The 72089-nt window shown below is 44.4% G+C and overlaps 1 long non-coding RNA gene across 1 annotated transcript; it reads left to right on the top strand.

Moving 5' to 3' along the window:
* On the top strand, positions 1883-28984 carry LOC110261161. The gene is made up of 5 exons (XR_002344994.1): positions 1883-7686; positions 8304-8403; positions 8944-9175; positions 22559-22698; positions 28254-28984. It is a non-coding gene; the product is annotated as an uncharacterized LOC110261161 (long non-coding RNA).

A 72089-nucleotide genomic window follows, 5' to 3' on the forward strand; every position in this document is an offset into this window, starting at 1 on the left:
TTTTTTTTTTTAGGGCCGCACCCATGGCACATGAAGGTTCCCAGGTTAGGGGTCAATTTGGAACTGTAGCTGCCAGTTTACGCCACAGCAACGCCTGATCTGAGCCGCTTCTGTGACCTACACCACAGCTCACAGCAATGCTGGATCCTTAACCCATGAGCGAGACCAGGGATCGAACCCCCGTTCTCATGGATACTAGTTGGGTTTGCTAACCACTGAGCCTTGGTGGAAACTCCCTGCCAAGCATCTTTAGAAGCAAGTTAAAATCGGATTACCCCCATGACTGAATCAACTAAAAATGGTCAAGCCTCATGAAATCACCGGACTTGTGCATCGCCCTTTGCTTCACATTGTCACCTGGGCCCCAGGGTGCACTTCCAGCTGCACCTGCACCAGGGCGCCATGCCCACTTCCTTCCCTGTTTGGGTCCTTCAGCCTGCTCTCTCCCTCACTGTGGCTGCAGGTCACTGCGCGTGGGTGTCTTTGCTGAGCTGTTCAAGTCCACTGTGCAGAGGGGGGATCAGTGGAGGGCGGTGGGTGACCGTCTGACTCTCTCCTCCCAGAGGGAGCTGCTTCCGGCGCCGTCTCCTCCTGGCCGCCTCCTCACTGCACAAGATGCTCGCCTGCTTCCTTTCCCCTCCAACGTGGTAATGGCACATCGCCCCTCTTCAGAGTCTCTTTGTCTCCCTTTTTCCTGTCCTCACTGTAAGGCAGATTAATCTTCCATGTTGAATGGTCTTTACCAAGCATCTCTTTTGAAGAAGATGGGGGTATCTCTCCTTCTCTTGATTTTTACCAATGTGATCAGATTTATGCGTGTGTGTGTGTGTGTGTGTGTGTGTGTGTGTGTGTGTGAGAGAGAGAGAGAGAGAGAGAGAGAGAGAGAGAGATGGGGCAGGGAGGGGGGAGCTATTTTAAAAGCTATTAAAATTATACAAGTCCCCTGGAAATTTATTGTCATCTGTCTGAATATATGAATCATTTACCATATAAAAACAAGATGATTACCTACCTATGTTTCTATATTTTTCTGTCTTCAGATAACTTTATATTTAAAGATCTTTCCATGTTAGGACATACAGATTAACTTCATTCCTTTCAACCTTTGCATGTAACGCTATGCTATGAATTTATTGCTGTATATAACAGTTTCCCTGCTGATGGAAATGTTGAGGCTGAAGTGTGCATTTCTAGCAGCAATATTTAAAAACACGTTTATATATAGTACTATTGCAAAAGCACTGTCTGTAGAAAATAAACATATTTTTTAAAAGAGTTCTGCCCTTTGAAAGATGTTAGTCCCAGGAAGATATGGAATAGCTTTGTTGTGTAAAATAATCCTGGTGTGTCTGCATTGTTCTGATTGAATGTGAACTGCCCTGTGCTAGGCCCTGGGGGCACAGAGGGGAGTGAGTCCTGGTTCCGAGGGACACTTACACCTGGATCACTGATTAACCCAAGGAAATCGAAACAAGGGCTACCGTTTCTACAAAAGGGACGATTGGCATTGGCTGGGAGACCAGGCACAGAGGCAGGGCTGTGTCTCTCCCTGCCTTTCGGCACATGAGGTGGCAGGTTTGGTGCAATTTTGATGCCACAGTGTGCTTGATCATGTTCTGTTCTCTGAGCAGGACACGAGAACACTTCCAGATATGCTTGCTTTCTTTATCTCTCTCTTTTTTTTTTTTTTTTTTTTCATCTTTTAGGGCCATACCCGAGGCACATGGAGGTTCCCAGGCTAGAGGTCAAATTGGAGCTACAGCTGCCACCTATGCCACAGCCACAGTGACCTCGGAACCGAGCTGTGTCTGCGACCTATACCACAGCTCATGGCAATCAGCTCATGCCATCCTTAACCCACTGAGCGAGGCCCGGGATTGAACCTGCGTCCTCATGGATGCCAGTCAGATTCATTTCCACTGAGCCATGATGGGAACTCCACTTCTGGGTATGTTTTCTTGGTGGAAGAGTGTTAGTCTTGCAATATGTGGACATAGTTACCACGAATGAGGTGGGGGAGGGATGCCCTTTGAGTTTCTAATTCTGTCAGCAGCACAGCACAGACCTTTCCTATTCTGACACCTTTCTGGTGTTTCTCTCTTTCCAAATGTGAGCCACTGAAGGCTTCAAAGAGCCTCCTTCAACATGTATGTCTGATTTACCGTATGAGTAACTCTACTATTTTATTGTCAGAGCCCCTGGCCATTGAAAAAAAAGCTGCATAAAACAAACCCTGGGGGAAAACACGTTTGTTTGACTGGTAGCTTTTGTTTGCATCTCAGAACTTGAGAGGATGCTGTTTATCATTCCTGTGGGCAGCGCCAACCCCATGAGAGTGATTTCACTGTGCAGATGGTAGAGACGTGCTGTATTGGAAGGCCTTTGGTTCCTGAAGCCTGTTCTCCAAACACAGTATGGTGAAAATAAGGTCATACACTCTATTTTTTCCAGAAAGCACTGGATATGTATTATATAAAATATAGTCCTTGGTTTGGGGTCCTCATGTTTCAAGAGGTGGCCCAGTTATCTCCTTGCAATAACATCGGTGGTTTTCACAAACCAGCTGATGGGTGTGTGGGGCTTAAGGTCTTTGGGTTTGGGAGTGGAAACAAGAAAAACAGACTGGGATGGACTGGAAGCATGGCTGCTCCTCGAAACTCTCTGACCCTCTCTCATCTTGTATCTCTGGAACATCAGGGAAAACCAATCAAAAACGGAGGTGCACTGGAGAATCCGCCTCCCAGGGCAGCCACGTGGACTTTGGAATTGGGGGCATCTGGCTGCATCAATGGTGATTCTCCCACTCGCCTGCTGAGCTTGTTAAAAATGCAGATTCCTGGGTTCCCTCCCAGGCCTGGGGAGTCAGGATCCCTGGGTGAGCATCCTGGATAACTTATTTCTCAGCAGGCTGTCCACGTGGCTTGTAAACAGAACCTGCCAGCTCCAGGTCCTGACTGAAGTGCTTCCTTTCAGCTGGGAGGTGATGTGTGACTGTCCCGTCTCATAGCCCAGAAGCCAAGGCTTGGCACCCCTGGACTGGCCCTGGCCGCACAGTGAGGGGTGAGCAGGGGTGCCCCGTGCCCTCTGACTTTAGGTCTGTGCCCCTCGGGACCACTCGGCCCTTTCCGTCCTCTGTGCCTTGAGAACTGCCTAACTTGCTCGTGTGCCAGCTTCCTTGTCTGTGAAAGGAGAATAAACGCCTCTGAAGGGCAAGTTCTGTGCTGGGCAGTCTTGATAGTGAAGCGGAGTTCGGCCGCCCTGCTTCCTAGGTTACGCGGAACATCTGTGTTGCTCGATACTCCAAATGTGTTATTTGCACTTATAGGCAAACATCAAAGACGGCAACGATGGTGATAACGAGGGTAATGGTATTTCATAGATTGGTACAGCACACTTTCTTTTATTCCAGCTTTACTGAGGTAAAATTGAAAAATAAAATTGTGTAAACTCATGTCTGATGTGCTGATTCGATACACATATAGACCTCGGATTGGTTGTCGAGGTTAGTCAGACCCCCGCCACCTCACATAGTTACCATTCTTTTTGTGTGGTGAGAACCCTTACAATCTGCTCTCTAGCAGATTTCAAGAATCCAGCACAGAATTTTTAACTCTAGCCACCATTCGGCATGTTAGAGCCCAGATCTTCTTCCTCCCACATGGAAAGTTCTTACCTTTGACCAGCAGCTCCTTCTCCCCTTACCCCAGCCCAAGGCCACCACTCTTCCATCTCTTGCTATGGATTTGACTTTTGAAGACTTATAGAGTATTTGGTTTTCTCTGTCTGACTTATTTCTGGATGGCAGGCTTTCCAGTTCACTGCAGCACTGTTCACAATAGACAAGGTGTGGAAACAACTTGAGGGTCTGTCGACAGAGGAACGGACAAAGGGAATATTACTCAGCTGTAAAAAGGAGGCAGTGCTGCCATTTGCAATAGCACAGATGAACCTTAAGGGCTGGAAGCCAAGGGCATAAGTCAGGCAGAGAAAGCCAAGTATAGTAGAGCCTGCATTCTGAGGCGGCTCCTGCCCTTCTGAGTGATTTCATTGTGGCTGAAAGATCCGGATCTCTTCCAATTGGAACATTTCTCTTTTCTTAAAATTTTTTTCTTAAAAGTTTTTTCTTAAAAGTTTTTATCCTGATGGAGATGAGCTGTTCTTTTCTTGAGGTCAGGTATTGAAAGGTCATCCCATTGAAACACAAGCACCAGTAGCAAAGAAGCTCTGACTAGTGATCCCCGCCCCCCAGCCAGTATGCGTGTTGCTCACAGGTCTCTCCTTGCTGTCTTGGCAAAGATCACTTGCTAGGAATCTGGTGTTCTGACTTCTCCCCCTTCATAGGATAAAGAGAGTAAAGAAAGTTGTTTGTTTTTAAAATTAAAACAATTTAAGGTGACTAAGTATCCTTTTAAATTTAAGAGGAGGAACTTAATTCAAAAGTACACTTAGAGATTTATAGCCTGTTGCTGAGGCTAAATATGACTATGTGACCTTTTATCATTTTATTAGTTACTTGGCTAAAGGGTTTGAATCCATGTCAAGACTGTTCTTTCCAGCACCACGGGTGACTCATGTGGAGCTCTGGGTAGGACTGCTCCAGGGCACAGCTGTGACCTATATTCCCCATGCGCTGTCTTTGTACTCACTCTCTCTAATCTGTTCTCCTGCAGCGTTAGGGTGACGTGAGCTGATGAAACCCACACGCTGACTGTTGTTAGGGGTTTCAGTAGCTTCCCTAGAAAACTCTTGCTAGCATGACTGTAAGGGGGCAGAATCTGAGGCCCCCCTCCTGTACCTGGAGAACAGGTGGTCTCTGCTGGAGGGGCTGGAAATATTGGGTGACAGTGGTGACGTCAGGTTGCTTGAAGTGGGGAGACTCTGCTGGCCTGAGAACTCAAAGACAAACCCTCCACTCCTGAGTCATGCAGTTCCCATCACAGGAGTCTGCAGGAAAAGGGGGAGAACACCCACCATGTTTATTCAACTGATGTTCATCCCCCACCTGCTATTGCCAGGCCCTGGGCTTGGCCCTGTCCATTCCACACAGGACACAGCATGACCAGATCAGAGTCTGGGGACCTGCAAGCAAATCACCACAGACACAAGTGGGAAAGGGCCGTGGTGACAGGGGCTGCGGGGAGACGGCCCCGTGAGTGGCCCTGACCTGGACATGGGTTCAGAAGGGACTTTCTTGGGAGTCATGACTCGGCTAAGCTCTGAAGAAGTGGGATTTAGCTTGTCAGAGGATGGAGGATGTTTTCCAGGTGGCCGGCAATGACCTGGGGCCCTGTGCTGCTGGTGGGGGTGGGGTGGATGGACAGCTGTGACCCTGAGGTCGCGGTGGTGAGGATGTGGTGGCAGTAGGCGCAGACCTCGGAGAGCCCGGGGGCTTTGGAAGGAGGCTGAGGTCAGCTTGGGTTTTAGGTGGAGGTTGATATGATGAGACCTGCCTTGGTCAAGCGCTTTCTATGGACCACGTGGACAGTGGTTTTCAGGACTCATTTAGCGGCCACTGGAAGACAGAGAGTTTTTTTGGAAATATTATGAATTTAGATGTGTATAATGTTGAATGTGGAGTATATACTTTTTTTAATAAGCTGATTTTTTTTCACTCTTTTTTTTTTTTGGCTACACTCAAGGCATGTGGAAGTTCTTTGGTCAGAGATCGAACCCAAGTCATGGTAGCGACCTAAGCCACAGCAGTGACAATGCCGGGTCCTTAACCCACTGAACCCCAGGAGAACTCCCTGGAGTATCTCTTTCTGAAAACCTCTGGGGGACCCTGAAGGTGACAGGAGAACTCCTTGGAGTATCTCTTTCTGAAAACCTTTGGGAGACCCTGAAGGTGACTGAGTGTCTAGACAGGGATCTCTGAAGGGCAGTGGAGCCTGGATTTAGGCATTCGGGAGTCTGCATGGCCATGGGCACTGGGAGGGTGTGAGGTGAGTGAACTATCTGTGAACTCTGAGCAACTGCAGCTTAATGACTGGCTGGATGAGGACGAGCCAGCAGTGAAGATGGAGAGGAAAATGTAGGAGGGAAACCAGGAGAATCTAGTTTTCCTGGAAACCAACCCAAGGTGTTGTTTCAAGAAGGAGGGGCTAAGACTCAGCGGTGCCAAGTGCTCCAGATGGTCAAGGGGGAGGACGGGTCAGATTCCAGGGGACGCAGCAGCCCGGAGATTCCCAGGAACCGCAGCAGGACAGACGTCAGAAACCGAAGGGAGGTCCAAATGGAGGGAAACTTTTTACCCAACACAAAATCTAACAGTGCATTCAGAGCACCAAGTTCTAAGTGTAGATCACAAAGAAATCCTGAGTCCTGGCCTGGCTGAGTTCACGAAGAGACCTGCCCTGGAGTGTGGTGGGAAGGCCTGTACCTTTCTGGACAAACAGGCTGGAGGAAGGGAGGTGGGCATCCAAGGGCAGAGACCACGTGATGGGAAGGCCAGACCTATAGGTGGTCGGGCCACTCGTCCAGCGGGGTCGCAGCTGTTGTGTATCTGAGGCTGCAAGTGGGGGAGTAGTTCTGGAGCCTCTGAAGTTGGGGGCTGAAGCACAGGAACAAGAGCCCCCTGCTGCCTCCACACCAAGGAGGGGGTCATGAAACTTCTTGGGTTTCAGGTTTTTCCTGGCCACCCGCGAGACACATGGAAGTTCCTGGACTAGGGGTCAAACCTGTGTCACAGCGGTGTCTACGCTGGATCCTTAACCCACTGCACCACCAGGGAACTCCAGGTTCGAGCTTTTTCACTTGAAAATGAGGCTGCTCCAGAGCCCGCTGTAACCGAGCAAGACCCTATGAGGCCTTCCCAGGACAGAACCCCCATGTCCTCCATCTGTTCTATTCTGTAGAAAATGTTAGCTTCCTAGACCTTCCCCAAGTTCCAAAGAATAAACTTAATCAGAGAAGTGAGAAAACACAGAAAGAAGGGGAAAGAGTCAAGCAAGACACAATAACAATACTTTAGCCATTAAACAAGGTCAAGGACATTTAGCTCTTCCTCAAGGGCTGTAGAGAATGTTCTGCTTTGAAGGTAATGAAGACCCACCAGGTGGAAGCCGTTAACTATGAGCGGCCCGTGAACACGTGGACCACAGACCGGTTGGAACCAGAAGGTTGATGACTTGACTCCCAGGGACCTCGCCACCCACCAATCAGAAGAACACCCCCTTGCTGATCACAAACACACTCCCACCCGCTCCCTCACCTTATCTCAAAAAACCTTCCCCTGAAAGCCTCCGGGAAGTTCGGGTCTTTTAAACACTAACCACCTGACTCCCTGCTTAGTGCCTGCAGGAAATGCTGCCCTTTCCTTCCCCGCAGCCCGGGGTCAATAGACTGGCTTCACTGCACCTGGCTGAGCGGACCGGCTTCAGTGCACATTCATCCCAAAGCTATTTGCCATTTTAAAGTTGCACTAATTAGCTTCATCCAGATTAATGATTTTTTCTGTTCCGTTCAGCACATTAGGAAATCTCTGTGATGTCATCCTCCCTGAATGAGCAAATTCTTTGCCCGTTTTTCTAAAATCATATTATTCTGTCTCTGCCTTGCTTTTGATCCCTCTGTATGCAGGGGCGTGGCTGTCCCCAGGCCTCCTCAGTCAGGGATCAAGTGCATTATCTTGGGGTCCTCTCTGTGTCATCATGGTCTCTCTGGAACACCAAGGGCCGCATAAACACGGTAGGAATGGTTGATGGTTCCCTGGTTTCATAAAACCTCTCAGGAACATTAGACTATGTCCGTGAGAGAAGTAAAACCCAATTATCCTCAGTGCCAGTAGTTTTTATGTCTCAGAAGAGATTCTGCTGGAAGGATCACTGGGCATTTCAAGATGTTTGGAAACACTGCACTGATGGAGTTATCCTCAGTGGGGTGTCATTAAATGTTTGTTTACGATTGTTGGTGGGTCTATCAAACCCACTTAGTCCTGCCAGTGTTAGATTTTTGACTCAATTAGGAAAAAAAAAGTATTAGAGGGAACTAACTTTGCAGCAAAGGGCAGATACTCTTAGGTACTGAAAACTTGCTGAATTCTGTAGGAATAGGAACCTTGGGAATTATGCTTCCGTAGGAGAAATAATCAGAAAGGTCATTTTAGTCACTTAGTAGTCTGTGGTGCCACTGGAATAATTAAAAACATGATAATTTAAACTGACTGTAGAGGTAATGGAAGAAACATGAAATTTAGTTAGACTAGGGTAGTTGAGTTTGTTCAAAAATCAAATGGAAATCTTAGGGCACTACGGGAGCAGTTGAGAGTTGATCACAGCTGAGCAAGGCTGGTCTTCTTCCTGCAGGTCCCGGCACCTTTGAGGATCTGACAAAGGCTGGCTGTCTTCTCTCAAGACAAGGGCACGGGACCCCCAGTGCCAGGAGGCCCCCAGAGCTACGGCACAGGTGGGAATGTCACCAGCCACTGAGCGCTTGCGAGTGTTTTACCACCAGGCCCATGACTGATGCTTGGTGTTGGGTGGCTATGAGTTGACACCATCTGGTATCTTTTCAGTGCAAAACAGAGAGACTAGTCAAAACATAAGATGACAAGAGGCAGAAGTGAGAGTCTTGGGAGAAGAGAGGGGAGATGGGATGATGGGGAGAGTGGAGGGCGAGGGTCCACTCTGAGGTCTTCAGGACACCTTCCTACTTCACACGGGAGGGGCAGGGTCCATCTCCCTGGATCCTGGCCAGGTAGCTTCCGGGGTGAGTCCTGAGCCCCCTTCATCCTTACCATAAACGTCTCACCCAGGCGTCTAAGGTAGGCTCCTCAACATATTCAACCAGAGGACTCCCAGGGTCTGAGGGACTGGGAGCCTGGGGTCTGGAGACCTAGGCTGAGCTGCAGGCAGCAGGTGAGGTTCTGCAGGTGCCCTATCAGCTCAAGATGGACTGATGTCACACTTGAATCTGTAACATGTTTGTTTGCATACCGGAGGGCAGTTGTCCAGAAAGCTGACCCAATGAGAAAATGGGCTGCTGTTCGACCACATTTGGAGAATTGATTTCGGCATCCTGGCACATCTCTGCTCTTCACACACTAAATAGCCAGCGAGGAAGATGACCTCACCTTTTCCCGAAAGCGGAGATGGTCAGTAGCTGTCTGTCCCGAGGTTGCCAGGGGGTCTGAACGCCAAGCCACAGCCTCCACCGCTGCCCTGGCCCCAAGCTGCTAGTGAGTATCATCATTTCCCCTCTTGGATTTGCCCCATTAACCAGCACTTCAGCTGGTCTGGGTGACTTGAATGGTGGGTGACGCAGGCCTGTGATCCTGGGGTCTGATCTCCTAGTAGCCTCGCTGTTCCAGGTGTGTGGCTATGGATGGAGCACAGAAGCACTGGAGCGGCCAGTTGGGTGGGTTAGCACAGAAGGCAAAAGTGCAGGTGTGGTGAGATGCATAACTAAACTGAGCCCACGCCCTCCGTGTCCAGTCCTTGATGAGTTGCTTTTTCATGCTGTGTCTCATAAGATGCATTTCCAAGAAGCATAGATCTCGCATTTGAAACCCATCACTTTTGGCTTCTCTACTGCTGTGTCCCTGTCTCTCTAGTCAGTACTCGACCTCACCATATGTGTGTCTCCATAGAATTTTTGGCTCATAGCCTTTGGAATATCCAGCAGACTCGGGTGAAACCTCTGCATGATCTTTCCAGCTGGACACTGGAAAGCGCAGGGGAAAATGATTACATCTTAGACTAAAAAATCTCCTCCATGTTACATCAGCTTGGAAAATGGAATACAGAATTATAAAATTTCAAAACCAGAGATTTCAATCATCCTCTAAACTTAGTTTAGAGATTAAAAAAGAATTCCAAAGATTTGAAATGACCTGCTTTGCCATGATCGTAAAAAGATGTGCTGACGTGTAACTGCTTGATATGTGTGAGGAGCACAGATGCGTGTGACCTCCGCGTTTACTGATGGGAAGCCCCTCTGAGCAGGAGCAGGGCTGGGACTCAAAACCAAGGTTGCGTGACAGCCAAGCCCACGTTGATGATGTTGCATACACCCCGTTTCCAGGGCCATGTCAGTGGGTGACTCTGGAGGTGAAGCCTGGACAGGTGTGCAGCAGCCCCCTTTGGTCTAGGCTTGTCAGAGCCTGATGGGGACCAGAAGACTCAGGTTGCTCGCATCCATATCCCTAACCAGATCTCTTCTCGCTTACTCTATGCCCTGACTCTTTCCTTGTTTGGCGGCTGCAGAAGCCGATACAGAGAGTACAGAGAAAAGTAGGCTAGCTATGGTGTACTTCCAAATCTAACACTCTGGAATTGCAGGATGGCATCTGCAGGCCTTTGATGCAATTGTTTCAAGCTCTCAATCATATTGAAGAATTTTAACAGAGAATGGCAATTTTCTAAAAACACTGCTTCTGCAGAGAAACTGTGGAAATGCTTCCTCAATAACATTTTAAAATAATCTGCAACATCCAGCATCGGAAAATCCTGCTCTGGGCTCTTTGTGTCCACAGCGACAAATAGCAAGTCTAGCACATAGTTGGAGCTCAGTAAATTCTAGGTCAGTGAGTATATGATCATTATGTGAATGAGATGTTTCCATTCCTGGTCATTGTCCCGCAAGAACTCTGCTTATCGAAAGGGAATACAATCACTTCTATCCAATGAACAACACAACCCATGTATCAGATAGTTGACCATGATCTATCTGCCAGGCTACTTTGGGAAATACTTCAATAGAGAAACAAGATCTTAGTACCTGCCTGTGATCTAAATAGTTTAACTAAGCCGACATGCAGTGTAAATCATTGAGTGGCTGGTTCGTTAGTCTACATCTGATGGGTAGGCGAGTGTCCAGGCTTCAAAAGAGCACATGGAAGTTGTGGTTGTTGTTTTGGAGAACCCAGCTGTCAGCCTCAGTGGAACAAAATCAGTACTTGCAAAACCATTAGGTACCTGAGTAGTTTCTTCTTTTCATCCATCTCATCCTTCTCTGGTCTTGCCATCTGACTCTGCTTGTCTGCATGTGGGATGGTCCTTGGTATCATGTCATTAGGAGGGGGACAATAGTCCTTCCTAACTTTATTTTTAGGGCTGCACCTGCGACATTATGGAAGTTCCCTGACTAGGGGTCGAATTGGAGCTGCAGCTGCCGGCCTACACCATAGCAACACTGGATCTGAGCTGCGTCTGAGACCTGAACTGCAGCTTACAGCAACACTGAATCCTTAACCCACTAAGCAAGGCCAGGGATTGAACCTGCCTCCTCACGGAGAATCCTTAACCCACTGAGCCACCAGGGGAACTCCCAAGTTTCGTGATGATTAACAAGATACTTATGTAAAAAGAGACTAGCACAGACTAAACCAGAGTTACATAGCTCCAACAGCAAACTGCCAGGAAGGACAATCTGATTTTCCAAACTTGGATCTGGTTCAGGCATCTGTGGCTGAGGCCAGGGCCATGGGCCTGACCAAGAGCTCAGAGGCTGCCTGGTCAACCTGGCAGACACTCCGAAGGGGCTGCTGCATTTGCTGCTCTGTTTCCCCTCCCCCAACTTATTTTAAAACTATATTGTCAGACTCAGAGTTTCTCTTCACCCATTAAAAGTGTGCACCCTCTTAGAACTCCCCCAGTGCCCTGTGCAATTAGCAAAGCCTCTGTAAATAGTTAATGAAACTCATCAGACTTGCGACGGAGACGGCAGTGTTGCCCTAGCAAAGCACTTTGTGGGCATCAATTTATCCTTGTTTCTTGTACCATCTTTGTTTGAGTCCAGCCTGTGATGAATCTTGAGGTTGGCAAACCTGCCTCCATTTTCTTTGCATGAATGCTTTCAATGTTCGTTGCAAACATGACATGTGTACAGGCACCTGTGTGCACTTGATTACACACACACACACACACACATGTACACACGCCATGGGTTCAGTTCCCAAGATCTTCAGATGCCATGCTTTCCTGACAGTCATAAAGACTCTCTCTGGGCGATGTGTACCATCTTCTAGATGTGATTGAACAGATTCTAATCCCGACCTGGATTCAGGTGGGCTGTGAAGACAAAACCAACCCCAGAGATGTTTGAGTTGTTCTCAATCCCGTGGGCTCTGTATTTATGTTCTAGAATACAACTCTCTGGGGGCAGGGCTTCTTTGTTGCTCTCACACTGCATCTTGAGCAGCGCCCAGCTGGTGGACCCTCAGGAGAATTCACTCGGTGGGGGATGTGCAGTTAGTTTAGCCTGTCAGCCCTCCAAGGAATATTGGCATTTTTGTGTCTTGTGCTTAGAAATGTTACAGAATGCCCAGGTAACCTTTAAGGTAGAGACATCGCAGGATCTGTGTTCCCCTCAGCCTCCCTCAAATAGGGGTTAGGGAGCCGCTTTCACCCCTCAGGCCCTGCGCCTGAACACCCCATGTCCAGTTTCCTGTCCACATTCTCGGAGACCACCTGTTCAAACACAGCCCAGAAAGTGGGATAGACGGTTGGCTGTTTGTGTCACTGCGGATCGGTGACACACCTGGGTGCTTACCTCCCTGACTGGGTCGTCTGCGGCTTGGCCTGGACTGTGAGATGGCATAGTTTTCTGGAATCAGGGTGACCTGGTATTGGTTTCCCATTCAGTCCCTCTGACTTTTTTTTCTCCAGAGGAGACAGGAGTTAGAAGCAGAAACTAAAGGCCTTCAGGACTCTTTGTAAGGCCTCGGATACACAAAATATTGGTTTGGGGTTTAGGCAACAAAATTCTGTGCTGAACTGGGGTGAATTCTGTTCATTTCTGCCCAGACTCAGAACTGCCCTGACCCACCCCAGCAGGCTCTCCGGGAGGCAGATCCCTGCTTTTGTGTCTAGAATCACAATGTGCCAACTTGTTGCCACTGATCTCCGCAGCCGCCCCAGTCACGGATTCTGAGACATGACTGACACACGGGTGGCTCCCTTAGGACCATGGATGTTTGACTTTTTTGCTTAGATTATACAAGTAAAAAGCTGGAAAGAGATCTGCAGAATTGCAGATGTTATTAAGAAGATGATCAAGGAAGAATGCTATTGTGTTTCATCCTAACATTGATTGTATTTTCTTCATTTACACTGTCAGATTGACTTTTTGTGATTATTGGTATCTTTAGAGCAGCTTTTTTCAAACATTTTCCATAAATCCGCAGTTGTATATGATGCTCCCTCAAAAGTAATTCTGCTAAGTGAGAGTTTCACATGCATTGTATTAAATCCCTAAGAAATTGTTGGTAAGGAAATTCTTCTTTTTTTTTTTTTGGTCTTTTTAGGGCCGCACCTGCAGCATATGGAGGTTCCCAGGCTCGGGGTTGAGTAGGAGCTGTAGCTGCCGGCCTATGCCACAGCCACAACAAGGAGGGATCCAAGCCGCATCTTTGACCTACACTACAGCTCACGGCAATGCTGGATCCTCAACCCACTGAGTGAGGCCAGAGATTGAATCCGCTTCCTCATGGATACTAGTCAGGTTTGTTACCACTGAGCCATGACAGGAACTATGGAAATATTATTCTTTGTTAACTCACAGTATTCAAAACATATGTGACCAGATGAACACCTCCACCACTTTTTTTTTTTCTTCCTAAAAAGCCATTTTATCTGGGGGAACTAACAGACTCAGAACAGTTTTGGGAAACACTGGCCTGGAGAAGTAGTTGTTTGTATTCTTCAAAAGTGAGTCCTGAGCCGCTGCCTTTGTGGGTCAAAAGAATGTCTGAGTGTTGCTCCTCCTTCCGCCCTGCTGCTGCTTCTGGGAGGCCTGCTGTGGATCAGGTGTGGGTCCTGGTCTTTACGTGGACTTTCTGGAATCCTTACAAGATCCTGACCAGGAGAGTATGAAATATCTCATTTACCAGTGAGGAAACTGGGGTTCGTGGAGGTGGAATAATTTTCACAAAGGGGGAGTTCCCGTCGTGGCGCAGTGGTTAACGAATCCGACTAGGAACCATGAGGTTGCGGGTTCGGTCCCTGCCCTTGCTCAGTGGGTTAAGGATCCGGAGCTTGGATCCTGCGTTGCTGTGGCTCTGGCATAGGCTGGCGGCTGCAGCTCCGATTAGACCTCTAGCCTGGGAACCTCCCATATGCCGCGGGAGCGGCCCAAGAAATGGCAAAAAGACAAAAAAAAAATTTTTTTTCACACAGACTGGGTGAGACCCAGTCTGTCTGCCTACACACACTCTGACTACCAATTGGTACCTTTCAGATGATGCTCTTTTTTCAGCCCAGGGTCACCCTCAGACCGATAAATATATAAAATCCTTTCTCCCTGTTGAAGATGAGTAACTTTCTTCCGTTTCTTCCTGTGATTCCAGTTCTTCTTTTTTTTTTTTTTTTTTTTTTTTTTTTTGTCTTTTTGCCTTTTCTAGGGCTGCACCCGTGGCATATGGCGGTTCCCAGGCTAGGGGTCGAATCGGAGCTGTACCTGCCAGTCTACGCCAGAGCCACAGCAACGTGGGATCTGAGCTGCGTCTGCAACCTACACCACAGCTCACGGCAACACTGGATCCTTAACCCACTGAGCAAGGCCAGGGATCGAACCTGCAACCTCATGGTTTCTAGTCTGATTCGTTAACCACTGAGCCACGATGGGAACTCCTGTGATTCCAGTTCTTATAATGGGAATTTTGTGCCTTTTGGCTACCTTCATCCATTTTTCCCTCCCCCCCGTCCCTGCCTCTGGTAACCACAAATCTGATCTCCTTTTCTGTGTGTTTGTTTGTTTGTTTTTGAAGTACAGTTGATGTTCAACACTGTGTTAGTTGCTGGGGCATCACCTAGAGATTTAATATTTCTATACATTTCAAAATGGTCACCACGATAAGTCTAGTTACCATGTGTCATCATACAAAGATGTATTTTGACATCCTTTTGCAGGCAGGTGTGGGTGTTCTTCTTTGTTACCACACGAGAACTCAACACTTGGTAGTTTCTTAAAGGCTGGTTACAGGGTACAATCTGAAAGACAGCTGCAAAGTATAACCTGTGAACTTTTTGTTTTGATCACAGAAAAATCTGTTGTCTATCCTGCCCTCTGACTGTATTGTGTACCTTGGATGATGTTGTAAGGTCATGAATGCGTTCACTGAGCTACGTAGGTCTTTGAAATGCTGACATGTTTTATTACACAGTAACACAAAACACCCACATTTGTTAATATGACTGCTGATTTCATCTAAAGAGTCTCTAGGTGTTGGGAAGATGTCAAGTTCACTATGATAGACAAAGTTTTCTAATTTTCTAATGTTTTTCTTGAAGGCTCTAATTTTTGATTGGTAAGAAATTCTCAGTTATTTTCTAGAAGTTACAAGTTTACTTGGTTCATTTTCAAGATGCTGTCTGGGAGTTCCTGTCGTGGCTCGGTGGAAACGAATCCCACTCGCATCCATGAGGACGCAGGTTCGATCCCTGGCCTTGATCGGTGGGTTAAGGATCTGGCGTTGCGGTGAGCTGTGGTGTAGGTTGCAGACACAGCTTGGATCCTGCATTGCTGTGGCTCTGGCGTAGGCCAGTAGCTATAGCTCTGATTGGACCCCTAGTCACGGAACCTCCCTATGTCGTGGGTGTGGCCCTAAAAAGACACAAAAAGAAAAAAAGGTAGAAAGGTGTCCCAAGAAAACAGCAGGTGGGTCAGCTCATGACTCAGGCAACTATGCAAGTCCTTTTCCTCAAGACAACGGTCCTTTCCATATACAGTGGAAGTGCTTTATGAGAATTTCCTGTCTGTCTCATAGAATATTAAACAGGTATACACTCAAGGGTCAAGATTTAATAAAATTAAAAATTTTTTACTTCTTTATCAAAAATATTCTTAGGATGCTGGCTTTTTAGAAAACGTTGGGTGTTTGGTGGTGAGGAACACAACGGCTGCTCACACAGTTTGGTGCCAGGAGTTTCACTCCTGTTGCTTTGTGCTGTCACTGCACAAAGCAGCAGGAGTCTGAATAGTATTACAAAACTTATTGCAAAGATCATACAAGTAAAATGACTAAAACAGAAAGTGCTATAAAATATGCAGATAAAATAATAAAATATGACCACTTTCAGAATCTCTGAGAGCCACTGAAGGGGGTGAATGAGTTTTATCCACCATGTGTATGGGGGACTCAGGGGACCCCTGGTCACTGTCATCAACTCCTCTCAGGCTGATGCATTGCCCAAATGCCTCAGGCTCACAGATGTGTCTGGAATCTGTCTAAGGGACATTGGCAGTTAACTTTAATTTTCAAGGGGAGACCTCAGATTAGGAATTAACATTGAAGAGTTCCAGTTGTGGCTCAGCAGGTTAAGAACGTGACTAGTATCTGTGAGGATGGGGGTTCAATCCCTGGCCTTGCTCAGTGAGTTACAGATCCAGCATTGCTGCAAGCTGCAGCTGAGGTCAAGGATGCGGCTCGGATTTGGCGTTGTAGCGGCTGTGGTGTAGCCCAGCAGCTGCAGCTCCAGTTCGACCCCTAGCCTGGGAACTTCCACATGCTGCAGGTGCATCCATAAAAAGAAAAAAATATTAACATTGAAAGGAAAATATGTAATCAGTTAGATCATTTCATTCTGGTATTTATTGTCACAATGAATCTGTGTTAGGAGTGTCTTGCTGTCCATTGCAGTGCTGAGGTCTTAACACTCAGTGGTTCTGGCTCTGACTATTGGTTTGTCCACTCATCCGCAGGGCAGCCAGAGCCTGAGGAACCAGCCCCACATTCTCACCAAACTGATTTCTGGCAAAAAGGCAATTTGTTCTGGGTGATAGGTAATGATTAAATTTCCCACTGGGAAGACCAAGAATGATCACATGCCTGCCAAGGGCACTGACTGTTTGCTTTCTTTGAGACGCATTTTCAGAGGTGAGTGACTCATGTTAAACAACGTTGTGTCCAGAATGGTGGCTCTTTAAAAGAGGTCCTCTTTTATTTTATTTTACTTTTTTTTTCTTTTTAGGGCCACACCCACGGCATATGGAAGTTCCCAGGCTAGGAGTCGAATCACAGCTGGATTTGCTGGCCTACACCACAGCCACAGCGATGGCGGCCACCCACACCACAGCTCATAGTAACACTGGATCCTTAACCCACTGATCGAGGCCAGGGATGGAACCTGAGTCCACATGGATACTAGTCTTATTTTAAATGTTCCTTTGGGTTTGGCCAGCTTAGATGAGGCATGAGATCATGCATGTGCTTGTGTGTGCATGTGGTTTGGTAGGGATCTCAGTGTTTCTTGATAAGTTTTGGGAAGATATGAAACGAATTGACTTACCTTACATTTGCAAAGACTGTCCACGCAAGGGAAGAGGCCAGCCAGTCCCCGGTCTGTGCAGTCAGCCTGTTCTCTAGCACGTCAGAATTTTCTCTCGTTTCCTGAAGGAGCACTTGCAAATAATTTGATCCCGAGGAGATTTAAGCTTTTGATTATGCTAAAGGCAACATCCCTTTATCTCACTAGTCATCTGTCTGATTTAAGGTACACAACAATATTAGATCATCTCTTAAAGTGAAGGCTTTGGCTGTTGCTGATTTGAGAAAACACTGAAATATTGCATGATCTTAAACATGTGACCCAAGATGTGTCTTATAAATTAGCATTAGAATATAGTTGAATAAAAAGGTATTTTAAGATAACACGCATAAGAATGAAAAACACAATTGAAATTATGTCTTTGTTTAATTGTGTTTGTCCAATTATAAACTTTCCAATTTGTGCCCACCTTCCAGGGAGGCTTAACATCTGCCATTTGGTAATGTCGATCCAAGCAAAAACACATGCACCAAGTCAGAGCCCGCTACAAACTTCTTTTACCATGGACCACAGGTTTTCAAAGTGAAGTAAGACAGTTGATGGTTTCAGACATGTTTCCTTTTACAAGACCTGAGGGTCTAGGCTTACTTTGATATGGGTCCTCTGTGTACCTGAAGTGGCTGCTTCACCTTGCTGGTCTCATTTTCCTCCTCTGTAAAATAAAGCATTGGGACTAGACTCATTTTTATTTCATCCCTAAAATTCTACCTTAAAAGGGAAGTGGAAGGCACACGAAGCACGGATAGTGCCTCCTGATCTTGGCCGCCAGTGTGGCTCATGTGCAATCTCTCTGATGAATGTGAACAGAACGGTAATAAATAGAATATGCTGATAGTGTCTCTGCCCTGACTGGTTAGAATATTCAGCGAGTTGATAGGCTGTGGCTCCCATGGTTATGTCTCACTATGTTAAGACCCCACTTTGAAGACTGGAGGACAGGCCTCTGGTGACCTTGAAGAAGGGAGGGCAGGCCTCTGGTGACCTTGAAGAAGTGGTCTGTCTCCTAGTGACAGGTCCTGGGGCAAAGGGCTGTGGGCAGCCTGTAGCAGCTGAGAGCCAGAAGAAAACTTCAGTAGTACAACCGCAAGGAACCAAGTTCTTCCAATGTGAACTTGGAGGAGGACTCCACATGCTAGGGAAGCAGCTGACTGGCCTTGTGACCAGCCTCTGAGACCTGAGGCAGGGGTCCACCTCTTCTCTCTGGGACACCTGGCCTATTGAAACCATGAGATAAGAAACGGCTACAGAGCGTGGCTGTACACCCCTCACCTTGTCTCATTTCCCCGGATCATTACTGTTTTGTGTTGCTGTAGCCCACTTATCAAAACTAAGAAATCAGCATGAGGACCCCATTAACTAAATGCCAGCCCTACTTAGATTTCATCAGTCTGCTCACTGCCTCAGGACCCAGTCAGGACCTCACCAGCTCACATTTGGTTGTGAGGCCTCTGTGCTCTCCTGTGATATCGAACACTGCCTTCCTTGTGTTTCAGGACCTGACAGCTTTGAGGACTTCTGCTATTTTGTGCACTGTCCCTCAATCTGGGTTTGTGTGATATTTTTCTCATCATTAGACTTGGGTTATGGGATTATGGAAAGATTAATTAGGGAACTTTTTGGAGTGATGGAAATATTTTATGTTTTTATTGTAGTGATGATTACATGGGTGTATACATGGTCAAAACTCATTTAACTCTGGGATAAAAATGAGAACACTGGAGTTGCCATCATGGCTCAGTGGTTAACGAATCTGACTAGGAACCATGAGGTTGTGTGTTCAATCTCTGGCCTCACTCAGTGGGTTAAGGATCCGGCATTGCTGTGAGCAGTGGTGTAGGTCACAGACATGGCTCAGATCCCGTGTTGCTGTGGCTCTGGCGTAGGCTGGTGGCTACAGCTCTGATTAGGCCCCTAGCTTGGGATCCTCCATATGCCATGGGTGTGGCTCTAGAAGACAAAAAAGACAAAAAAAAAAAATGAGAACATTGTTTTTCTCAAATCAAACCTCAGTGCAAATCAAACCTCAGTGAAGCTGTTGGAAAGAGATATTTTATACGTGTGTACACACACACACACACACACACACACACACCCCAATCAGTCAAACAATCTGGGTTAAGTAACATTCCGTTGGTCCTTAATTGCAAGACTGTCCAGGCCTTTAAGATTCTTGACATGAACACTTCTTGTGAGTCTCTGGGCATTAGACATCATCACAGCATTTCCAAACTTTTTGGACCATGAGACTTTTTCTAGCACCTCATAGTATCTGAAGCACAGATGGAAAGCTGCTGGCTTTAGTAAATTATGTTTGGTTTTATTTAAAAAAAGTAACAAAAGCATGGAGAGTTGTTCAGTTTCCATACTATGGCTGGACAGAGATTGGGAAAATGTATTTTGTCCATCAAAGGGGAAATATCTTCCACTTTAGCACATTACCGTATCTATGGGTGTGAGAAAGTAATAACATTTTAGTGCTGGAAAACATTCTTCACTAGTCAAATAACCTGTGGGCACATGCTGTGGCCACAAGTCATCTTAGAACTTATCTGGAAACAAGCAGGATGAAGGCGGCGCCCAGGCCCTGATGCAGCCTGGCCTTGTGTGGTGACAGCTCTGAAGCTGGGGCTCTTTTGCACCTGCCCTTGCTGAGCCTTCATGCCCCAGCTCTGGATGGATGTGGATGGGGCTGAGGGGCTGAGGGGGTGGCCCTTCCCTCACAGGGAAGAAGGGCATGGGCAGTGCTGACCCCAGGATGCCCCCCAGCCCCACAAGTCACATGGCCATCTTTTTCTGTATTTCCATCACTGACCACACAAAGTTACCTCCCAATGCTCAAGGCCACCTGTCTCTCCCTGCTCAATTTCCTGTTGAGAGGCTGAGTTCATGGGAGAAACAACATTGGTTGATTTAGGCTTAGCAGAAGGACCCTCTTATCTTGAGTTGTGTTTTGATGTTTTGACAAGACTCACAGGTCCGACTTGTTTCACATGATGCATGGGTTGTGTTCACAATTATATTGATAAAAGAAACATTCCCCGCATATGCAGTTCCATTACCCACTTAAATATTATTAAGACAGTATTGAATATTTTCAAGTTTTTCTTGTAGTTCTTAGACCCAAAGTCTGCATTAGTAATGATTTGTAGTGTTTGGAGAGGCTGTAAATGCAGTTAAAAGTATTCAATCTATTTTAATGGTGCTTGCTGCTTCCTGGCCAGTGCTGTGCTTTGAGATGCAGCCAAGCATGGTCCAGGTAACTCTGGTGATGGTCCAAATTATCACGGTGGTGGTCCAGGTAACCATGCTGGGTTGAGGCAGATGCAGGGCCAGGACCTGGAACCAGAGTTACTGACTTGAATGGGGCAGGTTGGGAACTGAGACCCAGCTACAGACACAGAGTGAAAGTCTAGACTGGTGATGTGGACGTGGGATTTTAAAGAGACAGTGCATCAGGGGTGGGCCCCAATGTAAGGATATCTGGGGGTCTGACCCAAAGGAAAGTAGAGCTTGAAGGCAACACCTTCCTCCAGCAGGTGTCCTGAAGGGAGGGAGGGAGGCAGGGAAGGAGGGAGGCTGTCCACAACTAGGTGCCCCCAGGAGGGTAGAAGGCAGGAGAGCCTGCCCTGTTCCTGGGCTTCCTGGGCCCAGAATGAGAGTGTCCTGTTCTCAGAAGTATTTGAGCTGGAGGACTAACAGGGACTGATGGTTAAAAACCCGAATACCATTCATTCCTTTGCACTAGGAACTCAAAGCCTGGTAGGTATTAGACGTATCATCCAGCTTATTTTCTCTTTGGAGACACAGCTACATGGGAGCCGAATGATGACCAGAGGCCTCTTGCGGAGCCTGGGATCTTACAGGAGGAGGTGTCTGGGGTATTAGCCCCCACTCCCACTCCTGTTAACGGGATAATCTGCCCCCAAAATAGGCTCCTGCTACCTGGGCTTGGGTGTCTGTCCCTTGCACAGGGCAGGAGACGCAGTGTCAGGACTCCCCTCACCTGCCTTTTCCTCTGCCTGCATCGGAGCTCATCCTCTTCTTGGCACAGGATCCCTTGAGATAGGCTAGCATCTTTCTGGCTCCAGTCAGGGAGCCATTTGGTCTCATGATAGGGAGTTGGCATAACCCTGTTCTGATCCATTCAATGTTTGTTGTAAGGTTTTGCCCTCAGAGGTTACCCACTTCCCAAGTTCCTGGGTGGGGAAGTTTGGGGAGAAAAGCCTCTTATTGTTGAACCCAAGCATTCCTTATAGTGAGTGGAGAAGCAGAATGCTAAGGATGCTAGAAACAGCTGCACATCAAGACTTCGCAGCAGGAAGGTGTGTAACAGACATGAAAACACCATCGTGTTCATCCCTATGTCCCTTTTGGTGTTTAACTGAGTTCAGTACAGCGGACGGTAGAAAGCAAACGGATCCCTCCCTCCCTCCTTCCTTCCTTCCAACAATTCAAGCCTCAATGGCATCCGTATACCATTGCTAAAAATGCAATGGCAGGCATTAATTCCCACTTATAACAATTTACAGTCTGTATCTAAAGTCCTCCCTGATTACCTGCTGTTGTTTCTTCATCAAGTCCATTCGGCGTCCTGGAGACTCGTTTTTCATCCAGACTGACTTAGAGCTGGAAGGAGAAGGCACACCCCGCACCCATCATCTCCATCTGCTCCTTCAGAGATGTTTTTGTCATTGTTTACCTCCTTTCCAGCTTCTCTTCCCTCCCAATGGGCTTCGCTGGATGGATGCTTCTTCTTCTTCTTCTTCTTCTTTTTTTTTTTTTAAACTGATTACCTCACTGAAACATTTACTTCAATTAGAGGAATTGGCAAATCTAAAAGGTTCTTAAATATTTCAGAAAAATAAATGGCATATAAATTTTCTAAATAGTTAATTGTTGGGACTTCTACTTCTGGGAAGAGGGATAGAGGTAGTTTTCCCTGTTACTCCCACTAAATACAATGAACCCCCTAAACATTACATATGAGACAAACGTAAGGAGACTCTGAAAGGAGGAGAGAAGGAAAGGCTGCTAGGGGTGTGGGACCCAGTTGACAGGATGGAGGCAGGTTTCCTGGGTTTTCCTTTTGCACCGTATATTCCAGACTTGAAGCTGAAAGAACCAGCAAACTGGAAACACCACTGGCCAGACAACAAAAGCCCAACAGAAGCCTGCTGGCCCCGGTCAAAGGCTGAGACAGGAAACAGCTTCATAAGACAGCAACCTTTGGATAATAACTGCTCTACTGCAGCCAGAGCCACAGATATGACTGCTCCCCCTTCTCCCCAACACAGGTCTAATTCATGGGGAGCCTGAACCTCGGTCCTTGTCAGGCTGCAGGGAGAAGCCCACACAAGGGTGATGCCCAGGAGCTCAGCCAGCTGTGCCCATGGAGGCTGCGTGGGAAGCTGCACTTCCTTCCCGGCCGGTGGAGGTGAGGTGAGGTGGTATCAGGGAGGTGTCACTGGACACTCAGGACTTCTGTCCATGAGTGATGAGGCATGTGGTGTCAGTAAGGCTGGTCAGAAATGCAACTCTTCCAAGAGGTGCCCAGTCAGGGCAGTTTCAGCAGAGGTAATCGTAGACTTCTATCCTGGTGATGACAAATAAGATGGAGGCAGGTTCCCTGGGTTTAAATAAGATCCGGGGTTTTATACAATAGCACCCAAAATGTCCAGGTATAAAAAAAATTACTCATCATACCAAGAACCATTTTTTTTTGAGTGAAGAAATATAACTGATGATAACACTGAGGTGACAGAAGGGTTATCTGACAAATACTTTAAAGCAGCCATCACAAAAATGTTTCAGTGAGTAATTACAAACATGCTTGAATCAAATAAAACCAAAAGAAGGCTCAGCAGAGAAATAGATGATAAAAAGAACTAAATGGACATTTTGGAACTTAAGCTGTAATAACCAAAAATTAAAAACTCAGTTGATGGACTCAATAACAGAATGAATATGATGGAGGAAAGAATCAGTAAATTTGAGGACAGAACAATAGAAATTATCCAGTCTGAACAACAAAGAGAAAATAGATTGAAAAAGAAGTGAGCATAGCTTCAGGGAGCTGTAGGACTATAATTAAAAAAAAAAAAAACCCTAGAAAAACCCCTCATATTTTTGTCTTTGAAGTTCTACAATAACATGAAAAAGAAGGCAAGGCTGGAATCCTCCCAAATTTGACAAAATACACACACAGGTTCCGAGAGACCCTCAGAAATGACAAACCCAAAGAAATCCCTTCCAAGATATATGGTCAAAATTCTAAAAGTTAAAGACAAAAATATGTATATGTTTTTTAAATTTAAATATAATTGATTTACAGTATTCTATTAGTTTTGGGTGTATATCATAGTGAATCAGTATTTTTATAGATTTTACTTCACTTAATAGATATTTGTAAACTATTGGTTATATTCTCTGTGCTGTGAAATAGGTCCTTGTTGCTTATCTATTTTATACTTAATAGTTGGTACTTAATCATTACACCTATATTCCCCCTCCCTCCTTTCCTCTCCCCACTGGTAACAACTGATTTGTTTTCTGTGTCTCTAAGTCTGTTTCTTTTTGTTATGTTATTCTTTTATTTTATTTTTTAGATTCCACATATATGTGTTAACACATGGTAGTTGTAAAGACAAAAATGTTGAAAGCAATGAGAGAGAAAAGATAGCTATGGAGGAAAAACAATGCAAATGGTATTAGATTTCTCATCAGAGACAATGGAGACAGAGTTCCCGTCATGGTGTAGCAGAAATGAATCCAACTAGGAACCATGAAGTTTCAGGTTCAATACCTGGCTTTGCTCAGTGGGTGAAGGATCCAGCATTGCTGTGAGTTGTGGTGTAGGTCACAGATAAGGCTGGGATCTGGCGTTGCTGTGGCTGTAGCATAGGCCGGCGGCTGTAGCTCCAATTAAACCCCTAGCCTGGGAACCTCCATATCCTGCAGGTTTGGCTCTAAAAAGACAAAAGTCAACCCAGAATTCCATATCATGAAAATATCCTTCAGGAATGAAGGCGAAATCAGGATAAAGGGGAAGCTCTCAAATGAAGGGAATTTGTCACCAGCAGTCATACCCTGGAAGAATAGCTAAAGTTCTCTAAAAAGTAAGGACAGGATAAAAGAAGGAATCTTTGAACATTGAGAAGGAAGAAAGAACAAAGGAAAGAGTAAAAATGTGGGTAAATACAATATATATTCATTCTCCTTTTGGAATTTCTAAAGTATATTTTGTAGTTAAAGCAAAAAAAATTTAGCACTCTCTGATGTGTATCTAAATAAATGCAGAGGAAATATTTAAGGGCAATTGTAAATGTGTGGTGCAAAAAAGATATGAAGGGAGATAAATTTTTCATTCTCAAATTGGTAAAATATTGTCACCAGTAGACCTTGGTAAATTATATGTATATAATATAAAACCCAAGAAACATTAAGAAAGCTGTACAGATATACTTAAAATCATTACATATAACAAAAAATGGAATTCTAAATCAGAAACCCACAAGAAGAAAGGAAAAAGAGAACAGACGTGAAAAACAGAGAAGACAAATGAAAGACAAAAAGAGGAACACTTAAGTTCCGAGTAACAATCAGTACATTGGATAAAAATCATCTCCATATACCAATTAAAAGACAGGCATCATCCTAGATATCATTGAGAAAGATAATAGAATAACCTCCAAACACTTAGAAACCAAGTAATGCACTGGCAAATAATCCATACATCAATGAGAAATATCAAGGGAAATAAAAAATATGTTGATTGCATAACAATGAAAATACAACACATCAAAACTTGTAGGGAACAGCTAAAGCAGTGCTGAGGGGGAAATTTATAGCACTAAATGCTTACATTTGAAAAGAGCAAAAATCTCAAATTATTAATCTAAGCTCCTGTCTTGAGAACCTGGAAAAAAGAAGCAAGAGAAACCCAAAGCAAGCAGAAGGAAGAAAATGTTAGAACAGAAATAAATGAAATCAAAAATAGAGAAAATCAATAAAGAGCTAGTTGTTTTAAATGATCAATAAAATTGACAAACCTGTAGTAAGACTACCAAAGGAATAAAAGAGAGAATTTGCCAATATCAGCAGTGAAAAAGGGACTGTCATTCTAGGCTGCACAGATACCAAATGATGCTAAGGATGAATACTAAAAAAACTTTACACGCATCTGATAAATTAAATGGACCAATTCTAAAACCAATTCTGAACTACCATACTACTCAAACAATATAAAAGGGATAATTTGTATAGCCCAATAGATATTAAGGAAGTTAATTTTAGATTAAAATCTCCTCCCACATAATCTCCAGGCTCAGAGGTATTCACTGGCTAATTCTACTAAATGTTTAAAGAAAAACCAACACCACTTCTATAAATATTACAGAAAACCGAAAAGGAAGAAACTTTTCCCTGTCCACTTTAGGAAGCTAGTACCAGACTAGTACTAAAACCAAAGACAGTACAAAGGAAAAAAAAAAAAAGAGGAAATTACAGACCAATATTAACTATCTATTGAGAAATAGAATTCAGCAGTACATGGAAAGAATTATATGGCATGGGCAAGTTTTTTCCAGGGGTACAAGTCTGGCTCTGTGTATAAAACTGGTCAATGTAAAACAACTATGAACAGGCTAAAGGAGAAAAATCATATGTGCATACCAACTGATGTATAAAAGTGTTTGACAAAATTATTACTATTTTTTAATAGTTATTTCCCCAATACAATTTTTTTCTACTGTACAGCATGGTGACCCAGTTACACATACATGTACACATTCTATTTTCGCACATTATCATGCTCCATCATAAGTGACTAGACATAGTTCCCAAGGCTACACAGCAGGATCTCATTGCTAATCCATTCCAAAGGCAACAGTTTGTATCTATTCACCCCAAGCTCCCCAACCACCCCCCTCCCTCCCCCTCCCCTTTGGCAACCACAAGTCTATTCTCCAAGTTCATGATTTTCTTTTCTGTGGAAACTTTAATTTGTGCCTTATATTAGAGTCCAGATATAAGTGATATCATATGGTATTTGTCTTTCTGACTTACTTCACTCAGTATGAGAGTCTCTAGTTCCATCCATGTTGCTCCAAATGGCATGATTTCATTCTTTTTTATGGCTGAGTAGTATCCATTATGTATATATACCACATCTTCCTTTTTTTTTTTTTTGTTGTTGTTGTTGTTGTTTTTTTTATTTTCCCACTGTACAGCAAGGGGGTCAGTTGATCCTTACATTTACATTACAATTACATTTTTCCCCCACCCTTTCTTCTGTTGCAACATGAGTATCTAGACATAGTTCTCAATGCTATTCAGCAGGATTTCCTTGTAAATCTATTCTAGGTTGTGTCTGATAAGCCCAAGCTCCCGATCCCTCCCACTCCCTTCCCCTCCCATCAGGCAGCCACAAGTCTTTTCTCCAAGTCCATGATTTTCTTTTCTGAGGAGATGTTCATTTGTGCTGGATATTAGATTCCAGTTATAAGTGATATCATATGGTATTTGTCTTTGTCTTTCTGGCTCATTTCACTCAGTATGAGATTCTCTAGTTCCATCCATGTTGCTGCAAATGGCATTATGTCATTCTTTTTTATGGCTGAGTAGTATTCCATTGTGTATATATACCACATCTTCCTAATCCAATCATCTGTCGATGGGCATTTGGGTTGTTTCCATGATTTTTTTTTTTTTTTTTTTTTTTTTTTTTTGCCATTTCTTGGGCCGCTCTCGCGGCATATGGAGGTTCCCAGGCTAGGGGTCTAATCAGAGCTATAGCCACTGGCCTACGCCAGAGCCACAGCAACACGGGATCTGAGCCGCGTCTGCAACCTACACCACAGCTCACGGCAATGCCAGATCATTAACCCACTGAGCAAGGGCTGGGATTGAACCTGCAACCTCATGGTTCCTAGTCGGATTCGTTAACCACTGCGCCAAGACGGGAACTCCTGTTTCCATGATATTTGACAAAATTAAAATACTCATTCATGATAAAAACTTTCAGAAAAATAGAATATAGGAACTTCTTCCAATTGATCAAAAATAATATACCTACAGATAACATTATACTTAATTATAGAAACCTAAATAATTTCCTCTGAAAGTATTTGGACTGGAAAGGTCATAGCAGCTTTACTCATAATGATATCAAGCTGTAAAAAGTTCAGTGAATGGTTAAACCATATGTGCTACATCCACATCATGGAATACTATGCAGCAAAAAAATTTAATAAATTGCTTATACACACGATGCCTTGGATGAAAAAGAGAATGATGCTGAGTGAAAAAAGCCAATTCCAAAAGATTACACATTATCTGATTCCCCTTATGTAGTGTACTGAAACGATACAATTGTAAAAATGAAGGACAGATTTAGATGGCCAGGAGTTACAGGTGGGGTGGGCAGGAGGCTCAGGAGGAAGTGGACGCGACTAGAAAGGGCAGCAAGGGGGATCGTTTAGGAGATGGAATTTTCTGTATCCTGACTGTATCAGTGTCAGCATCATCCAGGCAAATCGAGGTAGGGTCCATGGGACCTCTACTATTTCTTAAACCTACATGAGAATCTAGAATTATCTCAAAACATTTAATTTAAAACGTTAATCTTTATGAATGGAGAGTGTATTTTGACACAAATTTCATTCATGCTGGGAATGAGTCATTTGCAGTTGTCTCCATTCACCTTATTCCTAGTTGTGAATAAGGGTGAATTTCTATTTGAAAGTTTTGGGGCTTTATGTTTATGCTTAATTAATGTCTCTACTTTTTAATTGTTCTCTCTTCACAGGGTTGGTTATTGAGTGGAAAAATTTTAATTAGTCAAAGAAAAGTGATACTTCTCAGCCACCCATGTATGAATCCAAACCCGTGAGACTTGTGACATTTGATTGCACCTAGAAGTTTAGATTTTTCTTTCCAAAATGATATGGATTTCAGATCCTTGTGTTTGTTATCTTTCTGTTTCATTTTTAGATACCACATAAGGTTTACTTTACACATATTCCTTCTGGGGAGAAAAATCATCTGGCCGCATGAAGAGCAGAAGGAATGCCAAGTGTCAACGAGCTATAACAAGCAGGGGAGCAGGTGTAAACAGGAGAAACTTCACCAGGAGTTCCTGTTGTGGCTCAGCGGATTAAGAACCTGGCATTTTATCCAGGAGGGTGCAGGTTCTATTCCTGGCCTCGCTCAGCAGGTTAAGGATCTGGCATTGCTGCAAGCCGAGGGTAGGTCACAGATGCGGCTCAACGGATCCTGCGTTGCTGTGGCTGTGGCGTAGGGTAGGTTGGCAGCTGCAGCTCCGATTCAACTCCTGACCCATATACAGTAAGGGCGGCCGTAAAAGAAAAAAAGAAAGAAACTTCACCAGAATTTGAGCCCTGTTTATTTACCAACTGAGCAGATAAATTATTCTCTCTGTGTCTATAAAGTAGGTAATATCATATCTATTTTATTGGAATACTTCCTGTGAAAGGCTTCATAAATTTGTGACGTGCTCTGAGGATGAAGTAGAGGCTGTTTATCTGATCCAAGGAGACAAGAGTAATTGAAAAAAATCCTTCATACAAAAAGGATGTTGGGAGTTCTTGCCCTGGCGCAGAGGAAACGAATCCGACTAGGATCCAAGAGGTTGAGGATTTGATCCCTGGCCTCGCTCAGTGGGTTAAGGATCCAGCGTTGCCATGAACTGTGGTGTAGTTGCAGACGTGGCTCGGATCTGGTTTTTGCTGTGACTGTGGTGTAGGCTGACGGCTGCAGCTCCAGTTAAGCCCCTAGCCTGGGATCTTCCATATGCCACCGGTGCTGCCCTAAAAAGCAAAACAAAAACCAAAAACCAAAAAGGATGATGTACTGTTTGTCTAAATTTTAGAAGACAAGCAGAGAGGCACCCTTGGTAAATCAGTAGAACATCATTTGCTCATAACTTTTTTTTTTTTTTTTGTCTTTTTGCCTTTTCTAGGGCCACTCCCATGGCATATGGAGGTTCCCAGGCTAGGGGTCGAATCGGAGCTGTAGCCACCGGCCTACGCCAGAGCCACAGCAACGCGGGATCTGAGCCGCGTCTGCAACCTACACCACAGCTCACAGCAACACCGGATCTTAACCCACTGAGCAAGGCCAGGGATCGAACCCACAACCTCATGGTTCCTAGTTGGATTCGTTAGCCGCTGAGCCCTGGTGGGAACTCTGCTCATGACATTTTTTGCCATAGGAATTATGCAGCGGAGGTGGGGGTCAGGTGGGGTGGAGACAGAACCAAGATGGTCAAGGATTTTTTTGTGGGAGGGGGTTCCACTGGGCTCCAGCTGGCACATAACCACAGTAATGGGTTACATTGTGCCATTCCATTTTCTTCTAAAACTGTAACTTATGTGACCAAAAATGTTCCTGGCATTTTTTGGATGCATTTTGAATCTCCGCACAATTGAATGATTGTCACAAGTTGAATGATGAGACCTGGTCTCGAAACAGAACTTGACGGTAAATCGTCTGGGATCACATTGGAATGTTTTCTTGATTTTATGCTTATTTTATTGAGTGGCCTTAATGGTATTAGGATTCTTTGTGAAAATGTTTCTAGATCCTATGAAGGAATATTCAAATGATTTCATCATCACTTCTTGTTTTGTGATTAGGAGATGCAGAACCTAAAAATTTAGTATGCATATGGTTAGATGTGTTAGAAGGGGGCTTGGGTGCATTGAGATTGCCTGTTTAAGACTAAATGACTAAATTGTGCTCCCCCCCACAACACGTGCACACGCAGAGACACACACACCACACACACACACACACACACACACAGGGAAGAGATGGCAAATAAAGGAGCAAATAATGTAAATTCTTTAGACGGTAATCATCACTAATAATTTCTTTTGGCTCCATCTACAACATGTGGAAGTTCCCAGGCCAGGAATGGAAACTACACCACAGCAGTAACCAGAGCCACATCAGTGACAACACCAGATCCTTAACCTGCTGTGCCACCAGGGAAGTCCCCATCATTAACTGGTTTTAATGACCCCATATTCTAGTGGTTTCTGATTCAGGTAGTCAAGAAAATTAGAATCATTGGAGTTCCCGTCATGGCACAGTGGTTAATGAATCTGACTAGGAACCATGAGGTTGCAGGTTCGGTCCCTGGCCTTGCTCAGTGGGTTAAGGATCCGGCGTTGCTGTGAGCTGTGGTGTAGGTTGCAGACGCGGCTCGGATCCCATGTTGCTGTGGCTCTGGTGTAGGCCGGTGGCTACTCTACAGCTCCGATTCGACCCCTAGCCTGGGAACCTCCACATGCCGCGGGAGCGGCCCAAGAAATGGCAAAAAGATAAAAAAAAAAAAAAAAAAAAAAAAAAAAAAAAAAAAAAAAAAAAAAAAGAAAATTAGAATCATTAATACTCAAAATCATACCATTAAAATCACAATTATCTGACACCTCATTAGTAAGGCACTTTTATTTCAGTGGTTCAATATTTTTATAGATTAGCCAATGTTATCCAGTAACCTCAAATGGAGTTATGTGTTTCCTGTGCTGTGCATTACATCCTTGTATCTTATTGTATACCTAGTAGTTTATTCCTCTTAATCCTCTTCCCCTGTTTTACGCCAACCCCTGTCCCCACTGGTGACTTCTAGTTTATTCTCTGTGTCTGAAGGCACTTCCAGGTGCTTCTTTTTTCCCAAGTATTTCACGATTCTTGCTGGAGGTGCTAATGAGTGGCTCGGGTAGAGCCTTCCCACAGGTACGGGCGCTTAGATTTAAAACAAAATTCTTTGGCAGAGAAGAGACTGTTTATGCTTTTCTTTTATTGCTTACTAAAGGCTAACGTCTACTTCAGATAAATCGATATTCCTGAATTGCAAACTTTTCAGAAGCTTAGCGGAAATGTGTTCTTGTCAGGCTTAAATGTTAACCCTCTCTCTGCTGGGGGGAGAGCAGTTTAATTTTGCTCTGCTTTGGTTAAAAGAAGAGGCCATCTCCCGGGAACCCATGACTGGTTAGCTGCAGCTTTACTATCCTAACCAGTCCTCTCTTCCTCTTGAGAAAGGTAGGCTGGGTCTGGGCTCTCGAGCGCCTGTGGGATGGGAGTGTTTGCTGAGGTTGGGACGAGTGAGCACATGGACGCCTGTGGTTCTCAATTCCCCAGCCTCTTGCTCGGACAGCGCCTTGGACAGAAGGAGACCTCCTCTGACTCCGGGAGCCGTTGGACCTGCTGGTGTGTCCTCAGCATCGTCCAGTTTTCTTCCGTCAGGGCCTCCTCACACTTTATTGTTTCATTTGCTAAATTTTCTGTCTTCTCTGCTGCCCTGTAAACCCCATGAGTACAGAGACTCTGCCTGCCTTGTTTTCAAGCCAGCATTGGGTTCGGGGTAAAGCCCTGGATGACACTGCAGGCCCGAGGAATGTCCTGCTACGTCTGATGCCCTGGGAGCCTGAAGGGCATCTTCCTCTCCCCTCTGATACCAAGAGGCCATTTGCCTTGAGTTCAATGAGAGTGGGAGTTCTGGGTCTTTCAAATCTAAGTCCTCCATCCTTTCACGCTGCCCTGTCTCCCTCAGTGTTGTCTGCCCTCCTGCTCCTCCTGTCCTGGGGGGCAGGCTGCCCTCCTGTGGCCTCTGCAACACTGCCCGGGGTTGTGGCCCCCCTCTCAGCTGAGGTGGTGCGGGCTGGGCGCAGACTGAGGGTAGCACTTGCCCCCTCTGTGCATTTCCTGCTGATGCACAACCTACCAGGGAGGGAGGGGAGTCGAGGGTCAGTGCACAGCTGGGGCCATTTTCTGGGGGTGGTGGCAGCGGCAGGGGTGGGGTGGGGTGGTGGGCAGCCTTGTAGCCTGAGTAAAGATTGGGGCCCATTTTGACGTGCACTAGGCCACAACTGCCAGCATTCACACTGACTTGGAACACACTAGAATTTCAGAGCGCCAAAGGAGAGGAAGGCTGCTCCCGCCACCTCAGAGCCTCAGAGACACCCAGAGGACCTCACCAGGGCAGCCTGCGCCGGGGCCCCAAGGATGCTCTAGCCTGGGAGCTGGTGAGCTGTGACCTGGCACCCAGATCGGCCCCATGCCTGTTTTGTGTGGTCCGCAAGCTCAGAATAATTTGTATGTTTTCAAATGGTTTAAAAAAATCAAAAGAGAAAGAATATTTCATGATACATGAAAATGATATGAAGTCCAAACTTCTGTGTACATCAATAAAGTTTTATTGGAACAGAGCCACACCCATCTGTTGACATATTGTCTCTGGCAGATTTTGCACTAAACCCCAGAGTTACGTCCCTGCAACAGAGAAGCCCACCCTGCCAAGCCTCAGCTATTTCCTCCTCCAACCTGTAGACAAGACGTTTGCTGACCCTCGCTCTAGTGGAATGTTATAAAGAAGACATTCATGGCTAGGCCGCCTCTTCCAGTAATTTTTCGAGCTAAAAATGCCCAACTGTTGAAAGTTAATAACCTATGAAACCTTTTTACTGCTTCCAAGCACAGCAGCAACCCTAAGCGCATACCCGCACATCCCATCTCTCCAGCCCTCAGAGCTGGAGTTGGCAGAAGCCACCTCCCTCGCATCTGTCTGTGGGCTGGGATCTCACGTTCCCCGGGACTAAGATGGGTGACGTTTCTGCCCCTGTCTCTGTGGTGAGAGCCTTGACATGGGTCACCCCCATTCTCCAACATGCAGAGTCACATCTTTTCCATGTTTGGAAAGGGGGTGACTTGCTCATGGGACTAAATGGAAAAGAGCAATGCGGTGGACAGGCCTATATTTCACGGTTGCATTTCTACGTACATTATGTCCGGTGGGTTCATGGGGACTCGGGGTCTGATTAATAAAAATTGATAAACCTGGAGTAAGAATGGTTAAGAAAAGAAAGAGAAAAAACACACATTTCCAATATTAGGAATAAAAGAGGAACTACTACTGCAGATGTTACAGACATGAAAATATATAAGGGAATATTGTGAACAAGGGCCAGAGGCCAGCTCTGGCGGCCAGGGAGTGTATACTTTTCCCAAAGGAGAGGGACGCGTGTCGGCTTTTGCAACGGAGACAGCCTCTTTGTCCCTTCTTTCAGGGCGCTGGACTGCTCAAATTGTATTGGCATAAGTGGTTGATTATATAGACAGTTTCTCACTACAGATTACATCATAGTGTTAAAAGTACATCGGTTAACTTTTACATGGTACAGCAGCTATACATCATGTTCTAAGATCTTTATCTTAACTAAATTTAGTGAGTACAATTTAAGGGCAATTAGGTACAATACATCATGTGGAAAGGAGGAGACTCAGTACAAATCATCCCATGGCCAGCCAGTCTCCACAAGTTGAAGAGGTCACAGACACAAGAATTTGGCATTCACAAATCTTGTTTTTAGACTGGGGCTTATCTTTAAAGCGTTATGGCAAGGAGACAGTGTAAGAAAATATAAACCAACTTAACTAGCTATCACTTAAAAGCTTCTATAACTCATAGCTGGGTGTCTTTTGATCAAGAATAATATATGTTTAACTTCTATGATCCTCATTAAAATCCTAACTCTAAAGTTTACTGTATAACTAGTTAGTAGATAAACACCGTGTTTTAGTTAAGTTGGATTTAAATAGGGGAAAGTCCTTCAGGATGAAATTCTTATTATATTATTGTTGTAATTTTGTTACATCACAAATCACCACAGGAAAATAAGAATGGAAAATAAGAATAATAAGCAAATGATCAGGAAAGACTGAGGAAAAACTGAATAACAAATAAAACAGCAGGAAAGACTAGGTCATCCGAGAAACAATCCATGTTCTCCATCGCAAACATGGAAATTGTTTTCCCAGGAAAGCCCCAATTCTTCCCCATCAACATCAAAATGAAAGCTGTGTAACCTGAGGTCTGCCCTCGGCTTGTACCGTTCAGGCAGGCTTTCGTCCTGACCAGAGGCCCACCTTTGGCTTGTACCGTTGGTGAGCTCCCTTCCTTCGTTAAGAACCTGGCTTCAAGTTTTTCTGCTGTCAGGCAAGGTCCTTTTTTCGAGTCCCTGGATCCTCTCGGCTCCCAGCAAACAAGTTTATCCCCATAAATGCCTTACCTTAGATGAAATGAAAAAATTCCTCGCAGAACAACACAGTAAAACGGACATAGTAAAAATATGAATAGCTCTTTGTCTACCAGGATGTAGATGTGATGTATCTGAAATACTCTGTAAAGAATGCTTCCCACCTGGATGGTTTCATCAATGAATTCTCTTGAGTATTGAAGGTAGAGGTAATACCAATTTTACACAAATTCTTTTAGAAACTCTCATGAGGAAGAAGCATCCCCCACTCTCCATTGCTAAACAGGCAGAGTGACAATGCCTTTGAATATAATTGCTTAAACTCCCAGGGGCGTGAGGGCTGTCACTGTCCCTTACTCATCTAGGTCAGGATGAACATCTTCAGGCTCCTTGCTATGTAGCAGACAAGGCACCCCCACCTAGAACACGGTGGCCTCAGCTTTCTGGGCCAGTCCTTCTGCTCGGCTCTGTGTTCCATGAGAGGGAGCCGTGCATGAGTTTGTACTAATGCCTTCAGCCCCGGTCCTTTGCTGCAGTATCTCTGTTGTCTCCTCCCTGTGTGTGTTTGTGACCTCTCTCTCCAGCACGGAGGAAGCTGGTTTTTGGCATCTGCTGCAGGGAACAATTCCTCACCTTGTTCTTCTGTGGGAAACTCCCCACCTAGGCACAGGGCTTACTCTTAGCTCACATGGCCTTTATTGCTTCAGTTGTTTCCAAAGTGAGGTCAGCGCCTCTCACTCTCCGTCCCTTCAGTGAGCTTGTTTCATCCATGTGGTCCAGTCACGGCCCCCTCTCCAGCCTGCGCTCCCTTTATCTACTGATTTTAATTGATTAGTTAAACAGTGTGTATGCCTTCAGTTCCATTCTTTTCCATCTAAAGTTTTTTCGTTTCTACAAATGTGTAGTGTCACATATCAACCCCTACAGAGAGTGTCATCACCCAAAAACATCCCCTGTGCTTTATCTGTCCCCACCTACCTCGTCCCACCCCCAAACTCTTGTGACCACTGATGGGCTTACCATCTGGGTAGTTCTTCTTTTCCCAGAGTGTCAGAGATACGGAATCTGCAGTGTGGAGCCTTTTCAGCCTGGCTTCCTTCACTTTGCAATATGCATTTAAAATTCAGTGGGGCCCTTACAAGGCCTTTATTCAAGTTGCTGAATAGGATTTTACCATGGGAAGGTATCACAGTTGGTTTATCCATTTACCTAATGGAACAACGTCTCGGTTGGTTCACCGTTTGGCGATTATAAATAAAAGAGCCATTAAGAGTCATGTGCTGGTTTTATGTGGACATCTTTTCAACTCAATTGGGCAAATACCTAAGATGAGGATTGCTCAGTTGTCTGTAAGGTCATATTTAGCTTTGGAAGAAATTGCCAAACCGCCTTCCAGGGTGGTTGAACTCCTGCTTTCTCATCTGCTTTCTCATCTGTGGGTCACAGATGTGGCTCGGATCCTGCATTGCTGTGGCTATGGTGTAGGCCAGCAACTGTAACTCTGATTCAACCCCTAGCCTGGGAACTTCCATATGCCATGATGCGGGCCTAAAAAGAAAATTAAATAAAATAAAGTTAAATTGTGATGCTGAATAGCATGTAGACTTGAGGGGAATGGCTGAGCAAAGCCTTGTGATCATTAGTGATCCTGACAAGGAGTTGGCTGTTAGGAATACAGCTTCGTGTGCTTGGCCTCGATCTGTGTGATGTGTTCAGTCTTTGCAAAGACTCAGAGTGTTGGAAGTTGCTGCCATATTGACTTTGAATTGGCCTGTCCCCCTAAACCCGAGATGGATCTGAGGAATAAAGCCACTTTGCTCATCAGCTGGTGTAATCAAATAAATGTGTGTGGCTCTGTTTTTCAGATTCTGGGAGTACTGACCTGTTCTTGGTTGCTTTGATTGAATGTATCTCTCTCTTCTTCATTCATTCATTTGTTCAGCTGTCCTGGAAACATACACATCTCAGTCCCAAACCTTCTAAGCATAGGGTACTCAAGATATGAGAAACACCCATTAAAACCCTACTGTCAAGGAGCAGGAAGAGACAGGCAGCTTATTCATCTTGGACCCTCCTCTGATTCTTCCGCTCTCCTTCCCTTTGACTTGGAAAACTCTGCAAGCCATAATGTCTGGAATCTTTCCTAACTCCCACTTTCCTTCGTGAAACAGCTCCTATAATAGAGGCTCCTCCAGGAAACCCTTTCTACTCGGATTAGAAAAAGAGGATACGTGGAGTTCCTGTCATGGCTCAGTGGTTAACGAATCCGACTAGGAACCATGAGGTTGTGGGTTCGATCCCTGGCCTCACTCTGTGGGTTGAGGATCTGGTGTTGCCGTGAGCTGTGGTGTAGGTTGCAGACGCAGCTCGGATCTGGTGTTGCTGTGGCTGTGGCGTAGGCCAGGGACTATGGCTCTGATTCGACCCCTGGCCTAGGACCCTCCATATGCCGTGAGAGCAGCCCAAGAAATGGCAAAAAGACAAAAAAAAAAGAAGAAGAAGAAGTGGGGGATATGCTTTAAACATCCACATTTTTACTTGGAATATATCCTCCAGAGTTTGGACTTACCGACTGACTTATATTAATTAGCAGTTATTCCAAGTTCACGTGTATAAAAAATACATATTTTATATCTCCATTAAAATATTTAATCAGCAGATATTTATCGTATCTACTGCATACAGGTAGTGTATAAGCTGTCGGGATTAGGAGACAGAAGAAAAGACAAATCCCACGCCGCATGTAATTTATCTTCTAGAAAGTACCATATATTTTGGCTTGATATTGGTGACGTGACTTGAATATTTCAAATGGTTTTAGCAGTTGAAGGGTTTCATGTGGTTAATGTTACCTTTCATTTATTTATTTATTTATTTTGCCCATGAAAGTATTTCTGAGGCAGATCTATACATCAGTTGCTTAGGACTTAAGATTGCTGAGTTGAAAACCGGTCAGAATCTGTCCACGCCGTATCCTGGGGACACAGATTGTTTACCTTCATCATCTCGGAAGGGTATAGGGAAAGAATGGAGCGGGTTTGCGGAAAGTCACCTCCTCACTCAGGAAAATATTTCTTACTAATAATAGCATCTTCACCTCCATGGGGCATTTTCTACGGGTTCTATTCAGAGGGTAGAACCACAGGAGCTCAGAAGTTCTCCATTTTATACAGGTGGAGCCTGAGGTCCCCATGTGTAAAGGGCTCCCTGGTCCTTGCAGCAAGTCTGCAGGTCGACTGGGGGCCAGAATGAGGCCTTTGGACTCTGCCTAAGAGCCCTGTGAGCCCTGGGACTTTTTGCTCACATCCCATTTGAAGTGCTTAAAACAGTGCCTGGCACATGGAAAACACTTAGTAAACGCTTTCCCGAATGGGTGAATGAGTGCTTTTTTTTCCTCTGAGCATTCCATGAATGAATAAATTATCCTTAATTGGCTGAAATAAACTGAGGACATTTTTAAAACATCTGCTGGTGTCTGGGTTAGGCTTACAAATAAACAAACCAGGGTATCTTCAAGGAAAGAGAAAAGCTTTCTGACTTAGACAAACACTGATGACTGGGCAAAAACAGAATGAACACTATTGCTTCCTGCAAATATAAACATCTGTTCACCTGTGATTTGTCAGATGACAGCAACGAGGATGCAGGACCACTGACATGAGGATGTGACGTATTCCTGAAATATTTTGCAGTTCCTCCAGGTTTTAAATATTAAATATTCGAAACCCAAAATGCACATTTGCATTTGTTGCATTTAAACATCGGGACGTTTTCCTCTTGTTGCATTCATCTCCACATTATACTCCCCTAATTTTTAGGAACTACCATACTATTGTTTTGGGATTTCCACGCTGAATTGACTTGCATATCCGAATAGCATCTCTGCGTGTTCTTCCATAAAGCCATGTGGGGACCTCTAGGTGCTGTTAGCACAGGGTTGTGAAATAAAATATTTTCCAATGTATGCATCTCTTCTTCAATGGATCACCTTCTGAAAAATTACCTAAAGTGAATTCTTGAACATGCTCCCAGCCAGGGGAAGGGCTTGGTCTTTAACTGAGAATGCTGGGTACCCACTGAGGGGCTGGGCTCAAAAATCTAAGCCCTAGGGACACAGCCTGCTTTCTTCATGGGGATTTCTGGCAGGGATGGTGTGCTGCTGGAGTGCTAAGCAGTCAAGTGGGAGAGGTGGTTGACTTTGCTCACCCTTGCCCACCTAACATTTACTGCAGGGATGGGTACTCATTGTAGGCAGGCCAATAAATATTTGTTGAATAAATAAGGATAAGAAAACAACTTATATACATTAAAAAACCTGCATAAGCTCACATAAGAACAGAACATTTTGGAGTTCCTGTCGTGGCACAGTGGTTAACGAATCTGACTAGGAACCATGAGGTTGTGGGTTCAATCCCTGGCCTTGCTCAGTGGGTTAAGGATCTGGCGTTGCCGTGAGCTGTGGTGTAGGTTGCAGATGCGGCTCAAATCCTGTGTTGCTGTGGCTCTGGCACAGGCCGGTGGCTACAGCTCTGATTAGACCCCTAGCCTGGGAACCTCCATATACCAAAGGAAGCGGCCTTAGAAAAGGCAAAAAAGACAAAACAAAACAAAACAAAAAAACAACATTTTGACTTATTTGTAGCATCTTCAGAAAGAGTTTCCAGTTATGTGTCTTATGAGCCAAGCACCTGCTGGGCGCCCAGACCTTAAACCTTGCTGAGGTCTCTGCTGTAGGCTTAGGAAGCATGAGGAGAACATCTTTTCTTCCAGAATTTCGCTAGGTCACAGCTCTGAAAGTGAAATGTTTTTCAGAAGTTCTGAGCCTAGATGGAGACTTGTTCCTTGATCTAGGAGAGTCAAGCTTCTCTGTGTTTGCATATGTACAGAGGAATACATTTTAAGAGATGACACCATTGTTGTAGTTATGAGAAGGTGAACAGAAGTGTCATTTTTCTCTGGACATTTTCATAACTTGGCTGCTATATGTCTGAGGTACCTGCCATGGGCTGGATGCTTCAGAAAGTCACGATGTACTGTGACAGTGGCTTATCAGTGGGCAAGTTCTCTCTTTAAATCTCCAGACAAGCCATGCCAGGCTTTAGGATTATTTCAGAATGCCTTTAGAACTCCAAGCAATGTTGTCAGCCTTGTTGGCATCAATGTCATAATTTTTCTTTCATTGCTTAACCAGGGCTGAGCAGTTGCTGGCACCCTGGTGGGTGTGCCTGGGCCTGGTCCTCCTTCCCCCTGTGGTATGTCAGGGGTGTTGCTAGCACAGCTTCTGGGAGGCTGCATGGGCTTTGGTTTCGGCCATGGGACAGTCTGTGTGTTCCTCCTTGTGCAGCAGGAAGAGGAGGAAACAGAGGCTGGAGGAGGTGGCTGCCCACCGGCGCTGTGTAATAGAGGCTGGCGTGGCTGGAGGTGGGGCTTAGGGGCCTCTTCGTCGACTCTCAGACCTCAAGCTTGCCCTCTCTGATGGGTCACGCACACCCCTGAGCAACTGATGTGTCACCTGGCTCTTACCCCTCAGTGTGCCTGCTTGGGCTTTTTATTTATTTATTTATTTTTGGTCTTTTTGCCTTTCCAGGGCCGCTTCCGCGGCATATGGAGGTTCCCAGGCTAGGGGTCTAATCAGAGCTGTAGCCACCGGCCTATGTCAGAGCCACAGCGATATGGGATCTGAGCTGCATCTGTGACCTATACCACAGCTCACAGCAATGCTGGATCCTCAACCCACTGAGCAAGGCCAGGGATTGAACCCGCAACTTCATGGTTCCTAGTCCGATTCATTAACCACTGAGCCATGACGGGAACTTCAGGGCCATTCTTTATAGAAGGTCTTTTCTGGTCAACAAAGCCTTAGCTGCCCTGTTCACAGAGCAGGAAGGAATCAGAGGGGGAATTAATGTCCTGGGGAGTGGTCCTCACCGCTGCTGGGGGTTGGCAGCTAAATACCTGGTGCCCGCCCCCCCCATGGCTGAGGTACCTGTGCTGCCCTGGCCCCCAGGGTCCCCATCTCAGGGGCGACTGGTCTGATGAGGCACACCTGGGCGCTCCTTCACTCTCCCGCCTCCTTCCTCCCACAGAGATGTTCTCCACCCTTAAATGGCTCAAATCTTTATCTCCAGGTCCACTCCTGAGACATTGTGCAAATTGAGTTAAGTCTTCGCATAACCTATCCCGGGGCAGAGGACCGGCAGAGCAGATGCTCAGGAAAAGTCCAGCTCTGCCCGCAGAATCTGCTCAGTGCTGTCAAGGTTTCAGCCTCCAGGGCTCTCAGGGAAGTTGCAGAAAAACCCGCAAAAGGAAGGCAATTGTCCTAAATCCAGCAGGATGGTTTAATCTAGGTTCACTCTCTCTAGATGTTTTTTCAATGTCCAGGAAGCTTCACTGACATAAAACTTGAGATGTTTCTTCTGTAGGAATTAAAGTGGGCTTGAGGAGAGTAAGGATGTTAAGATCAGCTCTAAAAGATCCTGATTATTTTTTATCTGCCTTGTTAGACGATCTGACTGTCTCCACAATTACTTAGGCTGCTTCTTTCAAGGTCACAGTATTTCAGGTAAAGATACACGTTTGGCACAATGCCTCTGTTTTATTTCTAACGTTTCTCCTCATGGAGTCATGGAACCAAGATTTACCTGGCACCTCCTATGTGTGTGGTTTGTACCCAGCTCCAGTGATTCATTACATTTTCTGGCATCTTGATGTTACCATTTTACAATTCATTAAATTAATGTATTTTGGGAAGATGAGATTCCAATATTTTAAATGTTTTCTTAACAGTTTAACCTCCTCCCTTCAACAGGAAGCATATTTTCTCTGTTCAAAACACCCGAGACCCTTTATTTGTACCTTTCTGATGGCACATAGATTTTAGCTTGAAATAACCTTTCGTAAATATCTTTCGCGTGTAGCCTCCACGTTATAAATCCTGAGAGGAGCAAACTGAGTCCTATTAGCTGTCTGAAATGTGCTCTCTGTCAAACAGAAGCCAAATACATGTTTCTTGAATATTTTTCAGACAATTTTACTCCTAACACTTAAACTTGCTTATGATCAAATTTGTTTACAACCTTCACATCCATTCACTTTTATTAACATCATTTTGGATTTATTTTCATCATGTAGGCATTTCGTTATCTAGAGAAACACAACAAAACAAGACACTAAATGTCTTCCTTTTTAGAGATTTCCCTGAAGATTCAGGGGAGGGGGGTGGGCGAGTTTCTGGTTTGAATTGGCACCTGGGTGCATGATGCCTGGGTTACTTCCCAATGTTCAAAGTCTATGAATTAGTTAGTAAGGGAAACGCACACTTACTGATGGCTGAGCAAGACCCTGGGAGAGAAGGGTCTTCTTTGGCTTTTAAGTGCATATCCTGTTTTGCTTATGTGATCTTAGTGGTCAGGAAAAGCATTTCCTTACGATGAATGCATCCAGATGACTCTACTAAGAACCTAATGTCATTGCTATTGTGGAGTTTAACTATTCAAGTCCCAGGAACTATGGTGTAAATTCACAACTAACTTTATTGTCTGTTGTATCTTAATGTATGAGTTCTTTTAATTGAATGTTCAGGACCACGTGGCTTTCTTAGTCATTTGGCCTTTTTTTTTTTTTTTTTTTTTTTTTTTTTTGTCTTTTTGGGCCGAACCCAAGGCTTATGGAGATTCCCAGGTGAGGGGTCGAATCAGAGCTGTAGATGCTGGCCTACACCACAGCCACAGCAACACAGGATCCGAGCCACATCTTCCACCTACACCACAGCTCATGGCAACACTGGATCCTTAACCTACTGAGCAAGGCCAAGGATCAAACCTACGTCCTCATGGATACTAGTCAGTTTCGTTTCCACTGAGCCATGATGGGAACGCCCCTCATCTGGCTTTTTAAAGGGATTTGTGGGGTTAAATTAAAGATGTCTAGTCTGGCCTGGGTGAGGTCAGGGTGGCTTCTAATGTGAACGTAGGAATACAAAGCACGAATTCCTTTTATTATCACATTTTCTATGATGCGATTATCACACATTGATATCTGGATCAATGTAGGAGGAAGCAATTGTTATGTAAATCAGAAAGTGAGAGGTGATTTTATTAAATAGTGATCAGAACTGGTATTAAATTTCTCAAGTCCAGTTAAACTGCACAGTCAAACGGAGGGGAAAACACCAGACGTAGAGGCAGATGGAGAAGCAGTAAGAAAAGTAAAGAGTATGTTTTCACATCCCAGGCTCTGCTAGGTACTTTCACATGTGTAATTTCATTTAATCTTCACAAAAATTTTGCAACCAGGGTATTATTTCCAGGACTCGTGATGAAAAACTAAAAGATACTAGAAGTCAGGATAGAGATTTGGAGGTCATGCAGCTTATAAAGGATATCACACCCAGGACCACCTCACTTTACAGTCCTGGTTACAATAGAAAAAAGGAAGGAAAAAGGAAAGAGGAGAAGAGAGAGGAAGGGAGAGGATGGCGGGAAGAAAGAGAGAGCGAAGGAAGGGCACAGGATAATGTATAGAGTGCAAAACAATCATGAATAAAGGGCCATCGCATTGGGAGGGAGGGAGCAGGGTAGGGATAAAAGAAGGAGGTGCTGAGTTGGGTTCCCTGCGAGGGGGGTTGAGGCATGAGGTAGATGGGCCCGGGATAGATGTTTGCAACTAGCTTCTTATTTACATTTCTTGAGGCAGGAGATAGGTACATTTAGCCTCCTATTTACACTTCCTGAGGCAGGAGGTAGGAGGGCTCCAGGATGAACATTTGCAACCAGCCACCTATCTATACTTCGAGATAGAAATAACAGGCACAAGGGAGTTCCTGTTGTGGCGCAGTGGTTAACGAATCCGACTAGGAACAATGAGGTTGTGGGTTCAATCCCTGGCCTTGCTCAGTGGGTTAAGGATCTGGTGTTGCCATGAGCTGTGGTGTAGGTTGCAGATGTGGCTCGGATCCCATGTTGCTGTGGCTCTGGCGTACAGAGCTGATTTGATCCCTAGCCTGGGAACCTCCATATGCCACGGGAGCGTTCCAAGAAATGGCAAAAAGACAAAAAAAACAAAGCACAAAAAAAAAAAAAAAAACCCAAAAAACCAAAAACAAACAAAAAACCCCGAAATAACAGGCACAAGGCAAATCACTGGTACTTGTCTTCCGTCAACTGGTTAAACAATTGCAAGGACAGGATCAAAAGGGGGGCTGAGCCCTGCTTGGAAAAAACAGAGGTGATGGAAAACAGGGAGACCTCCAACTACGCATGCACAGAGAGATCCTTCTAGGTCAGAAAGGGAGGGGGTGCCAGGCCATAACAAGTCTGGATAACCTTCCAGCCATGCTCTGCTTTGGAATCCCATCTTGGCCAAAAATGCCCAAACAGATCAAGGGAGGGCCCTGGGTCTGGTCAGGGGTGAAAGACAAAACAAGATAATTGGCTACAGGAAAACAAAGACCCAAAAGAATTGTTCTATAGAAGTAATTTAAGTCCCCCTCATTCAGGGGGACACCCACACCCTCACTTCTCCTTTGGGTGTGTATTACTGCTTTGTTTCTGCCTTCGATAGACTAATACTATGTATTTCTGTGCTCTCCCACATGTAGTACTGATTTCTAACAATAAATGTTATACCTATTTTTACCGTCTTTGGCTCCTTCAAACATTCCTGATTTCAATAGGGGGCAAGAATCAGGGCAATTCTGCTTTCAGCCTCTGGCTTGTCTCAGTGGCTAGGATTCCTGGTTTTCATCCAGGCTGCCCAGGTTCAATTCCTGAGCAGAGAATTAAGATCTCACTTCAAGTCATCACTCACTGTTGTCTCTCTGAAATCAGAGTCTTGGTCTGTGACAGAGGCAAGAGGGCAAGGGCCCTGGTTCTTTTTCCTTAAAACAGTTGTGTCTAAACAGAAGAATGTTATTTAAAATCACTTATTATGGGGAGAGGTGGGGAGGGAGATAATCAGGGTTGTCTTTAAATAGTAAGACGGATGCTCCATGGAAAAATCTGTACCTTATTCCTATGAATAGTGTAATTTTTGGTAAACATTTTGGGTGCTTTATTTGCAGCCTTGACTTTTCAGGGAACTAATATAATTCATCAAATTTTGAGATCATTATTACAATAATTATCCCTTCTTTGAAAGAGGTTAACTGATGACACCCAAAGTTTGGGTCTCACTGGGGCAGGTGGAGGAATGGAGACGTGAGCCGGGGGGCTGTGCCTACGGTGAGGCAGGTGGGTGATGGCTGAGGCTGAGGTGCTCCACCTCTCTCAGCTCTGATGGAGGCCAGGGCCCGGGCGCGGGGAGGCCTCCCCGGTTAATGTGAAGTTTGTAAATGCACTTGCATTTATGAGCAGCGCATCAGGATGCATTATTAATGCTCGCCTGAGGAGGATACCAAAGGCCTTTTGTGGTTTATGCAGTAAACTGTGTTTTCACTTAGGAGTGGCTGTAGTAAATACAAATGGATGATGATACAGGCAACAGCAATCATGAAACCACAGCACAGGCAGGCTGACACCGGAGGTTGGGAGCTGAGAATTCAATGGTAAACATTTGCTTTTAAAATGTTTATACCCTTCACCAGTGGGTATTAGCACATACTTTTATCACTTTAAAAAAGCTTCGTTCATGTAAAGACACCTCAGAACTCCCAGGGTTAGAAAAGCCAATGTATTCTTCCTTTATCACTTGGCTTATGGAATTATTATTTTGACAATACAACTGTTTTTCTTTTTTTTAAGTAATGTAATCAAAATAGAGCAGATTGAAACAATTTGGTGGTGGGGGGGGCATTTCCAAAAACAGAAAGGTACTGGTTCTTATTGAGATGGTTCTCTTACCCACCCTGTTTGTTGTGGTCTCTGCACACGGGTGGAAAAAGAATTTTCCGGATTTAAAACCAAGGTGTAGAAAAGACAAGTTTATTGAGGCAAGAGACACCGTTAACACAGTGGGCCGACTTCCTGAAAATCAGGGAGAGCTGACCCTGGGCACGTGGTTGTGTCTGTATTTATAGCCCAGACACAAAGGAGTGCGAGGAATGATCTTGCCATATACCTGTTGACCTGCTGATTGGCTGGGGGAAGAATAGGGCCTTTGGATACACTTGCTGATTGGCTGGGGGAAGAATGGGGTCTTTGGATCCACTTGCTGGTTGGTTGGGGAAGAATGGGGCCTTTGGATCCACTTGCTGGTTAGTTGGGAGCATATGTTGCCCCTGGAGGGGGGCGGGTAAGGAGTGGGCTGCATACCTTTTCTAGTGGGGGGCAGGAAGGAGTAGGCCAGGTTGCTGGGGTGGGGAGGTCCTTAGAAACATTGTAACAATTACAGTAAGACAAGTGGGCTGATAAGAGTCTGGCCATTCTTATCTCGGCCAGAGGCTTTTTGAGTTTTATCTCCTTGGAGCAGCCTTGAAGTCCCACACTTCTGTCCTGAGCCATCTTGGTATTTGTGACAACTTCAGGGCTCTGCACAACTAAAGAGTTTGTGTGTCCACAAAGAGGCACCCGGACAGGCAGGCCTCCGTCACAGGCCCTTCGCTGAGGAGCCAGCAGCAGCACCTAGGTTGTCCTGGCTGTCCTCTCTTTCCTGAGGCTAGAGCCGGAGGAGCCATGACCCTGGTCAGGATAAAATGGCTTTGCACGCTGGCCTGGGAGTCTCTCGACTTGTGCTTGCCTGGGGAAGAGTCTTAATGGTGAACAATCAAGTTAGGCGAGAGCGATGGAAATGCAGCCCGTTCTTTGGCTGGAGCCACCCCCCTGCAAGATCTTCCTCCCCATCGAGGCACTCGTGTGCGGCTTCTTTATAAACGAACTGTCAGAATAGCTCCCAAGGAAGCTCGTAAAACAACACTTAAGTTCCGATGCAGGAATCCCAGCAACGGCTCCCACGAGGTTCTTCTTAAAGACAAGTCAATTCTTTCTGTGTATCCCGATGGTCAGCTAATTGCCTAAGAGTTGCAGCATTAGAAACATTAGATTTATGAATTAGCAGCATCTCCTGTGCTCTTTACAGAAGGAAGGAAAGAAAAAAAATAATACACCTTCAAAGATTTTGTCTTCATGGCCCTTGGCAATAAAACATTGATTCAGGAACAAAGAAAAGACCCTGCGTACCCAGAGGTAGGGAGGCCGGAATGTGCATGTATCTCAAGCACAACGTGGGGGCAGGGAGTGTGCACTTATCTCAAGCACAGCTTGGGGCCGGGAATGTGCATTTATCTCAAGTACACATGGTGTCTTTGAAAGTTGAGCTCTGTTCTCAGAGAAAATGAAGAGCTCTAGGGAGTTCCCTTCATGGCTCAGTGGTTAATGAACCCGACTAGGATCAATGGGGATGTGGTTCAATCCCTGGCCTCGCTCAGTGGGTTAAGGATCCAGTGTTCCCATGAGCTGTGGTGTAGGTTGCAGATACAGCTTGGATCCTGAGTTTCTGTGGCTATGGCATAGGCCCTAGTCTGGAACTTCCTTATGCTGCAGGTAAGGCCCTGAAAAGCAAAAAACAAACAAACAAACAAACAAACTAACAAGCAAAAAAGAGCTCTACAGATTCTGGTCTCTGTCGTTTACTGCTTATTTTAGAATTATGCATTACTTTTATTTCCTCACAAACAGGGCATGGTCTAAATGATCATGAAAAGAATTGAGCAATATCTTTGGGGAAATTTCTCCATAAATAGTAGAAAGCACATTTTGCAAACAGTTTAAAGGTTCAGCTGCAGGGCCAGCTGGCTCCAGGAACAGGCATCCTGATTTGTTCCAAGTCTTTGTGACATACTCACCTCTCTGCCTCTGCAACTCTCTTTTCTCTCTAAGATGTTTTAACACATGCTCTGTCCTGATCGTCACAGATACTGCCTACTGTAAATATCTGTGATTTTCCCTTCTTCCCATAGACCACAGAAAAGTGTAAGAAGTCTGGATAACACTGGATCTCCTTGTTCAGAAAACAGGGAGGGAAGCTGGATTCTGTGGCTGCATTACTGATCTCTGAGGATAAGTGGCTAAACTATTTAGAAGTGAAAATATATGCTTTAATGCTAGATTATGGTTTTGCATTCTTCAGTTTGTTATAAAATTTATTGCTCCCGCAGAATGAGTACATGATGTTTTCGGATTAAGCCCAGATGTACATCCAGAATCTAAAATTTCAGAGAGAAATCTATACCATATGGTCTGGAATTCTTATGGAAGTTATGAAACCTCTGGGTCTCAAGAACTGTTATGACCTAGATGCTATAAAACAGGGTAATATAAAGGATATTTGTATTTTTTAATTTTGGTTGTGTCATTACCTGAAAGGGAGAGAGATACTAGCAGGTTTGGGGGAAGACATTTCAGAGACACAAGCTTTTGCCCCAAGGAGAGTTTACTCCATCCCCAAGCCAAGTCCTAGAAAGCCTGCTGTATAGTCTTTGCTCAGCTGTTCTATCTCCGATGGAGCTGGGCTGAGAGACCCAAGGATGAGTCTGGGGTCCTGGATTATGTCTCTTCCTGGAGTCTGTAGTTATACATTTTTAGTTCAGTCTGATCACATATTTTAGCTGTTTTGGACTGAATGTTTGTGTCCCTTCAAAATTAAGGGGTTGAAACCCTAATGCTCAATATGAAGGTATTTGGAGCTGGGTCTCTGGGAGGTAATTAGGATCAGATGAGGTCATGAGGATGGGGCCCTTGCAGTGAGATTAGTGCCCTTATAGAGACTTCACCAGACCCTCACTTGCTGGGCCCTTCAGCTCATCCTTCTAGCCACCAGAACTATAAGAATGTAAAAACATTTTTGTTGTCCAAACCCTCCAGCCACAGCAACCTGAGCAGACCAAGACATCAGGTATAATAAGGGAAGATTGAATCAAACAAATGAAGCTCTTCTTACCTTTTTAGGTCAGCTGAAGAGTAGCCACCCAAGGACACGGGTCTTAATTCCTCATTCCATTAATTGAAAGATGGGGATATCTTCCTGGATTATCTGGATGGGCTCCAATCTGGTCCCAAGTGTCCCCGTGAAGAGCAGAGATGGCACACACAGAAGAGAAGGAGGCATGATGACCAGACGGAGAGGTGGCTGCAGTGCAGCCACCAGCAGCTGGACCAGGACGGCAACTGGGTCTCCCCTGGAGCCTCTGGATGGAGCACTGCTCAGCCGGCACCCTGAACTGTACTTCTGGCCTCCTGGGCTGTGAGAATAAAAATTCCATTGTTTTAAGCTCACAGGTTGTGGTCATTTTTTAGTTGCATAGGAAAGTAGTTCCCTCCAACACTTACTTTGCATACCCAGTGTGTATGCAAGGCCCAGTGGGTATGCGAGGACCTGACCTTGCGTTTGGAGTTGCGGTTGCCCCCACAACGGTAGAGCAAAGTGTAGGGGGTGAGACTCAGGTGGGTGGTCCTGCGGGACCAGTGGGAGAGGTCAGAGAGTCACCGTGTTGGGCCTTGGCGATGGAGTCCCGTGGTATTTCCAGATGCAAGACTGTAAACTCCATCGGAGTGTGGGGCAGAGAAGAGGTACCACGGAGGCTTTTGGAAAAATGCACCACTGCCAAATCGTACCTCAGATCTTTGAAAGGATGTAAGAATTTTCTTTTCAACATTTCTTCTCCTCTTTGTTTCTATGACAGAGAATGCCTGGATGATATTTTATTTGTTAGGACAGAGGCTTTGTGTGGCTTCCAAACATGCAGAGGGAAATGGGGCGGTCACAGGCTCCCCGAGATCTTCCTCTGCTCATGGCCATCAGCTTGGCTTAGAGGAAAGCCGTTTTCTGCTGGAAAGGCCTGCGGTTCTCCAGGGGCCAAGAGAGCGGGTCTCTCAGAGCCCTTCTACTCAAAAAGAATGACGTTCTCCAAAACCAGGCCAGAATGCATTGATTGAAAGTTTAATTTCTCATCCCTGTGGGGGATTTGGCGGAGGACCAGCCCAAGAATGGCCGGCACATGCAGGCATTCTCTACCCTTTCTCTGGGTTTCATTCCTTTTCTGAGACCCACAGCTCATGTCTGAGTGTCTCTCCTCATGGTTTGTATTTGCCAGGAAAAAATAGTTTTTGCCTTGTTCTCTTGTCTGTCAGCTTCTTGTGAACAGCATGGATGGCTGGGCCGTCTGCCCAGTCCCCTATTTTCTTGCTTTGAATGATCAAAACTTAAAGCACAAATACTAACCAATACCATCTGTGTCATTGTTCTAAAATCTTGCTGGTAATCTTGAAAGCTTATTAATTACTCACAAAGAAAATAAAGCATAAAGAAAAATCTCTGCAAATCTCTGCCTTCCTGTTTATGATGAGAAACTCTGAACAAATAAATATTTTGCAGAGTAAATGCCTGAGAAATTATGCCAGGAAGGCCAAGAAATGACATTAAAAAATAACATACTGCACACAAGGGATTCGGCCATGTATTAGAGACTCTAATTATTTGCTGAATGACTTCCTTTCCCCCATCTTTGACCTTCCTGGAGGTCACCCACAACCTGTTTAAAGAGTCACGTACATTTTGGAGTTCCCATTGTGGCTCAGTGGAAATGAATCTGACTAGCATACATGAGGATGCAGGTTCGATCCCTGGCCTTGCTCGGTGGGTAAGGATCCGGCGTTGCCATGAGCTGTGGTGTAGGTCACAGATATGGCTTGGATCTGATGTTGCTGGGGCTGTGGTGTAGGCCAGTGGCTACAGCTCCGATTTGACCCCTAGCTGGGAACCTCCATACGCCGCAGGTGGGGACCTAAAAAGACAAAAAAAAAAAAAAAAAAAAAGAGTCATGTATGTTTTTAATTCGTTCGGCATGTGAAACATTCACATTGCTGTTGTGTGCTGAATTAATGAAAGTGTCCAGAGTGTCATGGGAGGAGGAGGGACACTGAAGAAGAGGAAGGCTCCCCCAAGTGTGGACGTCCAGTATCTGTGGACCAGAAGAGCCCCCGGCCCCCCAGAGGCCGGTCTGAGTTGTGTGGTTCCAGTATGGACCTGCCCTGGGACAGCTGCTCAGGGCAAGGCTGTCCCCACTGGGGACAATCTAGATATCTCAGTCATCATCTATATTTGGATGCAGTAATTGCAAGCTGAGTCATACATTATGCTGATAAGTCCATAGTAAACCCAAAGAGGGGCAAGGCAGAGCACAGAGACAGAAGGCAAATGGGAAACCAGTTCAACAATAGAAATGAATTAAAACCATTTCTGAATCTGATTTAGAAACGGAATGCAAGGGTTAAAGGAGAAAATACAGTTAAAGTGATAATGTAATACAAGTATTAAAATTTCCTTCTTAATTATACTAATAGGGCCCAGTGGTGAGGGAGTGAGGGGACAGTGAATGGAGAAGTAGTGTATTAAAATGTTTTGCTCAGCAGAGAATGCAAAAGCTTCTGTTTTCAGTAACCACGACAATGTAAGAAGCATATTAATAAAAATATAGGTTGGAGTTCCCTCGGGGCACAGTGGAAATGAATCTGACTAGGAACCATGAGGTTGTGGGTTCGATCCCTGGCCTCACTCAGTGAGTTAAGGATCCGGCATTGCTGTGAACTGTGGTGTAGGTTTCGGATGTGGCTCGGATCTGGCATTGCTGTGGCCCTGGCGTAGACCGGCGGCTACAGCTCTGATTAGACCCCTAGCCTGGGAACCTCCATATGCCATAGGTGCGGCCCTGAAAAGACAAAAGGCAAAAAAAATTAAATAAATAAAATAAAAATATAGGTTAAATATGGTTTTGAAAAGCTTAAAAGTAACTTAGAGTTAATGCAGTTCATTGGGTGAGAAGATGAAAACAAAGGAAAGCGTAAGGAAGCTACGTGCGTGAAGTGGTTGAACCACTCACGACACGAAAAGACAAAATCTTTCACATTGCATATAAGACCATGTGTTTCACATTGGCTATAAGGCTGTGTAAATAAGCACACTTAAAGCAAAATTACCTTAAAAAGAATGAAGGCACATGCGTGGACCCTTGTACATCATGAAAATGCAAACAAACCAAACAGAAATTAAAGATTAAAAGATCAACAATAATTCAAGGCAAAAGACTTAAACGGGAGAAAAGTGATTCTGTTAGGTTGATAAGGCACAATTCTTGTTTTAAAACAGGTTACATATATTTTTCTGCACTTGCTTATTCTTCCTAAATTTTTTGATATTTACATCATTTGAAAGGTCTTACTTGAGAACATTAGTTTTCAGTGCTTCATACAATTCCACTGCAGAAATGCTATAGTAGTGTATTAGTCTGGGATCCATAACTAAAAAAAGTATAAGAAAATTTATGAGATTAGCAGTACAAGGGTTTTTACCAGGGAGGGAGGAAGAAGGACTGGCCAGAGGATCACAAAGATGAATTAACTGTGCTGCTAATGTTTCGGTTTTCAAATATTTTTTGCATTATTTTTATAATGTTATATTTCCTAACTATTGCATAACATAAATAAAATTTTAAAATTACATGATACTCATTTTGTCCATATAAGTTCTATGAAATTTTGTGCTAAAAAAACTGCATTCAAATGTATAAAGAAAGATCTTAGTAATTCGATGGGAAATTGAAAGACAAGGCAGTGTTGGAGGACTTTAAAATCTTTCTCAGCATCTAAGCCTTAAGGCAGTAAAGAAAAGAAAGGATTTGAAAATTCACTAAATCACTGGAATTTTATGAAATTATTAACATTTACTGAATTGTTAAGCTATTCTCAATAAATACATATGAATCTTTTATCCTATACACAAAGGACGACTCTCCCACCTGTTCACTGAATATATTTTTAAAAGGAGTAATATATTAGACCACAAAAGCAATAATTCCCCAAATTAGAAGGTATGCAGGACACACTTTATGAATATAACATCATTAATTTCTAATTAGCCTATCATATTTTTACAGGTCTTATTGACTCAGTAGTTATGAGGTGCTTTTTATTTCTTTTTTATTTCAATGTGGTGGACTCAGTTTTTCACTAGGCAAGTTGTGAATGGGGTTAAGTTTTTTTGCCTTCAAGTTTCTCATTCATTCAGTAGTGATTAATTAGCATTTGCAGACTCCTTCCTGGGGGCCTCCATGACTTTCCATCATAAGAGAATGACAATTAAATCAATGGAAGACTCCCTGATGTCACTTGTCCGTGCTGACGGCATCATTGCCGATATTTCTAGGCAGTGCACTGTTTTCAAGAATCACAATTTCCTGTTCCTGTTCCTCTAGTTATGGGTCACTTCTCTTACTCACTGCCTTTTAATGTTTAAAAAAATGTTTTAAAGTTTTACTAAAGTACAGTTGATTTACAATGGTGTATTAACCTCTACTGTATAGCAAAGTGACTCAGTTATACATACATATTATTTTTCATATTCTTTTCCATTATGGTTTATCGCAAGATAGTGAATATAATTTTCTGTGCTATACAGTAGGACCTTGTTTATCTGTCCTATATATAGTCCTAGAAAGTTTGCCTCTGCTAATCCCAAACTCCCAGTCCTTCCCTCTCCCACCCCTCTCCCTTGGCAACTACAAGTCTTCTCTCTAATGTCTCACTGACTTCCTTTTTAAAGAATAGTTTTCCACAAAGAGCAAAGGAAGGATTCACCTGGGCAGTGGGGAGACCTGTCAGATAGGGGGGCAAGCAGAAGACCCAGAAGAGGAGGAAAGGGGGTCCATATGGGAAGTGAGGCGGGTCCATAAGCAGACAGTGTGTGTCTGAATCCCACAGCCCCGAGCTCACAGAGCCAAGCTGTGACATGTTTAAGTGGGTTACTCCCACCGAGAGGAGAAAATGAGAAGAAGGCATTGTCTTGAGCTCTGAGGTTAGATGGGTATAAGCGGATAATGAGTGCCTTGAGGGCAGAGTTGACATCAAGCACAGAGAACACTGATTATTCTGGGTGAGACAGCTGACTGTGTAATGTTTTTTTTTTTTTTTCCTGCAAGGGTAATGTGAAAGATGGGCATGTAGACAAGGTAGCAGTTTGCCTAAGAGAGAGAGGCAAGGATGCAAGAAAACAGGCACAGACTCTCATTGCCCCTCAAAGTGGCTACTGAGCAAAAATAGCACACAATGACCAAACCAAGTAATTGAACATAAATTAGGCAAAAATTCTATTAGACACATCTCACTGAGGTTTTGCAAGTATCAGTTGTTACCTGCTTTCAGGGAAGGGATGCAGAAGCATGCACCCCAACACGCACACTGTTGCAGTTTTGCAGTTCATTCCAAGAACACGGGCAACCCACTGTGGGGGTGCACGTGGGGCAGAGCCTGGAGGCTGGATCCTAGCGGTTAAGGTCTCTGGGCTTGGTAACTGCCACTGTGGGCACATTCCAGCAGACGGTTTAACTTTATAAATAATGCAGCCTTTGTACAATTTCCTTTCCCTCTAGGTTTTGGTCTCTTTAATGATTTCACAATAACATGATTCCAGTGTTATTGCACCATCTAGATCCTGTCAAGGGGCTGGTGCTCAATCGCTCAAGAGCTGCAATGGACCAAGATCTTCACACACGCTGCCTGGTTCTGTGGTTTGCACTGCGACATCGTTTGGTTAAATATATTGTGGAGATAACGTTATTTGGAAGAGTTCTTCAGCTCCACTTATGTACACCTTTTCTTTGGCTTTCGTTCATGATTGCATTTCTTCCTGTAACACTGTAAGGAGAGCACCCAGCTTCTTCCTTTTCTTTGTAAAGCGAAGCCCACTCTTGGCTCAGGGGGCCCAAAGGACCAAGGTAATAATGGGAAATTCGTGGTCCCTACCCATTTTGACCTCTGAGCATTCTAAAACGCAAACTCTCAAAAATCACAGTTATACCCACATTGATACGCTGTCACCCAGACTGTGGCTTTTGAAGCAGATTCATGATTCATTATGTCAAAATAAGCTCTGGATGAATGTTTTATAATAGCACAGTTAAACAGTTTCCATATTTCTGTGAACTTTTTGATTGAATTACTTAAGTTTTTATATTTTACACACAGATTTGATATTCTTTTCCATCAAACTTTTTGGATTATCATTTCTCCTATTGTGAATTGTCATTTGCTGTCATTATTTCTCCCATACGCAAATTTTTATAGGTCAACTGTTGCAGTTCTAAAATCGATAATCAAGATACTGCAATTCGGTGACCGGTTTTTGAGTGGCAGAACATTTTATGAGGTTTAAGTCAGTGTTTATTTTGTTTTTTTGTTGATCATTTTAATCAATAGGACTCGTAAATTTGAAAAAAATTGCTTATAAGATATTTTTGAATCAGTGAGAAATTTGGGAGGGATTTTATGTGACAGATAATGAAGGAGATGATTTGCGACTGTGGAGGATGGGGGTGGGGGGGAGGGCATGGCCGGATGGAGAGGAAGGAAGAGGGGGTCACAAGGGGGCAGGTGGAGGGGGCTGGGGGGGTGGAGGGTGAGCCAGGGGAGGAGGGGCGAGATGAAAGTGCAGTGCCAGGGAGGGGAGGGAGGGCCTGGGGGTGGGAGAGGGAGATGGTGGGGAGGGGTCAAAATAGACTCCAGGTCACAATGGTCCCTTCGAATTGCTCTGCCTCAGGAAATCTTGAATTCCTCTAGGCATTTTGAGTTATTGCAGGAAAAATGCTCTGACAAATAATTTTTAAAGATATGGCGCTTAAAATATTCCATCCTCCCTAGGATTAGTACCAATACTATGCTTTGCTTCTTGGTTGAGTGGGGGTGAAGGGTCAGTGGCACTGCTGGTTCAGCGTGCAGCATGAGGGGTAAAGCTCAGGGTGGGTGGGCAGTGGGCAAGGGGCCCTGAGCCCTCCCATAGGTGGTTCCCTCCAGCACAGCACTTGTCTCCCAGGGTCCTGCCCTCAGGAATCTGCAGCCAAGAAGGGTGATGGGAAGGGGGATGGTACACCATCACGGCCCCAACCCTGTGGCTCCTTCTCTTTACCACCTGAGCGTTAACATGGGTCCCCGTGAAGTCCAGCGCGGCAGACCTGCCCTGCACACGTGGATGAGGGCATGCCCAGAGTTTGTTTTATTTCGTTTTTAAACAGGAATCATTCTAGTGGATTTTTAATAAGCCTCTTTCCCTACTCAGCTTTCTCATGGATACTAGCATTTCATGGATAGAAAAAAAACATTATAACTTCTAATAGCCTGGACATGCAATGTCCAAAATGGCCCACAAATGTGCTTTTTACAATATCTATAGCCAACTATACATATTGTGAATATTTAAAAATTGCTAATTACATATGCAAAACCCTTATGTTTATCTGCGTTTCTTCTTTACTATGTACTTGATCCTCCTTTCTTGCGGGTATTGGCCATTGTCAAATTGCCTATAATGTCTTATCCAATTTTCTTTCTTACCGATTGGGAAGATCTCTGTACATTTAACGTTATGGGTCTTTGTCTGGCTTATAAAATGGAAACACTTTCCCAGTTTGTCATTTACATTTTTAAAAATTATTTATTTATTTATTTTTGTATTTTTAGGGCGGCACCTGCCGCATATGGAAGTTCCAATGCTAGGGGTCAAATTGGAGCTGTAGTGCTGGCCTACGCCGCAGCCACAGTAACGCCAGATACGAGCCCCATCTGTGACGTACACCACAGCTCACGGCAATGCTGGATTCTTAACTCACTGAGCAAGGCCTGAAATCAAACCTGCCTCCTCATGGATGCTAGTTAGGTTCGTTTCTACTGAGCCACAACGGGAACTCCCTCTTTTATCTTTCATACAAAATGTTTGAAGAAAAGAAAATTAAGGCTTTTTTTTTTTTTTTTTTTTTGTCTTTTTAGGGCCGCACTGCAGCATATGGAGGTTCCCAGGCTAGGGGTCTAATCAGAGCTGTAGCCGATGGCCTACGCCACAGCAACAGCAACACCAGATCTGAGCTGCATCTGCGACATGCACCACAGCTCACAGCAACGCTGGATGCTTAACCCACTGAGCGAGGCCAGGGATCGAACCCACAACCTCATGGTTCCTAGTTGGATTCATTTCCGCTGCACCATGATGGGAACTCTGAAAATTAAGACTTTGATGAGGGAGTGGGACAGACTGGGAGTTTAGGGTTGGTAGATGCAAACTATTATATTTAGAATGCCTGAGCAGTGAGGTCCTGCTGTAGAGCACAGGGAACTATGTTCAATCTCTTGTGATAGAACATGATGGAAGATAGTATGAGAAAAAAATGTCTATATATGTGTGACTGGGTCACTTTGCTGTTGGCAGAAATTGGCACAACACTGTAAATTGACTATGCCTTAATAATAAACATATTTTTAAAAGATTAAAAAGGATTTTTATACAGCCCAATTTATCACTCATTTTCTAATGGTTTCTACATTTACATGCTTTGGAAAGATTTTACATTCCCAGGGCATAAATACCCTGAGCTGTATTTTCTTATTGTACTTTTTTATATGGTCGTTTTTTCGTATCCAATTTAATCCATCTGGAGTACATTATGTCGTAAGGCTTAAGTAAGCATACATTTTTTGGTGTGTTTGTAATGACCAATCATTTGCCCTACCATTATTTATTGAATAATTAATTTTCCACTATAGATTTGAAATGCCATGAATATACTTCAGTGTACTAATTTAAGTCCTGTTTTGTTCTACTTATTTTTCAGTCCTTTGCAATACCTACACGGTTTAAATAATTAATTGATTTTAATTTAATTTAAATTATTAAATATATCCTAATATCTGATGGAATCAGATTATTATTCCAGTTTTTCAGAATCTTTTCCCATGCTATGTCTCTCAGACATATTTATTTATTTATTTATTTTATCTTTTAGCCATTTCTTGGGCTGTTCCTGTGGCATATGGAGGTTCCCAGGCTAGGGGTCTGATCAGAGCTACAGCTCTGGCCTACACCAGAGCCACAGCAATGCCAGATCTGAGCCACGTCTACGACCTACACCACAGCTCACGGCAATGCCGCATCTTAACCCACTGAGCCAGGCCAGGGATGGAACCCGCAACCTCATGGTTCTTAGTCGGATTCATTAACCACTGAGCCATGACAGGAACTCCACTCAGACATATTTAAAAATCAGATTGACAGTTTTCAAATACCACTCTCCTCCAAAAAATAGCAATGAAATTTAGACTGGAAATACATTGCACTTATAAATTAGTGGAGAGATTTAGAATCTTTTCAGTGTTGAATCTTTCCATCCACTGGTGAATCATATACATTAATTTACTTAAGTCCGTTAAGTTTTTCAGTGCACATTTCTAGTTTTTTTCCTTATAAGCCTTAGTCTTCCAAACCACATGCAAGGTATATGTATCATTTATTTAGGTTTTTCTTTTTAAAATTAATCTCAACAATGTCGCACTTTCCAATGTATAGCTCTTACGCATTTTTGTTAGATTTATTCCAAACTACTTTGAATTTTTAATACTATTGCAAATTACATCAATTTTTAATTTTTAAATTCTGATTATTTGTTCCTAATCTATGGGAATATAATTGAGTTTCAAATAATGATCTTGTACCCTGCTCTAATCTCTTATAATTCTAGTAGCTTTTCTGACATTTCCATCAAATTCCTACTTGGGTGATCATGTCTTCTGCAAATAAGACAGATTATATCCACCTCGGTTTTGTTTCTTTTTCTCATCTATTGCAGTGGCTAGATTTTCCTTTAACAATCCAGTTTAACAGATGTATCCAGCCTTTCAGCCACTGTCAAGGTTAATGTTCGCATGTTTCCTTGTGCTTCTCTCATCCAGTATTTTCTGCCCCATCCAGCACAGATAGCCCCTGATCTATTTTTCACCTCTATAATTTTGCCTCTTCTATAATGTCATAAAAATAGAATCAGGCAACATGTAGTTTTTTGTGTTTTACATCTTTTACCTGGCATCCTATTTTTGTGTGTAGCAATATTTTATACTTTTTAATTACTCGGTGGTAGTCTACACTATGGCGATTCCATACTTTGTTAATCTGCTCACCAGTTGATCAACATATGCCTGGTTTCCAGTTTGGGACTGTTATGAATGAAGCTGCTATAAATATTCACAAACAGGTCTGTGTGGACCGATATTTTCATTTCTCGTGAGTAAATCCTAACAATAGGATAGCTGGTTCATATGGTAATTTTATGTTTAATTTCATACGATATTTTGAAACCATTTTCTAAAGTGGCTGCACGATTTGGCATCACCACCAGCAATGGATGAGAGTTCCAGGCACTCAACATCCTCACCAATATTAGATAGCACATTTTTTTTTTTTTTTTTGTCTTTCTACCTTTTCTAGGGCCCCTCCATGACATACGGAGGTTCCCAGGCTAGGGGTCCAGTGGAGCTGTGGCCGCCGGCCTACACCAGAGCCACAGCAGCACAGGATCCAAGCCGCCTCTGCAACCTACACCACAGCTCACGGCAACGCCGGATCCTTACCCCGGGATCGAACCTGAAACCTCATGGTTCCTAGTTGGATCCGTCAACCACTGAGCCACAACGGGAACTCCTAGATAGTTCCATTTTTAAATCTGAGTATTAAATGAGCTGGTAGTCATGCCTCATTGTGGTTGTAAATTCACATTGCCCTGATTGCTAGAGACACTAACAACTTTTAATGTTTTTGTTGGCTCTTCATATATTATCTTTTTAAGGCATTTGTTGAAAAATTTTGCCTATTTTTTGCTGGGTGGGTTTCTTGCCTATTATTAAGTTTTCAGTCTTTCCTTTAAACCCTGGAGCTTGCCCTTTATTTGATCACATGTTAGGTAGACATTTCCTCTCACTCTGTAGATTGCTGTCTCATTTTCTTAACAATATCTTTTGAAGAACAGAAGTTTCTAATTTCAATGACATCAGTTTTATCATGTTTTTCTTATGTGGTTTGTGGGTTTGGTGTCCTCTTCAGGAAATCCTTGCCTAGCCCCACATCATAGTGGTTTTCTCCAGAAATTTTAGAATTTTAGCTCCTGTGTTTAGGACTACATTCTATTTTGTATCATTTTATGTATGTTGTGAGGCAGTGGTCGAGGTAAATTTTTTTCCCCAAACTGATATCCATTAGAAGAACCATTGTTTGAAATGACTTTTCTTCCCTTGAATTATCTTAGATCTTCACCAAAAAATCAATTGACTATAGATGTTTGCATCTGGGGATGCTCTGTTCTATTCCGTTGATGTATATGTTGGTTCTTATGCCAATACCATACTATTTTTTTATTTTTTGGTTTTATGGTAATTGTTGAAGACAAATAGCATAAGCCTTCCAAATTTCTTTTTTTCCAATTATTTTTTGGCTGTTCTAGGTCATTTTCATGGGATCTGAGAATTAGAGCATCAATAGCTTTCCGTACTTATTCTTCCTTTTGTTCTTTGGTTCAGAAGCCCAGGCAGAATATTCTGCCAAAAGGTGGCATTTCACAGAAGTCTTCATTTTAGATAAATAAGTCACATGACAAATTTCTGGCCAACTAGACGCAAGCATAGGTGTGATCCAAAAATTCCAAAAAGTCTTTTTCTTAGGTCGGGGGAGGGACAAGTACCCTTTTGACTTTCCTTTACTTCTTTTCCTCTTAATTGTTTACAATATAGAGGTAAAGACTACAGCTTTACCAGAAGCTTTTAACTACAAGGTGACTTTGAAGATGTAAGCTAGCACTGAAGAGCAGAAAAACAGGAGCTGGAAGACCTTCACTATTTTTTTATTCCCTTTTTTAATCCATGGAGTAACCATACTGGATCTTTTCCAACTTATTTTACGTAATGAAAAAATAAACTTTTATCTTAACTCATTGGTGGTGTTCCATTGCGTGTAACCACGCCCATTCCTGATGGCCATAGGTTCTATGATCCATTGTTTTCTAGCCATTCCTCTTAGGCATTTAGTTCTAGTTTGTTTCCAATGCAGTGTAGATCAGTTTTTCTCTACTCTTCTGGGCTCATTTCTTGATCAGTTGAGGTTGGTTTTAATTTCTCCAAGAAAATGAGAGAAGTCCTAAAAAGGATGGCTTACATGACCCTCATCGAACTTTGTGTCACCTACTCAGCACCCACCCCTCCTCCACCTTTTAACTAGTACCTGGGTACTCATCAGTGCCACTCCCCCCACCATCTCCCTACCTCGCAATGGTGCCCTAGGGGGAAACCTGCTTCATCCCTGCAGGCATGCGTGTTAACAAAGTCTATTACATGCAGGTAACCGAGCACTGTGGGCCTGTTCCCTAAGCCTGCGTTACTCTGTGATGACTAATAGGACAGAAGACTGGGTGCAGGTGGAGTCACCAAGCAGCGGGGTCAGGAAACCCCTCCCCCACCCACGATTGGACTTCCATTTACAGGAGCCAGAACATCCCTATTGTCACTTAATGCAGTGAGAATTGAATGCTCTGTAATGTAAAGACCCAGGTTGAGAATTGGATGTTCTCTTGTTAAGCTCCTCAAGGAAGGAGAGGGCTGTGGGCTCCCAGAACTTCGTTGCTGGGGGCTTGCTCTGGGCTTTTGTAGAATCCGCTGACCAGCAGTCAGGGCTTCTGTGTTGGAAATGAAGGAAGGCAGATTTTGTCACCCCAAATATTACACTTTGGCATGAAGATTATTGAGCTGAAGGCCATTGAGAAGATGCAGATGCAAGAAAAGCCCCGCCCTCACCCTGGTTCCTAAAAGCATGACATAAATTTCAAAGTTGTCTGTCTCTCCTCCCCAGTCTCCAGGAGGGACTAAAGTTAATACCTGGAGATAGATAACTTTGGACCCTCTTAGCGAGAAGATGCTTTACTAACCAGCTTTGATCCACCATGAATTCTCCTTTACATGCTATGCTCCATTGTGCTGGCATTTCTCCACAAATTTATTGTTCTCTGTTAACCATGTTCTAGAAACTGGAATTCTAGGCCACCTCTTCCAGGTGCTCATTTTTCCCTGGCATCTCCCAGGTGATCATGAAATACGTATGTTAATCACCTTCTGTTACTAACAGCATGTTAATGTCTTTAGTTACAGGGCTCTCAGCCAAGAACTCAGAAGAACAGGGAAAAGTGTTGCACCCCCAACAGGAGTCCACCCCAAGGAACTGGAGCCCCCTACACCTTAATTTTGATTTGTTGTCCTCACTTTGACGCTGAATTACCTACTTTGATGTGAAGTTGCTTTAAATTGATGGGCTTCAGATCAGGAGATTTAATTTGGGGTGTTTCTATGCATATTTTCCTGTTTTAATCTGCTCAGGTTGAAAGACAACAGTCAAAAACTGAGTCCACAGAAATTTTTTTAAGTTTTTTTTTTCCCCCTAAATTTCATCTCTCGGTTCAAGCATTTCCCTTCCAGGTTGGGAGGATATGATGTACACATCAGAAAACATATGCAGGATGATATCAGAGAGCAAGTTGGATGGGAAAACGCAAATTGAAGGACACCTGCTTTTTACTCCATCGTTTTATTATATAATCAAGAAGCGCATATCTGTCTTGTTCCCAGTTCTTATCCTTGTTCTTCTAAATTTGGGGATATTCAGAGTTTCAGTCTTTCCTCAACTTCAGACCACATTGCACTGTTTGTAAGTCTATACATATTCATAGTTGCAACCTTTAGTATATCACTAAACGTCTTACTTGCATTGTCTCAGTTCAGATTCCTAAAAACACGTGCAAGAAGAGTGGTATTACCCCTTTTTCTAGATGAAGAACTAAATACTCTGAGAGGTTAAGTGATTTTCTTGAGGTAAATCAGTTGTTAGGTGATGAAACTGAGATTTGAATTCACCTATGCCTGACTCCCAAATCCATTCATTTTCTGCTCTGCCATGCTGGCTGCAATTCACAGTGATTATTAACTCAAAATCTGTCTTGTCGCAATGCATAGACGCTGAGACACTGCCTGGAAGGAACGGATGGTTGGTGTCACGGTCTTACACTTTCTGTGCATTACTTGATACCATCAATGTGTACCGTCTGGGGGCGGGGTTTGAAGCAGGAGACCTGCTCAGAAGTGAGCAGCATTTCATCGATGAATTTACATGAACCGAACAGTCTACAGTTGAATGTTAAGGCAACTAAAAAATCGCTTTCCCTAAAGAAGTTAAAGGATGGGACGCTTTCCCAACGACTTTAACACAGGGTCAGAATCTTGCTTTGAAGATAATAGTTGAAACAATGGACATCTTACATTCTTTTCTCCTATTTGGACTGCAGTCATCTTTTACCTTTTTTTAGAAAAGAAGGATTTTATTGATGAGTTTTTTAAATCACATTGAATCCGAATTCAGGTTCTCCTAATTCTCTATGGAGATTTAGACAAAGTCCACTGTTGTTTTAAGTCTGTAAAATGGAAAAAATAGAATTTTCTATTTATTCAGCGGTTTAGTCTGAATATTTGACAAAACAAAGAGCATAGGTACAGGCTCTTACTAGGCTGATCACAGACGCTTAGTAAGCTTTAGTTGTTGCTGGTTTTGCACCCACTCCGTCTAATCTAGAGAGGATTCCTTAACTAGAGAATTCATTAATTGTGGCTGAAAATCTGGTTCAGAGCCCAGGACCTGGAGGAAGGAGAAGGCTGCGCATCGTCTCCTGTGAGGTCTATTTTTTGTGACCTCCCCTTGGGGGACCTACTGAGTGGTGGTCCCATGTTAGGACACTGTCACTCAGACAATCAGCTGAATTCTTGCTGTGTCAGACGCATAACCCGAATGGAAGCCCATAAACCTGAATACAGATCTTGGGCTTTCGAAAATGAGGCATTTTTATTGGAGTGATTTATGGCCTTTTTGGATAGGAAATGTTAAAGGAAGGGGCAACTGAAGTCCTTTTAATTATTTATGTTTTTATTGCAGTTGCGGAAGTCTCTGGGCTCTCCAGCTTGGAGATGCTTTGACTAATGCCAAGGAAAAACTCATGATAATGGAGACTCAACCCCTGTGTTGTTAACTGAAAACATTACTCATGCTCGTCAGAGTGCTTCACGGAGTCAGTTAATGCGGTGTCTTTTCAGTGGAAGTCGGCTGATGACATCGATGGTTTCTGCTAATGCATCGCGGACAGTGGGCAGGTCCGTCCATACCTTTACTTCTGATTCTTTGTCCTTTTCTTTGCGTTGGTAGTTTTCGTAAACATTTCTCTTCTCATTTCGTAAGAATCTAGCCCCAAACATCGATACAATCCCTGACCATAGAAGGTTTCCTCCCAGGACATTAACAGACCTCAAAGGTAAAGGCGGAGGCCCCTCCAGCTCAGGGTCCAGCTCCCCAGCTGACAAATCAGAATGGGTTTGCTCTGTTCCACGAAGATTAGGTGGTCACAGCTGAGTGGGCCAAGACAACAATGCCTCTTACTGTGTCTTCGCCGGCCTTCCCTCTGTTCCCACGCAGTCCTGGCATCTCTTTGGGAGTCCACTTTTCCTCTCCTTCTAAGGACACGCAGAGTAGATTCAAGCAAACCCTCACAGCCTCATTTTAATGCAATCACCCCGGTTAAGGCTCTGTCTCCAAATACAGTTGGCCCCCTCTATCCATGTCTGTGTATTCAACCAACCTCAGATTGAAAATGTCTGGAAAAAAAATTCCAGAAACTTCCAAGAAGCAAAACCTGAATTTGCCATGCAGCAGCAACTATTTACACTGCATTTGCATTGTGTTAGGTATTAGAGGATTTAAACTATAGGGGAGGGTGTGCATAGGTCACATGCAAACAAGAGACTTGAGCACCTGTGGACTTTGGTAACCTCGAGTCCTGGAACCAGTGACCCATGGATTCTGAGAAGACTGTACAGCCACACTTGAGGTGCTGGGGTGAGCACTTCGACATATGAATTTGGGGAACACAATTCAGCTCATAATTGAAGTTGTTTCCATTTTGGGGCTATGTATAAACAGATGAATCTGCTGTAAGCACTTGTGTACAAGCATTTGTGAGCTTTCATTTCTCTTAGGTAAATAACTGGGAGTGAAGCTGCTGTGTCGCATGGCAGCTTATGTTTGATTTTTAAGAAACTGCAAAGCTGGTTTCCGAAGCAATTATTCCATTGTACATTTCCATCAGCAGTGTATGGGCATTTCAGTTAGCCCTTATCCTTCCAACATTGGGCATTATCAGGCTCTTAAAATTTCAGACATTCCAATAAATGTGTAGTAGTACCTCTTTATAGTTTTGCTTTTCTATGATAACTAGTGATGGTGAGTATCTTTGTATGTGTTATGTGTCTTCCTTATGCCCTACTTAGTGAAGTGTCTCCTCCAATCTTTTACGGTTTTTTAAAATTGGGTTGTTTCTTATTATTTGTTTATAAGTGTTCTTTATATACTCTAGATACAAGTCCTTGGTTGAATGTATGTTTTGCATGTATTTTCACTCAGTCTGGGGCTTGCATTTTAAATTTCCTCACAGTATCTTTTGAAGAGAAAGTTTCAAAAGTTCTCAGTTGGTTTTGTCTGTAGCTCATGCCTTAGCATAGGTTTCCTCATGGTAATTTTCCTTGGAATTGTTTGAGCTTCTTGATTTAATGTTTTCATTAAATTTGAAAAATATTCAGTGATTACATTTTCAAGTTTTTTAATGCTCACTCTTTGTGGGACTACAATTACAGGAGTATTTTTCATTTTGAGAGTTCCCCTTTCTTTCTCTTGTTCCATTTTGATAGTTTGATTTACTACATTTTCTATTTTATACTCTTTTATTTTACAGTTTCTGATCTGCTGATAATCCATCAAGTACTTTTCCTTTAAAAAATATTGTATTTCTCATCTCCAGTTGTTCAAGTTGGGATTTTAGATTATTTTCTTTATCTCTCCTTACCATGCTCATGCTTTCCTGTACCTTCTCAAACATGCAAAATATAGTCATCGTAACTGTTTAAAGGTCCTTGTCTCTAATTTTATTATTCTACCATCCCTGAGTCTATTAATTGATTGTTCTCATTATGGTTGTTTTTTCCTGCTTCTTTGCATATTGGGTTAAGTTTGAATGAATGCCCAACTTTGTGACACATGTGTATACACATCATGCATACATGTATATATAACACATATGAACATATCACCTACTTACTAATTTTGTCAAGTTCTTTGCAACTTAACATATTTGCTATATTTTTATGTTATATCTTACCAACTGGTACAATATTCTATATACTGTTTCATATATAGCTTATTCATTTGGCAATATATCAGGATTTCCCTGAAGGAAGAAAGGTTTTTTTTTTTTTTTTTTTCTTTTTGCCTTTTCTAGGGCCACACCTGTGGCATATGGAGGTTACCAGGCTAGCGGTCAAATGGGAGCTGTAGCCACTGGCCTATACCAGAGTTACAGCAACGTGGGATCCGAGCCGATCTGCAACCTGCACCACAGCTCACGGCAACGCTGGATCCTTAACCCACTGAGCAAGGCCAGGGATGGAACCGCAATCTCTTGGTTCCTAGGCAGATTCGTTAACCACTGCCCACGACAGGAACTCCCAGGAGAAAGATTTTTACCTTTGTTTTAACCCTGATTCATATCCCACTGGAAATTGGTGGGGCTTGTGATCTTGTTTAAGGTGAGATAAACCTATTTTAAATATGTTATCATATCGTATCATAAAATATGTCCTATTTTAAATATGTTATCAAAGATCAGGTACACTCATAGATGAACTGATAGAGTTTCTTAAATATTATCCTTCCCTTTTTTTCCTTTTCCATCCACATTAAATTACTTGAGAACTGTTCTTCTGACATGTAAATTGGTAGATAAGACCATCAACAGACATTTGAAAGAACATTTCCTAGTTTTTTCCAGCCGAGAGGGTGTCCTCAGTTTGTGACACAGTAACAGGAGTTGCATCAGTTTTGTTTTCAAGCACGTAGTGGACATCCAGCCCCGAAAGCAGTTGAAAATCTTTAATCAGAAGCATTTCCACCCTCCACATTGCCTGTGGCTCCACAGCAAACAATGAAATGCATGGATTCTGCATTTCTTACTGTCTACTCAGTTATGCTCTTCCCTCCTCTCATAACTTCCCAGCTGACTCACTAAGATCCCCTGAGAAAAGCAGCACCAACATAGAACAATAAATATGCTCATTAATTGCCCAGAGAGAAATCTAGGCATGGATCTAGGAAAGAGCTGTTTGTAATCAAGGATTATATTGCATGATTTTTCTTTTTCAAGACATTTCCTTGAATCCAAATATTTACTTTACCCCTTTTAAAAAGATAACATGCTCTTGTCTTTCCTATCCTCACCCCTTGGAGTTGCATAAAACCCAGAAGGAACCCAGTCATTCCATTTTCACAGAGATTTTGACCCCCCTCCCCCACAGGACTGAAGGGGGCCCGAAGGACCTTCGGGGTTTGCTCACAGCTGATGAGGATTTTCAGGAAGACCCATTGTATTATCAGCTTGGCCTTTGTTTTCCTTTGGTAATTTCATTGACAGTCTTGTCCAGCAGCTTTGTAATTAACTTCCCTTCTGCTTTCACACCGGAATAATCCTGAGCTGAAGGAACTCCTCTCTCCTCAGGAAAGTGGCCATGGCAACACCTGAATTTCTGTTATTCCTTAGCTCCAAGAAGGTTCTCATTCTGTGTAAGGCTGATGGACAGAGTTTACCCCGAATTTGAATATTTCCTTCGTTTTCGGCTTTCACCTCCAAGTTGCCTGGGGACACACAGAATCATGGATCTTGAAGAGTAGTTTTTCTACTTAAAGACAAGGCTTTCCCAACCATTTTGTACCAACTTGCTGATATTTCTGAAAGAAAAACAAGTACAAAAGGTTCAAAAGTTTGCTTCTTATGAGAAATGTACTAATTTCCCTTTTCCTGTACTGGGTGACTCCAGGGTTATCAATTTTTATGTTGTGCCGGTTTTTCAAGACAACCATCGGGGTCATTCCTCATTTTGTACAAACATCCTCGGCTCTAGAAATGCTCTGTCGTGTGGAGCCACGAATTTCTTTAGAAATCTTGTCAGCTGGTGAGACAACAGAGCCAAGGACAGAAGATTAAAGACTGTTATTAAAAGGGGTAGTTGAAAGAAAGAAGGTGCTATGAACTTGGCGGTGGTTAGTGGTACATTTTAAATGTGATGATTTTGAAAGAAATAGTAAATAAATGTGGGCATGGGGGCTATAGACTAAAAGGCCTGTAAAATATGAATGCCTTTGGCAATATTTTCTTCCAGTCATGTCCTTAAGTTGAGGAAAGATTTGACCTGTGTAGAAACTCAAATACTCAGATCTGCAAGATAGTGATGCTATGCTTATCCCTTCCCACCAAACAGAGGTGCAAGACCCAGAAATGTCCACTTATGTTAATTTTCTTTTGTGGTCTCCTCAATTGCCACAAACGTTCCACTTCTTTCCACCATTGGTCATATATCTCGGGCCCCACCGTCTCCTCTGCACCCTCGTTCTCTGTTGTCCGATGTGTGTGTAGACGGTTCAGTAGGAACTGGGCCAGGCAGCTTCTTACTGAATATGCCTGTTGTGAGTCTGTCAGCCAAGAAATAGCTCCCCATCCCAGGATCCTGCTAAGGACAAGGATACAGAGTCAGTGTTCTTTAAAAACATTAACATTCCTGGTGTTCTCTTTGTGGCTCAGTGGTTAATGAACCCTTCTAGGATCCATGAGGATGAGGGTTCGATCCCTGGCCTCGTTTGGTGAGTTTGGGATCCGGCATTGCTGTGAGCTGTGGTGTAGGTTGCACATGTGGCTCAGATTCCAAGTTGCTGTGGCTCTGGCATAGGCCAGCAGCTGTAGCTCTGATTTGACCCCCAGCCTGGGAACCTCCATATGCCGCAGATGCGGCCCCAAAAAAGCCAAAAAAAAAAAAAAATTAACATTCCAATTGTGCACAAAAATCAGTAATTTTCAGGTAGTTTTAGACCCTTCACCAAGCAAGCTCCCTGACAACCTGCCTTAGTCTTGTTCCTGCTGACATCCTTTTCACCTAGGATGGCATCTGGTGCAGAGGACATGCTCAGTAAATATCCTATGTAGTGCAGAACAAGATTTCGTTTTTAAGGAGTACGTGGCTGTTTTGAAACCAGCTGGAATAAAACATGATTTAAATATGTTTTCAATCACCTCTACTGGCTCATTCAAAATGATTCAAACCTTAGTCTTAGTCAATCTCTTTTGGGATGGGAAGCTCTGAAAATCTGCCCCCTACCCTGTGCCCCCCTATTCAGACTCAGAAGCACTCTTTCTGGGCCCAATCCTGGCGCCTGTGATCCCGCCAGGTCACCTCCTAGAACATGACACCTGCTCAGACATCGGGATGCTACCCACCCCCTGGATCTCTGGGACTCTTCGCTGCTGCTCCTGGATCTGTTTCGGGGGGAATCGTTTTCCTGGAATTGGATTTACTTGGTGAACATCTGTGGTCACACCTGTGGGTACCAGGCTGTCTGAGATCTCAGCTCCCCCAGTCCCCTGGCTCTGCACTCGTGCACTCAGACCACAGCCCCTCCCAACTACATCTCCCCAGTTCAGTAAACAGGGCCAATGGGACATCCCACAGAAATGAGATGAAAGTGTGAAATCTCTTCAAACCCTCAATCCGGCTGCCCCAGCTCTGTGCCCAGGAGGCCACAGATGTCAAAGCCCAAGTTCTCACTCTTCTGCTCCCTGCCCTGGCCCATGGCTCATTTCCAGTGGGCACCTTGCTCTGGCCACCTTGATCCATGGGTTTAGCCCCCCTCTCCTTCCTGCCCTCCTCAGCGTTCTTGGTTCCCTTGGTACCACTGACCCTCTTGGCTTCCTGGACCTTTGGAAAATGTTTCTTCATCAAACCCCCCACCTCCACCCCCGACCCCTAACACAGGTAGAGGTGTCCCTCTACTGCATGCTGTGGCTTGGCTGCTCCACGTCCTTGAAGAATCCTCAAGGTAAAACTGAGCCAGATTTGGAAAGCCAGGATGCCAGGGCTTGCTAACAGCACCCCTGCAGCCTGCTCCCCTTTTCTTCCCCTGGTGTCTGTTCCACTGGTTTTCTTCTGGCAGAATTTATCCTGTACACAAGACAGAACAGATGCACCTCTTTTTCTTCTGTTATCCTCCAGCCTAATCCACCAGGAGCAAACAGGGGCCCAGTGCTTGCTTCTCTGGTTGTTTGTACAAGAAAGGAGACCCCCTGATCCCCATTCCTCCCTCCTTCCTTCCTCCCTCTCTTCTTTCCTCCTTCCTTCCATCCTTTCTTCCTCCCTCCCTCCTCCCTTCCCTCCTCTGCCCTAGCCTTTCCATTTGCCTAACCTCTTAGATGAAGATGAATGAGTGTCCCAGGCCACAGGATCCCACTCTCATTAGTCCTGCACTGTCACTGCTAAACTGTAATTAACCACAATGATAGTAATAACAATAAAACAAGCGTAATTTCCTTGTTATGAGAAGAATTTCCTCTTATTGCCTCACTGCAGCCTTTCTTTATTTCAACTGCACACAATGAAAGGATCAAGTTAATGGCTTGGAAACGCGCCTGCCCCAGAGGGGTGATAAATGTGAGAAAACTAATCAAGAGCAGTGTCTTTCCACAAGGAGCTATACTGTCCTAAAGGAAACTTGTTTTGGACTTTTATTGTCATTCAAATGGTCTTGGAACAATGACATCTGATGAGGATATTTTGTTTGTTTCCCTGAATAACTAGAACATCTGGCTGTGGATGGATTCAGAACATTAGCCCTGGACCTGACTTAGGACAAACTCCCCCTCTTTCAGTCACCTTCCCCCAATATCTCTACCTTCCTGGCTTCATTCTGTAGACATCCTCCTCTCTTGCTGGAGGGAAGCGCTGCAGCCAGGGAGCTGCCCTCTTAGCCAGGCTGCCTCGCTCATCTCTGCTCTCAAGCCCCAGCCAGCAGCATGCCTGGCTCTGTGTCCCCAGAGGTAACGCGTCCTCATGCCTCCTTTCTCAATCACCTGCTGGGGGAGAAGTGGGGCTCCCCGCTTCCTCCTCTGGGGACGGGGTCTACTCCCAACAGCTCCTAAATCCAGAGGGAATCTACTTCCCAAAGTGAAGGAGCTTTCTGAGAAGAAAACATGTTTCTTTCCTCTGCCCCCACCACCCCATCAGATGCCTGAATTTGCTATCATTTAACCAAGGGTTTAACAACCTCAAGAGAAATCTCACACGCTTCTCAGCCACTTTGCAACAAGATGCAGCAAATGTTCTGACGGATGGAAGATTTATAACTTGTCTGAGCTGTTCTGGGAAGTGGGGTGGCTCCGGTCTGTGGGCCGCCAGCCTGCGGCCTTCACTCCAGGTTGGAAAACAGACAAAGAGGCTCTTGTGCTAGTTCCGGGGCTGGAGCCGACCCCCGCCCCCGCAGCCGTCAGGAGGGCTTCAGCTGCTCTTCCTCGAAACTGCCTGGCGGACCTCGCTGTCTTTAGGGGATGTTATTGTTGCTGCTGTGTTGCTGTGTGGCTTTTTCACCAGTGGACCACAGGGATGTGTGATAACGCCTTTCTCTCCTGTGTCACCCCATCCTGAGCCTGGTAGGGAGGCACAAGGGCCTGTGTGGCTCCGTGGGTGGCCAACATACCTGGAATACTCTATCCTTTCCCAGAGTCAGGTCATCAGACAGCACTAAAGTCTGCTAGGATGCGATCAGTCAGTGATCATTCAGGGTTTCCCAAGTGTTGAGCCTGTGAGTGGGTGTGTTAGAAACATAGCTTGTCCGGTCATTATATCTCCTGGAGGGGTGGCTGTATCACCACTGAGGAAGGCAGGTTCCCCAAAGCTACATCATTTGCTCCAAGGCATCCAGTGAGCACTCGAGTGGAGCTGGCCTCGGAGCTGCCTCGGCGACAGGGACCATGCCCTCTGTGCTCTTTGGATGCTCAAGCATCTTCCCTCTTCCTGCATCCGCTCACTGCCCTCTCCCTTCCCCCTGCCTCACCCCTGTCTCTTGTTCTGTGCCAGAGGGGCCTGTGTGCTCTGGGATCTCTGATTCTGACTTCCTTTGTGGCCCCAGGAGCAATGGGGAGAGAGGACCTGGCTGCTTCCCGGCTTGTCGGGCGGCCCGGCCTCTCCACTCCAGGAGAGGGAGAGGGTCCAGCTTCCTCGGCAGCCGGCGGCTCCCCAGTCCTGGGAACTGGCTCCTCTGCTCCTGATTGAGGCCTCTGCCCTCTGTCCTGCTGTCCTTTCGGGCCCCCAGGGTTCTCTGCGCTCTTCCCACTTTTGCAAATCGTCCCTCGCCAGATTCTTGCCAAACTGCTCTGCGGTTGTCCTTTGCACCTGCCAGGCTTCACAGAAATGCCTGCTCCGTGGTGTAACTCACTTCGGTGGTGTTCGGAGAAGCGATGGAGGCAGCTACCCAGACGGTGTGTCGGCAAAGCTCTCCCATCTTTCAGGAAGTTAGAACTAAGTGTGTCAGGCATTTCATTCTCCCGTGTTCCCCTTCCAAGACACATGGCTACAATGCGCACATCCTCTGTATATGGCACCAAGGGAAGAATCTGGTTCAGCTAGTGAATAGGCAGAAATGTATCTTGCCAATGTAGTTATCGGCATAACTAGTAAACAACTAGCTATGTGCTAACACAAGTGCTTCAGGCTGGCTTCAGGGCACAGCGGCACCTCTTAGGCACCTGTCATCTCCTCCATCAGGCTGTCCTCCGGTTTCTAGCCCTTCAGCTCGCACAACCACCCACCTTCCAATTCTGCCACAGAAGTGAGAGACGCTTCCTGAAGAAATGGATTGATGCCGTCTTGTCTGCCTCGTCTCGCTAGGCAGATTCTTTCCCCACAGAAGACGGGAGTTTTCTCTGGGTGGGGGCAGATGTGATGATTGGAATGAGGATGCTAATGGTCAGAAAGGGCACTCCCTCCCCTTTCCGTTCCCTGCTCAGGGCTTTTGAGGGCTTTGCAAT

Source organism: Sus scrofa, chromosome 6 (assembly GCF_000003025.6).
Source record: "Sus scrofa isolate TJ Tabasco breed Duroc chromosome 6, Sscrofa11.1, whole genome shotgun sequence".
NCBI classification, from domain to species: Eukaryota; Metazoa; Chordata; class Mammalia; order Artiodactyla; family Suidae; genus Sus; species Sus scrofa.